Below are 72089 nucleotides of genomic sequence, written 5' to 3'. Positions count from 1 at the left end.
ACAACCACTTGGTTATAACAACCACTTGGCTATAACAACCACTTGGCTATAACAACCACTTGGCTATAAAGACCACTTGGCTATAACAACCACTTGGCTATAACAACCACTTGGCTATAACAACCACTTAGCTATAAAGACCACTTGGCTAAAACAACCACTTGGTTATAACAACCACTTGGCTATAACAACCACTTGGCTATAAAGACCACTTGGCTATAACAACCACTTGGCTATAACAACCACTTGGCTATAACAACCACTTGGCTATAAAGACCACTTGGCTATAACAACCACTTGGCTATAACAACCACTTGGCTATAAAGACCACTTGGCTATAACAACCACTTGGCTATAACAACCACTTGGCTTTAAAGACCATTTGACTATAACAACCACTTGGTTATAACAACCACTTGGCTATAAGACAACTTGGCTATAACAACCACTTGGCTATAACAACCACTTGGCTATAACAACCACTTGGCTATAAAACCACTTGCTATAAAACCACTTCTATAAAACCACTTGGCTATAACAACCACTTGGCTATAAAGACCACTTGCTATAACAACCACTTGGTATAACAACCACTTGGCTATAAAGACCACTTGGCTATAACAACCACTTGGCTATAAAGACCACTTGGCTATAACAACCACTTGGCTATAAAGACCACTTGACTATAACAACCACATGGCTATAACAACCACTTGGCTATAAAGACCACTTGACTATCACAACCACTTGGTAATAGAGACTGTTTCGTTATGTATAATTACCACCTGGTTATAAAGACCACATGGCTATAAGCACCACTTGGCAATTACGACTACTTGGCTATCATGACTACCACTTGGCTATCACAAACACTTGGCTATCATGACTACCTCTTGGCTATCACAAACACTTGGCTATCGTGACTACCACTTGGCTATCACAAACACTTGGCTATCATGACTACCACTTGGCTATCATGACTACCACTTGGCTATCATGACTACCACTTGGCTATCACAACCACTTGGTTATCATGCCTACCATTTGGCTACGGCAACCATTTGGCTATTGTGACTACCATTTAGCTATCGTGACTACCATTTGGCTTTCACAACCACTTGGCTATCATGACTACCACTTGGCTATCACAACCACTTGGATATCATGACTACGACTTGGCTATCATGACTACCACATGGCTATCACAACCACTTGGCTATCATGACTATCACTTGGCTATCATGACTACCACTTGGCTATCATGACTACCATTTGGCTTTCACAACCACTTGGCTATCATGACTACCACTTGGCTATCATGACTACCATTTGGCTATCATGACTACCACTTGGCTATCACAACCACTTGGCTATCATGACTATCAATTGGCTATCATGACTACCACTTGGCTATCATGACTACCATTTGGCTTTCACAACCACTTGGCTATCATGACTACCACTTGGCTATCATGACTACCACTTGGATATCATGACTACCACTTGGCTATCATGACTACCATTTGGCTATCATGACTACCACTAGGCTATCACAACCACTTAGCTATCATGAATACAACTTGGCTATCACAACCATTTGGCTATCATGACTATCACTAGGCTATCACAACCACTTAGCTATCATGAATACAACTTGGCTATCACAACCACTTAGCTATCATGAATACAACTTGGCTATCACAACCACTTGGCTATCATGACTATCACAACCACTTACCTATCATGAATACAGCTTGGCTATCACAACCACTTGGCTATCACAACCACTTAGCTATCATGACTACCACTTGGCTATCACAACCACTTGGCTATCATGACTATCACTAGGCTATCACAACCACTTAGCTATCATGAATACAACTTGGCTATCACAACCACTTGGCTATCATGACTACCACTTGGCTATCACCACCACTCAGCTTTAATAGCCACTTGACTAAATGACCACTTGCAATTGGCTATGAAGACCACTTGGCAAAGAAAAACACCTGGCTATATAACGACCACTTGACTATAACGACCACTTGGCTACAAAGACCATTTTCTTATTCCCTTGAGTGGTTTTGCTGATCTTTATAAACAGATTTAACTGTAGTTATTTTGATCAATTGTCACACGAAATTATAGCTCTTTGTTACATCTAACTACTTACCAATCAAAAATGATCCGAAGCTTGAGCTCACAGAGTTTCCTAATAAATTTTCCAAAAACAATGGAAAAAAATTGCTATTGAAGTGGCAGTGAAAAACCTGAAAACATAACATTTTGTGTAGAGATAATTGAATGTGACATTCCTCAAAACTTAAATAGTGAAATATAGGTGAATCCTTTCAATTTTTATTTACAAATAAATAAGTTTTATTCAGTGATTAATGTGAAAAAAAATGTCTAAAAAAATCAAAAATACAACAACAAAACATCCCCAACACACACACAAAACCCAAAAGTCAACAACAAAAACAAAAAAAAAGTTAAAGTGAAAGTATTTAATACAACAAAAACCACTTAAAGGTGCTCCACTGCTGATTATTTTTGTTGCTATCCAAAACAGGAGCAGACAATTTGGTATTTTTCTTCGCTTACAAAAGTTACTTATTTCACAACATTACCACCATTCAAAAAGTTTGAGCTTCTCATTTAACTTAAAGATAAAAATATCAAAAATAATTAATTACGTCCAGAAAAATATTTGTGGCACAATGTCCTATATGGAAATGAAGTACTGATCATGATTGCACATGCACCAAAAGCAACATGAATTATATTTTATATATTTTTTTGTGTTAAACATCAATTATTGTTTAAAGATTCTCCACCGTCGACAGAGCATAAGCGATACTCATCATTTGAATAATAATTGGTGTTTAATCGTGTTTATATTTGCCTAATTAACACAAAAAAATAATATGAAATAATTGATTTCGCCTTTGGTACATGCACAATCAGTACTTAATTTTATATAGGATATAGTACGACGGAATTTTCTCGGGATGCAATTAATTATTTTTCATATTTTTAACTTGATGTAAAATTAGAAACTCAAACTTTTCAATGGTGGTAATGGTGTAAGATAAGTAACTTTTGCAACTGAAGAAAAATACTAAATCGTCTACGCCTGTTTTTGATAGTGAAAAATTACCATTTTTCAGCGGTGGAGCATCTTTAAGTGATGGGTATTGTTTGTGCTCTGTCAGTGGTGGAGCATCTTTAACACATAGCTTATCATGAAGTATTGATGGTTAATTAAGTGACAAACAAACGAGTGATTTATACCTGTATAAGGTTCATTATGGTAAACCATATAAAGTTGTACTGATTCCCCAGCTGTGATACAAAGGTGGTGAGGCCAGGTTTTACCGATGGACTGCCGTGATCACAGAACTCTTCTGACCTACGAAATTAATTTCAAAATGGCAAACTAAATATCGCACAATTTCATCAGGCTCATATAACAATTACATTGTATATGTTTCTTAGGGAGAGGATCCAGTAGACCCCTGAGAGTATGTTTTTGACTCTCAGAAATCAGATTTGACACTTGGGTTTAATTTTGAAGCACATTTTACATATGTTTTGGCTCTTCAGATTTCTCAGAAATGTTCTTTTTCCTTCTAAAAGTCAAGGGTCAACTTGATGCTCTGCTGTACGTGATATAATAATTTCTTGACAAATAATTTTCCACTAAGATTTTCATGTACATTCAAACCTGTCTATAAAGGACACCAACGATCACATAGCAAAAATGTTCTTTATAGACAGGTGTCCTTTATAAATATATAAATTGCACCAAACAGGGTTAATGAGCCTGTCCTTTATAGACAGGTGTCCTTTATACAGAGGTGACAATTATAGCAAGTTTGACTGTATGTAAAATTCACAGCTCTCCAGAAAGAAGCTTCACAATGAAATAAATAAAAGGACTGAAAGGACTGAGACTTGAGCCTAAAAGAACTTTATAAATAGAATAAGACAGATAAAATTAAGTGTTTCTGACTTCAGGTTTATATGGCAATAGGTTCTATAATCACACATTGATATTCAGAAGGGAAAATATGATTCTTTCATAAATAAGGTTTATGATATTGTAAACCAATTCCGCTAGCCAATACGATACTCTCCTAGGGAGATTATTGTATTACTGAATATACCCTTGGCTAGCGAAGATGAAAAAATGGAAATTAATTGCAACCATTTTATGAATTGAAAGCTTGTGCATTTAAGATCTGAGAATTAACAATGCATCACATTATTTTAACTTTTTGAAAATCATTTTCCAGCAACATATTTGGAAACTTATTCACAAATCAATTCATGCATATATATATATAATTACAAAATAGTCATTTCACTATAAACACAGAGTATATTGACGGTCATAATGATAGAAATTTTCAAGTAGTAGCTGCTAAAATAATTTTATATTCAATGTATAAAGCTTTAACCAACCTGTTAGTCCAAGAGTCGTCATATGAAAAGGATTTCTTTAAACTTCTTGTTCTATCATGTTTCATCAAATTTGCTGCCACAATAAATCCGAAAAAAGCAAATATAGCCAAACATGAACAGAATATTCTAAAGTAATGCAGATTTTCTTTACTCCAAACCAGATAGGAAAAGAACACAGATGCTGAACCAAATGCGCTGAAAAGTGAACTCATTGTATTGAGACGCGTTCGATCCTTGGCGGACACGGCTAAATCCGCGAGCAATGACGAATGATGAAGATCCACTATTGTGAGGAAAGCATCATAGAGACAGAGGCAAACAACGAACTGAAGTCCGGGATATCCCCAAGGAAACCAAAATAAACCAAATGATATGGCTAGTAAAGGCCCATTATACATTAATGCATTCAGACGATTCGTTACGATTTCAAAGGCACTGTTAGGATATTCGGAACTCTTCTTTGAAGGAGATAGATATTGTTTATCACTCAGCCATCCAAAAAGCGGGTCGTTGAACGAGTTCCATATCAGAAATATAGTTTCTCCTATCCAGAAAGACATTTTGTCGATTTTGTAAACAGAAACAAACAAATCAACATGGTAGAGAAGAAATATATTATGGAGAATGGTCTGGCAGAATGCCATAGCTCCATAGTATAAATCCACTCTGCTGTCAATGTTAAACTTTAGAAACATCATAATGCTGGTTATAATGTATTTAATCTTATGTTTGTACAAGAATTTTCGTTCTTATTCTATATTGTGCCTGCTTACGTTGCAGCATTTTCACAGAACACAGCAGCTAGATGTAACCAATCAAATACACAATAAAATTCCATAGCCAATGTCATTCTTCTTCTAGATCTTCTGCTGTTTTATGTTGATCAATCATTTATACTTTTACTTCTGAAGACATCCTCTATAAGGTGTTTCAAGGAGAGAAGATTTCAGGAAGTTATATACCATCGTGGACAAAGGGCTGGCAACATCAACCTAAATAACCCCTGAGAGTATGTTTTTGACTCTCAGAAATCAGATTTGACACTTGGGTTTAATTTTGAAGCACATTTTACATATGTTTTGGCTCTTCAGATTTCTCAGAAATGTTCTTTTTCCTTCTAAAAGTCAAGGGTCAACTTGATGCTCTGCTGTACGTGATATAATAATTTCTTGACAAATAATTTTCCACTAAGATTTTCATGTACATTCAAACCTGTCTATAAAGGACACCAACGATCACATAGCAAAAATGTTCTTTATAGACAGGTGTCCTTTATAAATATATAAATTGCACCAAACAGGGTTAATGAGCCTGTCCTTTATAGACAGGTGTCCTTTATACAGAGGTGACAATTATAGCAAGTTTGACTGTATGTAAAATTCACAGCTCTCCAGAAAGAAGCTTCACAATGAAATAAATAAAAGGACTGAAAGGACTGAGACTTGAGCCTAAAAGAACTTTATAAATAGAATAAGACAGATAAAATTAAGTGTTTCTGACTTCAGGTTTATATGGCAATAGGTTCTATAATCACACATTGATATTCAGAAGGGAAAATATGATTCTTTCATAAATAAGGTTTATGATATTGTAAACCAATTCCGCTAGCCAATACGATACTCTCCTAGGGAGATTATTGTATTACTGAATATACCCTTGGCTAGCGAAGATGAAAAAATGGAAATTAATTGCAACCATTTTATGAATTGAAAGCTTGTGCATTTAAGATCTGAGAATTAACAATGCATCACATTATTTTAACTTTTTGAAAATCATTTTCCAGCAACATATTTGGAAACTTATTCACAAATCAATTCATGCATATATATATATAATTACAAAATAGTCATTTCACTATAAACACAGAGTATATTGACGGTCATAATGATAGAAATTTTCAAGTAGTAGCTGCTAAAATAATTTTATATTCAATGTATAAAGCTTTAACCAACCTGTTAGTCCAAGAGTCGTCATATGAAAAGGATTTCTTTAAACTTCTTGTTCTATCATGTTTCATCAAATTTGCTGCCACAATAAATCCGAAAAAAGCAAAAATAGCCAAACATGAACAGAATATTCTAAAGTAATGCAGATTTTCTTTACTCCAAACCAGATAGGAAAAGAACACAGATGCTGAACCAAATGCGCTGAAAAGTGAACTCATTGTATTGAGACGAGTTCGTTCCTTGGCGGACACGGCTAAATCCGCGAGCAATGACGAATGATGAAGATCCACTATTGTGAGGAAAGCATCATAGAGACAGAGGCAAACAACGAACTGAAGTCCGGGATATCCCCAAGGAAACCAAAATAAACCAAATGATATGGCTAGTAAAGGCCCATTATACATTAATGCATTCAGACGATTCGTTACGATTTCAAAGGCACTGTTAGGATATTCGGAACTCTTCTTTGAAGGAGATAGATATTGTTTATCACTCAGCCATCCAAAAAGCGGGTCGTTGAACGAGTTCCATATCAGAAATATAGTTTCTCCTATCCAGAAAGACATTTTGTCGATTTTGTAAACAGAAACAAACAAATCAACATGGTAGAGAAGAAATATATTATGGAGAATGGTCTGGCAGAATGCCATAGCTCCATAGTATAAATCCACTCTGCTGTCAATGTTAAACTTTAGAAACATCATAATGCTGGTTATAATGTATTTAATCTTATGTTTGTACAAGAATTTTCGTTCTTATTCTATATTGTGCCTGCTTACGTTGCAGCATTTTCACAGAACACAGCAGCTAGATGTAACCAATCAAATACACAATAAAATTCCATAGCCAATGTCATTCTTCTTCTAGATCTTCTGCTGTTTTATGTTGATCAATCATTTATACTTTTACTTCTGAAGACATCCTCTATAAGGTGTTTCAAGGAGAGAAGATTTCAGGAAGTTATATACCATCGTGGACAAAGGGCTGGCAACATCAACCTAAATCAAACAGAAAAAATAAACCTCAATGCAGGAAATAAAAGCTTTGAGTGTATAAATAAGGTTCACAATATACAAAACAATTTTAACATGAAAAATATTTCTACTATGGTATTGCCAGAAAGTATCGTTATCATTTCAGTGTATTGCCAATGCATATCATATCTGTTTGGCTGTCCTAGACCAATTCATTATGAATTTTCAGGGGTGAATAAGTCAAATGTCTGATAGCATATAGGATTCTGAGAAAGACTGATTGCTTTCCCACAATATAAATTAACTATATTGTAGGAGTTGAAGAAAAATATTTTTTAAATTGTCTTTTTACAAATACATTATAATTTTGTTTATATATGATGTAAAAATTCTGGATCCAGTCGATCACCAATGACCTATATCAGTACTATTAATATTACTATTATTCTTGTATTAGTATGTTTTAACCCAATATTGATTTCGGTTTTATAAGTGTTAACCCAATATTGGTTTCGGTTTTATAAGTTTAACATCCTATTAAGTTATTAACAGCCAAGGTCATGTAAGGACGTGCCAGCTTTGTTGATGGAGGAAAGCTGGAATACCCGGAGAAAAATCACTGACTAGCAGTCAGTACCTGGCAACTGCCCCACATGGAATTTGAACTCACGACCCAGAGGTGGAGGGCTTGTGGTAATATGTCGGGACATCCTAACCACATGGCCACCACGTCCTGCCCAATATTGGAATATGTGTATGAAAACCTAGCGAATATATATACATATATATTCTGAATAACTTGAAAACATTACACACCCCTATAACATTTGGTGCCTGTGATCAATTTATTTTATTTATTTATTTATTGAATAAAATTAATGCCCTATTAACAGCCAAGGTCATGTAAGGATGACATTCCATGCATGTATGTGGGTACACGTTGTGTTGTCTGTATGAAATGTTTAGTGCATGTTTTGGAAGACTGCGGTATATTCATTGTGTTGTGTCTTCTTGTATAGTGGAACTCTTGCACTTTTTATAGTACTGCTACATGTATATCATTAAAGTATGCCACTGAAAACACCAAGCAGCACACCCCACCCTGTCATATTATACTGACAATGGACAAATCAGTCGTCCCACTCCCAAAATGCTGAGTGCTAAGCAGGAGCAGAAACTACCACTTTATAGACATTGGTGTGTCTCAGCCAGGGGACAGCACCTAGCCCGAGATACTCTGGCTCTGACACCAGAGTAGACTTAGACATTATGACAAATACATGTCTGGTGTAGGGCCAGAATGCAGTGCTATATCAAAAGGTGGAACTCGCTGACACCGTTTAGTATCGGGCCAGGTCATTTCAAAATTCAGACTGACCTCCGAGAAGCCAAACTTACCTTGGTCTTTTCAACAAATGAATAATTTATCTGGAGTAGACTCAAATAGCAATTCCATCGAGATAAATGGTAATTTGCATACAATGAGAAAATGGCGACGAGGAGGAGGAAGATTTAAAATAAAAGGAAACTACTGTATTGACATAATATAACGTGCATGCAAGATAAAATGGTTTACTGTGAGTAGATAAATTATAAATTATTCATTTGTTGTAAAGACCAAGTTAAATGACGTCGCTTCTCGGTGGTAATATTTTGTAAGCAGTCTCCATTGAAGATCACCTAGCCCGATACTAAACAGTGTCGGTGAATTCCACCTTTTAATAGCACTGCGCTGTGGCCCTACCCCAGACATCAATCTGTCTGGTACCGGTGTCAGGGCCGGAGTATCTCAGCTAGACAGAACCCAGAGCCTACCTCACAGTAATCCAATATTTTAGATCTCGATATTGAAAAACTTCTGATGGGCAATACCGAGATCTAATGCCCGACCCCTATATGAGTCTTTGCAAGTTACGCCCTTGAATTAGAGCGGAAGCTTGACACTTAATTACGAAGTGAAAACTTACCAGAATGTCAAAAAACATGTTTAGCGTGAATCGGTAGTTATCCATGAACACATCCTGGTATAAGAATAGGTATGACATAATATAAATCCATGGAATAATCACACATTTTAGAGCTGACCCATAGCAATCAGGTTCAGCCCTGTTAATCTAGGTTGAATCCTATTCAAATTTTCGTCGATCACTTCCCGTTTATCAAGTTATAGCACAGTGTATCAATGGAAAGATATTATTAACGGTGGTTACCAAGGTTGTTTATATGCACGGAAACAAGTATTTTTTTATCAGTTCTGATTAATTCTGGAAATATTTAAGTAAATTAATGCATTTTAGTCAAAATACTACAAGGAATTTTGCAGATAATGATATTTTTACTTTCTGTCACCATTCTGTAATTTGTAACTACCAAGTAAAAATGGCGACCGGGTAGACTTACAAGACTTACAAGACTTACAAATAGTGGTGGGGGTAAAAAAATGTCTAAATTCAGTATAAAAGTGCAAGAGTGACGTTTTGTATTTTGGATTTAACATGATCTGGGATAATTCTTTCAGGATGTGAAAGGTTAGTGTAAACACAACTGGAAATTCTGAATCTATATCGAGCCTATAACTGCGCTGTGTGGATCCTGCCTCGATTGTTAGAGGTTTGCCACGACGTAATGATCAAAAGTGTCTTGTGCTATACATCTAACATTGTTGGAGTAACCCCACAGGGGCAAGATAAACAGAAGGCTAAAAGTGAAACGGTGTCAAGGGAGACATTAGGAAGAACGAAGCCAGTTAGGAAGAAGATAATAAGATCCTAAATTTAGTCGCCTTTTACGATCATGCAATAAGGGTACAAGGTATAATTCTAACGCCCTACACATTGTACCTGCAGGGCTAAACACTGTTTCGAGCATTTGTGGTGTTTTTAACAAAGGGATACCCAAACCTGCGTTGTGTGATAGTCTCGGAGCGAAGACTATGGAGCAGTATAAGGTATTTCATCGTCACCAAACATTACACTTCAAAATAAATGTAATTTGGCTGTTGATCTCAACATGATCGTGTTGACAGCTCTGAGTGAGTGAAGACATAGCCTAATCTAAGCAACGGTACGATAAAAAAATATCGTAAAACATCGTAAACATGCACTTACATCATTAATTACTTAGCATATGATCCATGAACTAACCAATTCTACCTTCCTTAACCTTTTCCCATATGTTATCTTTCTCACGTCAGACGGAAAACCAAACCGGAAATCCTGCCGGATGTGTTATACGATTTTCTAAATAACGGACCCGGAGCGGACAGTTGGTGATGGAAAATTCCGGATTACTTATTTGCTGAATTCTTTCAATACTTATTTGCTGAAGATGCTTTTAAAAGGTCCAGACCTTGGAACTTTTTCTAATCTGTCTTTGATTGGAGTTTTTCAACAGTCTCCTCTGTACAGACAATTTCCTCTTATTAAATTCAGGTAATGTACCGGATGTTCTAATTATGTTTTAAAAGACACCGCTAAAAAATCTCGCTAAAACTTCAGCTTAATCCTGATCGTTTATAGCCATTTTGTTGTCTCCGTTCAAGCCCTTCTAATATGACGTTCCAGTCTTGACGTCCCTTTGAGCATTCACATATTTCCAATCTGGAGATTTCCCATTCAAGTTCCTGTTTAAATTTCCCGATTTCCCATTTTACCTGATTCTGTATTTTGGCACATTCTTTAAAAAAACCTGCTTATTAAAACATTTACACTTTACTCTACTGTTATATCTTGATATAACCAAGAAGATGGAGCATGAAACATGCCACCGGACTGCAATGACTTCAGTTAGTTCAATTCAATCCCGCGTCATTTATAGTTTGCAGTGTTTCTATATTTGTTAACATTTTGCTCCCCTCCTCCCCCCTCCCCCTTTCTTCCTTGTCTTGCGCTTTATATTTGGAGCTAAAGATCGACAAGGACATCATTTAGGTCAAGTTTTGTCCGGATGGGAAGTATAAAATGACAAGTAGAATTTTTGTGTTCCGTTTAGAGAATACAAAAAGAACTCGCTTCTTTTTTCCTGTTTTCGTTTCGTATGCATACAAAATTTAAATTGAAGTGCGATTTTTTACATCAATTTTTAATTTAATTCAATTTAATTTTTGTTTTATATCTTTTTTTTATATTGAAGATATTGCATCGCTGACGAATGGTATTTTTTTCGCTATCAAAAACACGACAAACGAATCATTATTTTTCTTCGGTTACAAAAGTTACTTACTTTACACCATTACCACCATTGCAATTGAGCTGTTATATAAGTATATGTCAATTAATTTTTTGCGTCTCGAACTTCCATGACACTATTTCTTATATGAAATGAAGTACTGAATACGCATGCATGCACCAAAAGCAAAAAAAGATTATTTTATATGTACGTTTGTGTTAATTGAACACATGCACAGATACACACAATTAAACACCAATTATTGTTCAATGATGGGTAGCGTGTATGCTCTGTCGGCTGTGGAGCATCTTTAAGAAATATCCAATGCCTACGATGTTTGTTAAACAGAAACGTTCTTTACGTTCGTTATAACGGGTCTGTGACTCACCAGTACATTCTTACAGAATGCAATATGGAGCCATAGCTGTCTCGCATGGTTCAAATATACTATATGCATTTGTGTTAATTAGAATTATGGACATTTGGCGTAGCCAGGGGTCATTATTTTAAATTATGTTAGGGCGGTATAACACCATATGAACCGAAACAAAGGTCCTTAATTTTTTTATTAGATATGTATTTTCTTTGGCAAATGTGAAAACCATTATCTAAGCATCCTCGATAACCCCAGGGGTTACTATTACTGCCGTTACATCAACCCCTTGACTATTTCATAGTAAAGCTGAAAGCAGTTCAGAAGAAAAATCTGACCAATCATAGGCTTGCAAAGACTTCCTTTAGAGACTACAGAGAGACCGACGCCAACTTCAAAGCCGCACAGTCAACCACTGTGTACCGTTATTCGCCTCTTTCGATATACATGAAAGACTGTTTGCTTGTCTCCAGTTTTAATAGGAGATAGTCCAAGGGTGGATATAACGTCAGTAATATCAACCGTTGGAGTATCGAGGATGTTCTCTAACGTGCATGGTAATTATAAGAAAAGCGTTGGCCATGGGACGTCACCCTGAGGAGTTCAATGTTTGCGTAATGGAATATCGATCCGGTGATTCTAAAGGCCCGGTTATACTAGCTCTAATAGCGTACCAATATATATAATTACGTTCTGGGAGACTAATTACGTACCCAGCGTAGCTTTAAAGATGCTCCACCGCTGACAAATGGTATTTTTTCTTTATCAAAAACAGGTGCAGACGATTTAGTATTTTTCTTCAGTTACAAAAGATACTTACTTTACACTATTACCACCATTGAAAGGTTTGAGCTTTTTTGTTTTACTAAAGTTAAATATATGAAAAATAATTAATTGCATCCCGAAAAAATTCCGTGACACTATATCCTATATGGAATGAAGTACTGATTGCGCATGCACCAAAGGCGAAATAAATTATTTAATGTTATTTTTTGTGTTAATTAGGCATATATATACACGATTAAATACCAATTATTGTTCAAATGATGAATATCATTTATGCTCTGTCGGCGATGGAGCATCTTTAAGGATTTGTGCAGTCAAAAATGATAATTTCAGTTTATGCTGGAAATGGCTTTATTAGCACGTGTAGAAACCTCTCCGTGCCGCGCGCGACCGGAATAACCCGTAAGAAGTCGATATCGAGGTCCAAAATTCTGGCCGCCCGATTATGCATATTTTCTAGCTATAAACCGTGTGACGTCACAATAGTCCGTGGTTTATAGCTGTACTATAACTGGTGTGCTATCCCTTACATCGACGGTCACAGGAAAAGCCGATCAACGATTTTTTATGATTACTTTTGAGTGAAGTTAATCGTTTAATAACTTTGGCTCGAATGTAAATAACTAAAAGAGTGAAATTCGATGTTTCAAATACTCTAATTTATGCTCTAATAGCAGATATCTTCATGTAATTATGAAAGAAAATCCACACAGAAATGAAAGTTTCGGATTTTTTGTCGAGGAGTTCAGCAACGAATAAGCTTTAATTAGATAATATTTTCCTATAGTCTGTATCTTTGATACATTGTGAATTACAAAGTTTGTGACTGTAAAATGAAATTTTACGTACATGTAGCAATTTAAGAAATCCTTGATTAAAGTATTGACGTACGTACACACCGATGATTGATCATTACAAACATTGTGTTGTGTGTTGTTAACCGAAGAAATTGAGATACATTTATTACAATACCGTAAAACGTTTCAACATAAGGTAGAAAGAATTTATTTTTGATATTATAAAAGATCTAAATATTGAGATATTAAACAAAACAAACTATTTTTTCAGACCGTGCGGTCGCTTTCAATTTTTAATCGATATACGAGTAGATACTCCGATATAGATATATAATTAGCCATACCTTTAGTTTGATGGTTATGTAATACCTGGACCAGGATGTTGTTTACCTGTACACAACGCCATTCATCGAACTCACCTGTAGCCTAATTACCTGGCCGCGGGCAATTTGCTATTCGGTGGACTATATCGGGTATTTGCTATTGTCTTAATGTCAATCAGGTTAGGACATCTGTTAATTGGATTGTGATTTGAATTATGGAAACCCCGTACATCTATGCTCTAGGTTTTTTATTGTCACCTCCATTTTTAAAATGAAGATGTAAAAGCAAATGGAAATAAAATATCCCTGTGATTGGTCAGATATTTTCTTCTGAACTGCCTTCAGTTTTACTATGAGATAGTCCAGGGGTGTAGAGATCGTATGTGATCGGAACCCCTGGAGTATCGAGGATGCTGCGGTGGTGACGGCAGTAGCAAACTTTTCCCCTCACCTCTTCCTTGTTGCATGATGGTGTAAATATCTGCGATGTGACTGTCGCATGCAAATATCGGATGCATCGCAAGCACGCTGTTGTGAGTATATACGGGTTCTTATATGGAATATAAGGTACCGAAGTTACCTTGGCATATGGCAGCGCAAAACAACCTAGAACAATATACACTGTAGCGTGTCTCCATATGGCAAAGTGTACCTCACTAATATCACTAGAATGAATATACAATATACATACCCGGCCTACTATACCTTTTGGCCTGGTACGAAATGGTGCCTAGTTGTCCTATTGGAGCACTACCTCAGAAAATCACCCGGGCATAATGTCCTATACTTTTTTGTAGGTTTCTAATTATTTTATGTATATACATATATTTTATATGCTATTTTTGTCTTAATCAAACATAACTATTCTTTATATCTATCGTACGGCTCACGAGATGCTAAGTTCCCAAGTCGTAGACTGGTACAATTTTCCTTCGAAAAGACCTTCATATATGTATATATAAAAATAACGTCTCGCTGGGAATTTAATATTTCATATGGATCAGTTTTATTGCCTAGTAGGTAAACGATATACAACAAGTAAGATAAATTGCATACAAATGTTTTAATAATGATTTGTACAAGCATTTCTTTGCTCCATTAGCAGTAATAAGCACAAATTGTAGCTCTAAAGAGGCCACCATTTTCTGTTTGAAAACGACACTACAAAATGCATTTGGCTTTTTTAAATTGGTTCGTGAGCAAAATTCAATGGTAGCTGCAATAGGTCCTTTCAAATCTAAATAAATTCATTTCTGTTAATACACACCTAAGAATTATATTCTTTACCTGCTTGCTGATTCTGGTGAATATATAACCACAAATATTGCAGCAAACGGGAAAGGAAAAAAACCAACAATTCACTAATCACGTGATTAAGCTTTTCATCCTTTGACTAACCGGGCCCAGTTCCCTATATTTTTCAGTGTAAAGCACACCTTACTGCGGATATATGGTTGCAATAACTTGGTGGATTATAACTCCATCTATCGTTAAAGATGCTCCACCGCTGACAAATGGTATTTTTTCACTATCAAAAACAGCACCAGACGATTTAGCATTTTTCTTCAGTCACAAAATTTACTTACTTTACACCATTACCACCCCTGAAAAGTTTGAGCTCCTAATTTTACTTCAAGTTAAAAATATGAAAAATAATTAATTGGATCCGGAAAAAATTCCGTGATACTATATCCTATATGGAATGAAGTACTGATTGTGCATGCACCAAAGGCAAAATAAATTATTTTTATATTATTTTTTGTGTGAATTAGACATATATATACACAATTAAACACCAATTATTGTTCAACTGATGAGTATCATTTATGCTCTGCCGGCGGTGGAGCATCTTTAATCAGAGGAAAACATGACAGTAAGGTAGCATCGACTGTTTATTGTAGTGATATTGTGTGTCCTCTAAACCACTTCCTTAGTACAGTTAAACAGAACTATTTACATTTCAAAATATTTTATTGATAATGCAATAAATATAAGCAAAATTATAATATAGATCATAAATATAATAAAGTACAATGTACATGTATTAACAATTGGATTAGATAACAGGCAAAGCCTATACAAATCCTAAACAGAACTATAAGTTGGTCAAAAATATGTAGACACCATGGCTAACAGGTATTTCTGTTGACTCGTAAATAATTGTGTAGCTTGTAGATTTTAGCAGACTATTATATTCTATGAAAACCAAATACTACCAACGTTTGTTTGACCGGATTAGATTCCGATTCGTTTTGAGATGGTCATTTCAGTTGCTCGAATAAAATTTCTACGCAGAATAATCAGAAAAATGACTCTCTTAGCTTTTCTACCAGGATAATGTTTTCATTCTACATCGCCAGTTGAAATTTAAAAAAGGGCAGGGTCTTGTTTAGTCGAATTGTTAAATAGTCGATGCTGTAAGACTTTTCCTCATATATGTGAATATGAAGGATATGGATATTCTATCCGAAGTCTACAAAATGTTGTAAAACTCCCAGGCTTGTCGAGGGCGGGATAGATTATCTCTGTCCTTCATATCTAAATACTTTAGTATGAAAGAGTATTTTTTTCTCATACCTCGACGTTTTTATTTCATATTATTTTTATATTGTACAATTATGTTATTTTGAAATAAGTTCGTAGAAACTGCGTTATTTATATCAATTCTAGCCTAATTTTATGAAAATATTGTTAATAAGCCTAATTTTATGAAAATATTGTTAATGTACTGAGAAATAGTAATTTCGTTGACACGGTGATACAAGGTTTCATTGCATGGGTAACCATGTTATATCGCCCAAAATGACATGAGTTAATTCAATTCAACTTTGTTGCTTCCTTACATCCATACAAAAGGGATCGATAGCAAAACATACATGTCATAACACACAGTAGATAAAAATAACAACTTAACATTTATCAAGCCAGCTTTCCTCAGTTCAAATGATTTTTAACAAAGATGCCTAAATCCTGTAGAAGGTTTAGATCATTAGAAGACAAAAGTATCAAATTTTCAAAATCTGTTAAATGGTGGTTAATTACATCTTTATGACTATTAAAGTAAATTGTTTTCACAGTAGAGTTAACGGAACACTTAAAATGAAGTGGGTTTTATCCTCAATTTCATTAAAAATTTGCATAATCGCAGAGGACGGAGAATCTTTTTTACCCTACCCGCCTCGATTTCTAAACTGTGGTTGCTAATTCGCAGTGTTGTGAGCAATTTTCTTAATTCAAAAACCATAATAGAAAGATATGTTTCTTCCTTATAGTTTTGTTTAAATTTAATATACAAAAAAATTTACTGTTATTATCTGACTTTTTATCTTAGTTGTAAAAATGGCTTTGAATGTACCTTGTATCGATTTCTTGAATAATATTTTCAGATTACGTTTAAACGTCCTAATAGGATTGGCTTTTTCAAAGTTATAAGAAATCTTGTGTATTTATGAAACAATCTACAGTAAACTGTCCTAATTCAGCTCTGGAAGCTATATTCAATACATATTTCAAACACACAAATCCATTTTGCAAAATTTCAAATTAATTTGCTCGAATGATGTTTTATCAATTAAGGAAAATGGGTCAAACAATGCCTTGTTCGAGCAAGCTCTTTTACTAGCATTTGCTATCTTGCTATAATAATCAGCATACCAAATTTCAGAGTTATACGTTAAAACTGGTCTGACTAGGGAATTGAATATTTTTGCCAGAGCCATATGGGTATATCAGTTATTCCGTTAAGATATTGTTAAATTGAGAATAAAACCTTTTTACTGTTCGCACAAAGTTCTTTAACAGCAAGCAAAAAATTTCCGTTATCACATAATTTTGTAGCCAAATATTTATACTCATTGACTTGTTCAATTTCTTTGCCATAAAAAGAAATGGTTTAACTTTAATGCATTTGTTTTTAGTGGTACTTCTCGTTTGGAAAATCATCATTTTCGTTTTTGTTGTATTTATTGATAGCTGCCACTTTGCAGAGTAGCTTTCGAACTCGGTTATTGATTTTTGTAACCCTTCTGGACTCTTAGATAAAAACACTAAATCATCTGCAAAAGATAAGCTACCTTCTTCTACATCTCATAGTTTGAGTGGGTCGTACTTCAGAATGCTTGATAAGTCCTTTATATACATATCAAAAAGTGTAGGACTTAAATTGTCTCCTTGTCTTACCCCTCTGATAATATCAAAATAGTCCGTCGTAAACATTTTAAAAATTGAGGGTTGTGTTTTTTCATACATGTCGCATATTATATTGAAAATATTTTTACCGATACCTTGTTCGGCAAGTTTTTATAGTAAACCTGTTCTCCAAACGCTTTCAAAAGCTTTGTTAAAGTCAACAAAGCAAGCATATACTTTGTTTTTCGCCCGTGAGTATTTATTCAACAGTGTTTTAAGAACGAATAAAGCATCAGTAGTTCTACTATTTTTCCGAAAACCAAATTGATTTGGACATATCATATCTTGCATAAAGACAGTAGTTTTATTATTCAAAATTGAAATAAATATTTATGCCAGACAACGTTGAAGAGAGATGCCTCTGTAATAAATAGGGAGATTTGATCACCAGATTTGAAAACAGGAATAATGGATAATTTATTCCAGGAATTAGGATAGCAACCAAATCCAGCTTAGAATTGCGTTAAACTGCTAATGATGGAATCATAACAGCTATAGAATATTTTATAATATCTTTAAATATATAATCAGATCAGACCGATTTTCTTTTCTTAAGGAGCTTGATAACATCTTTATTTTCTCTTATTGTTATAGCTCTGTCCGTAATATCGTTCTGATGCAACCGCTCTTTCAACTGATTAAGTTTCAATTCCTTTGTAAATTCTGGACCCTTACAGTTGCCTATGTTCCCCAAGATTTTGAAATGTGCTACAAAATCTTGCCAATGAGGGGTATACCAGTATTGCAGTATTCCACTCGTAGGCATGACAGAATTTTTTTTTTTGTATTTATAAATCTAGTTTGATAATGGACTGTTCTGCCAGTACAATTATCTTCCTCGATAACCACTGGCCCATGTTATGAGACATATGTTTCAGAAGAATGGAGTGCCCTGATAAATCTGTAGGGATCAGTCATTTTTTTGTGTAACACGGGATCCATTATTTACGGATCACTCCCCCGAGCTCCGCTCCGCCCAGAGACTACTGTACTACGGCTATTGAGGACAAACTAATATGTAAAGCTAAGCATTTAAAATCAAACATCTGTTCCGCATATATCTCTAGAATTCCTATCCTAATTCGGGTTTTCCCGTCATTTCAATGAGAACTCTTAAAGTTGCTACACCGCTGACAGGGCATAAACGATACCCATCATTTGAACAATAATCGTGTATGTATGTTTCTAATAAACACGAAGTACATATAAAATAATGCATTTTGCATTTAATACATGCACTATCAGTACTTAATGGCATAGTGCCGTGGATGGTTTTGGGACGTTATTATTTTTTTTAGATATGACAAATTTTTCAATGGAGTGGTAATAGTAAAAAAAGAAAGTAACTTTTGTTACTGAAAAAAATTACTAATTCGTCAGCTACTGTTTTTGACAGAGAAATATTACCATTCGTCAGCATCTTTAATATCCAAATTTAACAGAAAAACAAAGTAAGGCTAATCAACAAGTCTACAATTTTTGGAAAAGTGTACAAATTATTTTAACAGTATAAATTATTTTAAATTGTGATTCAAATATTATGTGACTCATACTAATCATTTTTTACCACAATTTGTAACCATTTAAACTACATGCCATTGGTAAAGACTTTTAGTAGGTGTAATCAAAAAAAATCTGAAATAACACTTATTCAAAAGCTGAAGTGTAGAAATTTGACATTAAAGCAAAGAACAGCGTCCTTCGTAAATGGTTATAAATTGAAAATTGACCATCGTTACCTTGATAAAACAACTAGACATGCCCTCAGATGATGGTCCTTTTTCATATCAGATATAGACGATAAACGAAATTAACAACTCAAAATAAATACAACAAAATAATGTAGCATTTCTCTGTGATGAGAATTAAGAGAAAACTAATCAATAACGAATCTATTCATTAACAACTCAAACTAAATACAACAAAATAATGTACCATTAGTCTCTGATGTTATTAAAGTAATTAAAATGAATTAAAATAAATGTCCATATCAAAAAAGAATAAAAAGCGAAACATAGTTACAACATCGCAAAGTCTAAACTCTTTCTGTTTCACCTTAATCTGTCATGAAACTTTTAAATTTAACCAATCTTTTCGAAAGCGATGTACTACCGTAGTGTTAGGGAAGTATTCGTAATTCAGAATATTTAAAGAACAGTCAAACGTTATTTAGGGCCGGTGAAAGTAATTTTGGATACTTATTTGTTATTCCGAATAATTGCTTCAAACAATTTAAATGAAATTGCTAAATAGTTTGGCATTTCAGGCGTTTTTTTTTTCCTTTCTAAAAGTTCACAAAAGGAAAAAGTAGTATTTATTTTGGAGACTAGAGTACTTTTGATATGATAATTTAAACGAAGTCGTTCTGTAAGTTGTTCTTTATTCCCCATTGTTACAGAAATTGACAACAAACTTTTTAAGAACCTATTTTCTCAGAACGTTGTTATTGACTGCATGAAGCCTAATTCATAAAATAAAATGACAGAGATAAATAACACATGGACCATTTTGGTAAATTGATGTAATAATAATCAAAGAATTTACTGTGTGTCAAGCAAAAACTTAAACATATTTATTTCATCGTAATCAAATTTTAAATCTACGTAACAAATTCCCACAATGTTGTAATTATAGCTGTGTTTACGTTATAAAGAAAATATAATTATGTTAGTTCTATTTTAAAGCAAATTGACCAACGCCACGAAGAGCATGAAATATGATTTCAGATAAAATCTGTATGTTATCAGTAATTCTGCAGTATTTCACCAGAAAGACATGATGATGTTGGTTTGCTGCAATGTCCGTATTTCATGTATGCAGTCCGACCAGTAAAGTTAGCGTGTATAGGCAATCATTTAGTGTATGGTTCATGATCAAAGATAATCCCAGCGTCTCGATGTCTGAGCATAATGTCGGGGCATTTTTGTCTGAGATCAGGTTGCCCCGAGGCATTTTTGAACGAGACAATGGTTCACAGGAATGCATATTTCATAATTGCATATCAAATCATTTTTAAAGATGCTCCACTACCGACAAAGCAAAAGCGATACCCATCATTTGAATAACTGAATCAGGTGTATAATCGGTTTTATATGTGTCCTATTAACATAAAAAAGCACGTCAAACAATTTATTTTACTTTTGTTGCATGCTTAAAGTACTTAAAATCCATGAAGGGCATATTTCCATGGATTTTTTCAGGATGCAGTTAATTACAATGTATTTTTATCTTGAATCAAAGTAAGAAGCCCAAATATTTCAATGGTGGTAAAAGTGTAAAGTAAATAATTTTTTGTAGCCGAAGAAAATACTAATTCGTCTACTTCTGTTTTTGATATAGAACAAATAGCATTTGTCGGCGGTGGAGCATTTCGAACGTTTTATCGTTTTTCATGCAGTTTTTGTTATTTTGTACAGCTCTTATTGCTATTATTAGACTAAGGCTAATTTTCATACATTTATTTGTAGACATGATTTTTGCTGAAGACAGTAATTATAAATTAGTGTGTGTATATTCTGATGAAATAGTGATTATATACTAGTGAGTATATTCTGATGACAGTGATTATAAACTAGTGGGTATATTCTGATGACAGTGATTACAAATTAGTGGGTATATATTCGATGACAGGATTACAAACGAGTGGGTATATTCTGATGACAGTGATTATAAACTAGTGGTATATTCTGATGACAGTGATTATAAACTAGTGGGTATATTCTGATGACAGTGATTACAAATTAGTGGGTATATTCTGATGACAGTGATTATAAACTAGTGTGCATATTCTGATGACATAGTGATTATAAACTAGTGAGTATATTCTAATAAAAGTGATTATAAACTAGTGGGTATATTCTGATGACAGTGATTATAAACTAGTGGGTATATTCTGATGACATAGTGATTATAAACTAGTGAGTATATTCTAATAAAATTGTGATTATAAACTAGTGGGTATATTCTAATGACAGTGATTATAAACTAGAGGGTATATTCTGATGACAGTGATTATAAACTAGTGGGTATATTCTGATGACATAGTGATTATAAACTAGTGGGTATATTCTAATGACAGTGATTATAAACTAGTGGGTATATTCTAATGACAGTGATTATAAACTAGTGGGTATATTCTAATGACAGTGATTATAAACTAGAGGGTATATTCTGATGACAGTGATTATAAACTAGTGGGTATATTCTGATGACATAGTTATTATAAACTAGTGGGTATATTCTGATGACATAGTTATTATAAACTAGTGGGTATATTCTGATGACATAGTTATTATAAACTAGTGGGTATATTCTGATGACATAGTTATTATAAACTAGTGGGTATATTCTGATGACATAGTTATTATAAACTAGTGGGTATATTCTGATGACATAGTTATTATAAACTAGTGGGTATATTCTGATGACATAGTTATTATAAACTAGTGGGTATATTCTGATGACATAGTTATTATAAACTAGTGGGTATATTCTGATGACATAGTTATTATAAACTAGTGGGTATATTCTGATGACATAGTTATTATAAACTAGTGGGTATATTCTGATGACATAGTTATTATAAACTAGTGGGTATATTCTGATGACATAGTGATTATAAACTAGTGGGTATATTCTGATGGAAATAGTGTGGGTATATTCTGATGACATAGTTATAATAAACTAGTGGGTATATTCTGATGACAGTGATTGTGATGTTCGGTCACAAAAGACGTCATTATCTTATAACATGACGATCGCAATTGACGTCATTTCCGACATTCGAATTTCCGACATTCGGCAAACCTGCAAGACAAAGAAAAAACGCAATTTTTCGAATACTTTTTTAAATTTTCAGTAGAGATTTCGCACACGTATACTTGAGCAAAAACGTATTTTTTTATTCTGAATAGAAAACATACTTCCTAACTTGCGTGACAGAACAGTCGATCTAAAAATTTCATTTTGTGTCATTTCTGCAAGATAAAGGTTTTGTTCGATAAAAAAGTAGAACGACGTCGCAGTCTATATTTTCTGACATGTTATTAAAATAGAAGAAAAACGTATTTTTATATTAACAATTCATGTCTCTATCTCATGTATTAGTACCGTTTTGTACTGTGTGTATTTGTGTTTTTTCACTTTTTTATCTTTTCTCTTCGGATCTGTCGATCGGCAAGTCTACAAACAAAGTCCACCATTTTGAAGTATGACGTCACAATTCATTATAACGAAATGATATCATGATAGTTCGTTTTTGGGGAATCTCTTTGTCAAATTTTACCGCCATGTGGTGTTCAGTATGACCACAGTGACACTTTAACTGAAACCGCATACAGGTGCGTGTTACATCTGTCGCGCCAAAAAACGTCATTTTCTCAACAAAAACACATCAATAGAAAAATAAATATTACAAATATTTTGATAAAAGTCCTCCCGTAATTGAATAAATATATCCTTTCTGTTTTTCAGTTTAAAAAAATAGTATTGCGCTTATATTATTTTACTGTTCAACGCTTTTTCCAATGAAATTCCGGCGTGACGTAAAAGTGACCGAACATTGTGCGTTATGTCTGTATACTAGTGAGTATATTCTGATGACATAGTGATTATAAACTAGTGAGTATATTCTGATGAAATTGTGATTATAAACTAGTGGGTATATACTGATGACAGTGATATTAAACTAGTGGGTATATTCTGATGACAGCGATTATAAACTAGTTGGTATATTCTGATGACAGTGATTATAAACTAGTGGGTATATTCTGATGACAGTGATATTAAACTAGTGTGTATATTCTGATGACAGTGATTATAAACTAGTGAGTATATTCTGATGACATTGATTATAAACTAGTGAGTATATTCTGATGACAGTGATATTAAACTAGTTGATATATTCTGATGACATAGTGATTATAAACTAGTGGCTATATTCAGGTGACATAGTGATTATAAACTAGTGGGTATATTCTGATGACAGTGATTATAAACTAGTGGGTATATTCTGATGACAGTGATTACAATCTAGTGGGTATATTCTGGAGACATAGTGATTATAAACTAGTGGCATATCTTTATAACTGTGTTCACGACCACCTCTGTATAAAGACCAGCTGTTTAATACGGCCTCTGTCCCTACTGTTCCCATTAGTCAATTTATACACAATTAGACAGTATAAAGTCCAAATGGCTATAAATAGCATTTTTATTTTGTCAATTGGTTGGTTATATAGACAAGTTTAACTGAAAATAACATGTCCGTGTTTTCTAGATTTTAATAGATGGGAGTTAATTCGGATTCTGATTCTATGGTGCCTGTTACTAACAGCTATTCCGTCTTTGCATATTACAGAGTTAGCTCCCTTGTGGGTAGGTATCGATTGTTACGTCATTATTTTGTGAGCGCAATTCACGTCGTTTTCTCCGAAACGTATGACGTTACGCTCGCAAACACATGACGTCACAATCAATACCTACCCACAAGTGCAGATAACTCTGTAATATGCAAATTCGGAATATAGAGTGACGGTTCCCATAGATGACTATATTTAGACAGAAAAAAAACATTTCGAGCTTTGAGGGAGCACATTTAAATCTTAAAAAAAAATTAAAAAAAATAAATGTAGCCCTTTTCAATTACTTTGATGTGTTGTAATTAGGATTGACATATTCACGGTAAGCTGATAAGTTTTGCGATTGCATAAAACTGGAAAACTAGTTTAATATTTACAAATTAAATATTTAAAGCCATTTTGATTTAGGTGTGTATCTTTAACGTAGATGTACACCTGTTATTATGATCGATCTTTTTACTATATTGATATTTGAGTTGTGTTTAAGCTGTGAACACTCACGCAGTTTGCAAACAACATAACTTAAAAATCAAATCAATTTGCAAATCAATCGAAACATCAGTCTCAAATATGCCAACCATACTTTTACAAGTGAGAAAAACACACAAATTGAAGTACAATTTGTTTGCAGAAAAACAGAAATTGATCGCTGACAAACTGGAGCCTGTGTCACACGTGCTTGTATGTAGAATTCTTATGATACATCTGTCCGTGTTTGATGGACCAAGTTACGGTCCAGGCTCGTTAGTTAGATGTGTTTCTCTGCATCCGTCTTCATTAGTGAATGATGGGGAGTTCAGGCTGTCCGCACTTCGTTAAATAATCACTATTAACAAATCAAGAATTTGTGAACCGTGTATCTGTGACTTTTTATGTGTGTCCTAATGATGCATACATTTGTTACTGTATTTTGATGTGATACGTACGTCACATACCGCCCGACCGAGAGGGCCTCTCATCAGCCATGATGGATGTCCCAAACTATCTGTATATAAACAACCCAGTCGGTATATTCGCTACTCTGTCATCAACAGCTAAAGGTTGCAGTCCTTTCTTCTTTATCAGGTAAGATTTGGTTTGATGTATAACATGAAATATTCGAGAACACATTTTTTTGTGAGTTTAAGACTTAACAAGTATATTTCTTGTAAAGAAATATCCTTGTTAAGTCTTACACTTAAAGTGATGTATCCAAAATGGCAAATGCAAAACAAAAAAAAAAAAAAAAAAAAATCAATTTCTACTCATCGAAAATTTCATGTATTAATCTTTATCTTTATGCTTATATGTTACCATAGCTTCTTAAATGATTGGCTTAATGAGTGTCAGATAGGTATCCTCTAAGCAATCTTCTTCTATCATCTTATGTAAATTGCCATCCTTGATATTCCAGGAGTTACTAGAACTATATAACTATCGTTATATCTACGATAGTGATAGTAACTCCTGGAGCATTGAAGATGGGAAATGGCGAGAAAGCAAGTTTGGCTTTGACCGTCTATTCATATCACCTACAAGGAAGTACTCTAATAGCTATTAACGATTCGCTGGGATTCATCTCGTAATACTATTCTGTATATATTCATATAATAATCTCGGAGAAAACGACGTGAATTGCACCCTCAAAATAATGACGTAACTATCGATACCTACCCGCAAGGGAGCTAACTCTTGTAATATGCAAAAACGGAATATATCGAAATCTAACATTTTCCTTTTGCTTTAACAAAGTTATTACCTTACCGTTAATAAGAAGGCCGCGTAGAGCGAAACTTTACTAACCATAACACGTGTGTGAGCATATAGATTCAATACATTCCAGTACCCCTTGGACTTTGAAATCGTGTCCCGCGGGAAAAGTCTCGCGCCTCCATGTCGGCAACCATGTTTTAATTCTCGTTATCAGCACGACGAGATTTGAAATTGTTTGTACTAGCTAAACGAAATGTGTCATCGGGATACGCTTTAAAATTATTACTGTTAGTAGTTTTAATTTACACATATACAAGACTAACACAATAAATGTACTGGTCCAATATAGACCGTGTATGTTCTCAAGCGCACGGCACCGTCAGCAGTGACGTTACAAAACCTACGCCAAAGATGACGGCACAGGTCCGCGCGTATTTGTGATAACATGGCATATTGCCGAGTTTTCTATGCATCTGATAAAAACAAGATTGAAGTATATTGCACTATTCCATTTGGATTATTTCGAATTCTTTCTAACTATTGATATTATGTGCATGTCAATGAAATATATTTTATTGTTAATCTCGTAGAAAAATGTAGACAACATAAAGTTATGATGTTATAATATAATCTTTTACATGTAGCTGCGCTCTTCTGAGGCTTTGCCTTAAATTCATATTACTACACGTATCATCACCTTCTGAACAATTTGATTAAAATAAATAAAATGTTAATTTTCATAACGATTGTCGTATTATGTTTCCCGGCGTCATCCTAAATGCCGCGCGGTAGTTGACTATTCCGTCTTTGCATATTACAGAGTTAGCTCCCTTGCGGGTAGGTATCGATTGTTACGTCATTATTTTGTGAGCGCAATTCTACCTACCCGCAAGTGCAGATAACTCTGTAATATGCAAATTCGGAATAAATGCGCCAGCGGCAAAACAGCGAAATGACTCGCCACTGTTATCACATATCACGCAGGAAATCTTGCATATGTTTGGTATTGTAACCTGGTCTTAGGTCATCGGTATATATTTTCTGATGTTATTAATGCTTTTAAATAAGAAACCTTTATGTTTTGCTCCGGAAAGGTAATGGGCCTTTAAGTTAACAATTTTCAGTGATATCAAATGTTTATGTTTTTTTATTTCTTCTATTTTTAAAATGTATCATATAATAAGATAATATTTTTTGTTGAGGTTATGAGTGTATAATGATAATGGAACACGTGTAAATTATGTAACCCTGACGAAAACGGGTTAAATAAAATTTACACGGCTCCATTATCATTATACCCTCATAACCTCAACACAATAAAAACCCATTCCTTATATTGCCTTTACAGTTTTTCACGCAAATTAATCTTATCTATTCCCACGACAGTTGCATATTTTTTGTATTAAAATACCCATGTTTGTTTCTCTCCCGTCATCGTCAACGAATTCGATTGAACAGCCGATTGTAATCGAGTCATTCATATCTTCCCATCAAAAGTGGGTCATGACCCCACGTTGCTACGCCAGCGTAACAATAGAATCGCTGCACGTGTTGTAGTATCATTATACACTGATGATGATAATACTAGAAAGCATGGTTATTGAGTTCATGTCAGTGCAAACTGTAAATATTTTGAGATCATTGCTATTCCTTCTTTGTATATATTATACTTATCTTCCGTGCGGCTAGGTATCTTTTGTGACGTCATTATTTTGTTGGCGCAATTCAAATCGTTTTCTCCGAAAAGAATGACGTTACATTCACAAACACAATCGTCGTCACAATCAATACCTACACACCCACAAGGGGACATAACTCTGTAATTTGCAATTACAGAATAACGTTGTTTACCACTGTAAGCGTTGTTTTCAGTGATTCACCGCACGTGCTACAAAGATAACAAGATGAAGGTCGCAGCCCTCCTGCTGATATGTGTGTCGTCTGCTTTAGCGACGTACAATGTCGGAGGTGGTGTTAGCTATAGCGCTCCAATATATCAGGGGGCAATTGGAGGATCAACATCGTATCAAACAGTTGCTCCAACATTCATTAAAGGGAGGACCTTCTACGCCGGAGCATCACCAGCATACAGTTATGGAGGATATCTTGCTCCCAATTATGAACCATCCCACTTAAAAGGTGGTTTCATGGCAAATGTTGTAAGTAAGAATATACTCAGAAAATAGAGGACTCATGGAATTACATTTAACATGCAAAGTATATTTATGAATATCTGTATTTAGTGTTGAACTGAAAAAATAGCAAACACAATATTGTATAGTATAGAACGCTAACAACCATAAGATTTTAATGAAAATTGGTATACAGGGGTTTTGTGTTAGTACTATGAGAGCGTTTGGGGGACTTCGGTAATTCATTACAATCATAATTTGATTTTACTTTTCATTAATTGATTTTACCAACTACATGTATTTTTAAATGATTTTCTTTTCTCACCGATGTAGTATCTATATGATACATATATTTGATTTGATGTCGTCCATTAACATGCTATTTTTATTCCGTCTGTTGTGTTTATATTCAATTTTATATATTTATCTAGTTTAATTCCTTTTTAGCTGTTATAACAACCTTAGGTATGATGACCTATTGCGATAGTCTTTTGTCCATTTTCGTCCGTTAACTTTTCTGTATACAATCAATTATTATAGAAAGTAAATATTTATATATTTGATTACACGAACGCATCACTTATTAGATCGCGTTGATATTTTGAACACGTGTTTATTTGATCGCATTCATTTTTAAATTAAATTTTTATTTGATCGCGTTGATTTTACAACGCTATGTTTATTTCATTGCGCTCACTATATATTATGTATATCAAATGATTTTATTTGTTCCGTTAATTAAATGAAATACTATCTTTTATAAGTTTGCGTTAGATAATGCAATAAATAATTGTTATTTCATCCCGTTTAATGTACAAAAGCAATGGTTTGTATTTGATCGTGATCATTAAATAAATTTTTATTTTATCATTTAATTGAGTAGTAATAATTTGATCGTTCTACATCTCTATCAGCTCCAATTATATTCATTGTTAGTATATTGATATATTTGTTTCATAGAATAAATTCAAAGCTTTATCTTATTTATAGCACTTGTCATCCTCGATACTCCAGGGGTTCCGATCACTTACGATCTCTACACTCCTGGACTGTCTCATAGTAAAACTGATGGCAACATAATAGAACAGGTAATTTAGTCGTATAACAGTACACTGTTTGGCTTTGGAGTTTGGCGTCGCTCTCCCTGTAGTCTTCAAAGGACATTTTTGCTGGCATGTGATTGGTTCAGATTTTTTCCTCTGAGCTGTTTCCAGTTTTACTATGAGATAGTCCTGGTATATAGAGATAGTAAGTGATCGCAACCCATTGAGAATAGAGAATGAGCACTTCTTCTCTTCACGATTCTTAGATATTACAATTTTGATAATTTGTTTTTTTACTAAGTTGTGCTTCTGTGTGACTATCGAACCTATTTTCATTTCATGTTTTGTTTGCAGGCTACAGCTGGGAGAGCCTCATCTGGATTGAACTACGGTTTAACAAACCCCACGGTAGGTTTAACAAAGTGTTAAACTTTATCCATTGTTGATTGATCATGATAATTATTTTGTATTTGATCCCGGTTGATTTTGCAATAAATTGTATAAAATCCATTTTTATCGATTATGGACTTTTGGTAAGGTTCATATGGGACCCAAGGTCATTATTTTAAACTCTACAAGGGTGGCATAATACCTTATGGGCCGAATCAAAGGTCCTTAATTTTTATATTTGATATGTAGTTTACTTTTGAGTATTAGCCGATGTGCATGGTTAATTACAAGAAAAGCAATGGTCATAGGACGCCACCCTGAAGAACCCAACGTGGGGTCAATGAAGTTCACAAATGGAATATTGACAAAAATTAAAATTAAAATTAGAAACACCAACTCGATATGCTATATATGGAACATTATAATTCTATCAAGGAGATATAACACCATATGGACCTGAAGAAAGGTTCGTGATTGATAAATATCAGTTCGCTGTTCATCGTATTTATCTGTCGGATATATTATCTTTAAAGTTATATGTGCCGTATTTTTCATAGTCACGAATCAAGAAGAGCTTTTAATATGTTATTCAACTCCAAAAGTTACCAACATTTTGAGAATTACAATACTTTCAATGTATAGGTTTTAATTTTACAAGTACAAAAAGGACTGAAAATGATTTTTGGCAGTACTGCCAAAAATCATTATATTAACATCTTCAGTTTATTGAAATGAGGATATACGGTCAGACCATGAAGCCATCTTGTTGTCCACAATTTCATTGCACATTTTTACAGTATTATTAGTAATTGTAAAGTGATTTCTGAAGGTATATTTCCATCTAAACATGTATAATGCATAAAAAAAAAGAATTTCCCAGTGCATAACCAATGTGTTCTAACTAAAGTTTATAAGGCATTATATGTGTGTGTCTGTCCATTTGAATGATTTTCACAGCTTTATTCATTAAAACTTATGGTTTTAAATAGATAATTGAAGAAAAATAAACATGTCCAAATTTTCGGCCAGTTACGGCACATATAACTTTAAACATATTTCATTGTTATATATTATATACTATGGAATTGGGCACAACTTTTCTAACGTATATGAAGTTTATTATTTTATTCATGTTAACTTTCAGAGTATGTTGAAAATTTATTTCCTCACTCACATCAACCTACTATGATTGAAAAGATAAAGCAAATAGCATTAATCTAAAAACTAGATGCCAACATATTAAATGAAAAAAATACGTATAATTTAGTTCATTCAAGGAATGCAATTTCGATTCAAAGGTTTTTTATCACAGCGTAATCTATGGATGGGGTTTTAAATGATTTTGATTTAAATATATATTATTTTTCTATTATTGCATTCATTACTTATATTTAAAGTATTTTAGTATTTCAATATTATTATTAATCTAAATTTAATTAAATTGAAGTTAATTAATATTTTTATATGCCTGTTACATATAATGCGTAATAAGGTTTTATTGATTGCATAAATTATAAAAAAATGTTTGTTATACTTGATCAGTTGTGTCCAATTTTCGGATTTGTAAAATAATATTATTACCTGGGCCCAGTTTCATGAACATTCCTTAACTTTAAGGAATTCCTTAACTTAAAATTCTCCATAGGAAAGCATTACGGATCTTAAGAAGGCTTCTTAACTTAAGGAGTTTCCCTTAACTTTCATAATTCTTTCCTATGGGAAATTTTATGTTAAGGAATTGTTTTAAGTTACAGAATTTTCATGAAACTGAGCCCAGTTCACTGACTTTCTATACACATTTCTTTTTTATTCTAAAAATTCTGCTTTTGGATTTTTGTCCGCGCATTTGTAATATGGTTCCATAATGTGAGACGTCAGAATACGACATATCTCCGGCGTCGCATTGCTTTTTTTTTTTTTTTTATTGTTTTAATCTTCATTTTTCTAAGATATATCATGGTATTTATTTCAAAGCAATGAATCAATTTTTCCGATAGATTTATAGAACGACATTCATAATGAACAGAGATAAGATATGAAATATTTATAGATTTTTGTGTATTAAGATATTTATTAAATGTTTCGTAGTGAAATGTAAGTTTTCTTATTGAAACTATCGAAAAGATCAAATGCACAAAATAAAATTCATCGAGAAAAAAATTATAAGTGAAATTTCAACCATTTTGCTCTCGTGGAAGTTTTTACATACATACCAAAATGATTTTGCCATATAGAGAATAAATAGAGAATCTTACATGAATGGCTATGTAATATGGAATTTATCAAACGAGTTCAATCATTTTATATGCCACGAACCTTTATGCGAGTACCATATCAAACTTTTTAACGAGTTTGATAAAGTTCATTTTTAATTGTCACGAGGTGTGAGATTCTAATATGACTTTACATAATTTTACATATCACATAAATTTTATTACACTGCAACAATTCTTTACCGAGAACATCAACAAAACAAGCTACTTTTGCTGCTCCAACATGCCATAATGATAATAATATTAAACCTGTGATTCTAGGTAATATGTGTTTTCCTTCCCTTTTCAGTATTCGTCGGCTTTACCCATCTCCTATGGCACAACAGTAAGTAAAGCTTTGAAATCGTCGTATACATGTATCTCCTCAATAGAGATTAACTTATTAATTTGATATGCTACTTCTGCTGCTCCAACATGCCATAATGATAATAATATTAAACCTGTGATTCTAGGTAATGTGTGTTTTCCTTCCCTTTTCAGTTTTCGTCGCCAGCTGTACCCAGCTATACCTCAGTAAGTTAATCTTTGAAATCTTCGTAAATCTCCCGAATAGAGATTAACTTATTAATTTGATATGCTACTTCTGCTGCTCCAACATGCCATAATGATAATAGTTATAAACCTGCAATTCTAGGTAATGTGTGTTTTTCTACCCTTTTCAGTATGCATCGGCAGCTCTACCCAACTATGGCGTAACAGTAAGCATAGCTTTGAAATCTTCGTAAATCTCCCCAATAGAACTTATTAATGAATAAATTGCATACCAAAAAATTCCGTGGCACTATGTCCTATAAGGAATGAGGAACTGGATTGGCATGCACCAAAAGCAAATTAAATTATATTTTATTATTTTTCTTTTGGTGTTTATTATATATACTATATACACAATTAAACACCAATCATTGGCCAAACAATGACTATCGTGTATGCTCTGTCGGCGGTGGGGCATCTTTAACTCTACTGCTCCAACATACCATACTGCGTTAAGTTTATTCTGTAAAGTGATATCTGAACATGATGTTGCAGATCTTCTTAAAAGAGTACCACTATGGTGTCCCTCAATGTTACAAAATTACATTGCACAATTCTTTACCGAGGATATCCGTATTACATGTCACACCAAAGTAGGATTACTCAGTAATATAACTTTTGTTCTTCCACGTTTCTTCGGATAATTTGGCTCTTATGTCAACCTGCAAACACTATATGCTTTTATTCCTTTTTCAGTATGGAGCGACGGCTCTACTCACATATAGCACAGTAAATAATGCTTTGAAATAGTCGTAAATCTCCCAAAAAGAAATAAACTATTCTTTGATATGCTATTTCTGCTGCTCCAATATAACATTATGCTCCAATATAACATTATGCTTTGAGTTTATTTTGTACCATTATGATATCTGAACATCACTTTGATGATTTTCATAAAACATTGGTGTACATGAAATCTGAGCAAAATTAATCTTAATATTATAGTAGCATTTTCGTAAGGCTACATAATTACCTTGCAAACATTTATAATTTTCGACACTGTGTAAAGTTTGGTAATCATTTTTGGTTAGATTTATGTATGTGATGTAATGGGACTCATTGAGCGACTCGACAATAGTTTATGTCATTACCTACTCGACAGTATACTCTCTCTTTGGGGTGAATTTGATAGCTCAAAGTTTCCAAATGTCTGTCCAACATTAATCAGTATCAGATGAATGCATTTCCTCGTTCCTGGACTTGTAGACCAAATAAACTTATTTCAAATTTTGTTTTGCATTTGCAGGGAATCGCTAGCAGCATAGGTGTAAGTATTCTCGAGTACTTTAGCCCCATTTTCATCCTGATAAAACATACTTTATTAAATTAGGATATAGTAGTAGCCGAGGACATGAACACGAGACGTTAAGTTGGTACTGTCACATAACTCCAAAAATTGCGATCACTTGAACTCTACTTCGATCAAATCACACTTAATATAACTTGAATATATGGATGCTATAATAGTTCCATATTGAAAACATTGGTCTGTATTTGATCGCGTTCAATAATTTTTTTTCGTCATTAAATTTTTAAGTTATAAAGTTATCGTTCTATATTTCCGTAAGTTCCCATTATATTCATTATAAAGTTGATGGATATACAATTTGTTTAATAGACAAAAATTCTTAATTTGATCATACTTATTGCATTTTTTAGATTCACGATTCTTAGATAAAATGATAGTCAAAGTCATGAAGTTTTTGAAGTTCTATGTGACTATCATACACTTTTTATGTTTTCTTTTGATACCTTTTTTTTAGACTGGAATGAATTACGGATTCTCAAGTCCTACCACGGTATGTACAACAACTGTTCTCGAATGTAGCTTTGTCATGTTGGATAGCTGTCGTATATTAATCAGTAGGGAGTGCAGTTCATGCTCTGATACCACTGTAAATTTCGCGTACTAGCACTTTCGAGCTCGCGGGAAAGTTAAAAAAAAATCAACCATGGGATAATCATTAGATTACAGATATCTGGCTCTTTTTTTTTTATTTGTTTTTTGTTTTGTTTGTTTAATTATGAGAGTTATGCGGGTAGGCATCGATTGCTATGTCATGTGTTTACGAGTGTAACGTCATACTTTTCGGAGAAAACGACGCGAATTGCGCTCACAAAATATTACAAGAGACGGAGGACGCGAGACTTTAATGAAAGAATCGCATTGAAATTTGTTTTAGGCTCGATAAATTTTCTCCTTTTAAATCACGGCATTAACTTGTAAAGCAGTCAAGAAAACGTTTTGGCTTCAATAGAGTAAAATAGAGACGTCAAAATGTCTGACACATATACCTCATAGTGACACACTTATGAAACATATGACTGAGATCTCGCTGTTTTTATCATAGTTATATACAATATTTGTTTTAAGTATCGTCTAAGCAATATCAAGCAGCGGCACAGAGAATATTGAATAGTTTCACCATAGAAGTGAATTATCTGTTTGATATTTTTGCGTTAAGTATATTTTGTCAAATTCTGAAGTTTGAACATATTTCTGCTGATAAAAGATCTTCATAGAAGATGACAACTCTATTGTTTCACATTGAAACAATTGTCACGCCATAGTGACTATCATACACTTTTTATGTTTTCTTTTGATACCTTTTTTTAGACTGGAATGAATTACGGATTCTCAAGTCCTACCACGGTATGTACAACAACTGTTCTCGAATGTAGCTTTGTCATGTTGGATAGCTGTCGTATATTAATCAGTAGGGAGTGCAGTTCATGCTCTGATACCACTGTAAATTTCGCGTACTAGCACTTTCGAGCTCGCGGGAAAGTTAAAAAAAAATCAACCATGGGATAATCATTAGATTACAGATATCTGGTTTTTTTTTTTTATTTGTTTTTTGTTTTGTTTGTTTAATTATGAGAGTTATGCGGGTAGGCATCGATTGCTATGTCATGTGTTTACGAGTGTAACGTCATACTTTTCGGAGAAAACGACGCGAATTGCGCTCACAAAATATTACAAGAGACGGAGGACGCGAGACTTTAATGAAAGAATCGCATTGAAATTTGTTTTAGGCTCGATAAATTTTCTCCTTTTAAATCACGGCATTAACTTGTAAAGCAGTCAAGAAAACGTTTTGGCTTCAATAGAGTAAAATAGAGACGTCAAAATGTCTGACACATATACCTCATAGTGACACACTTATGAAACATATGACTGAGATCTCGCTGTTTTTATCATAGTTATATACAATATTTGTTTTAAGTATCGTCTAAGCAATATCAAGCAGCGGCACAGAGAATATTGAATAGTTTCACCATAGAAGTGAATTATCTGTTTGATATTTTTGCGTTAAGTATATTTTGTCAAATTCTGAAGTTTGAACATATTTCTGCTGATAAAAGATCTTCATAGAAGATGACAACTCTATTGTTTCACATTGAAACAATTGTCACGCCATAGTCTATGATAGCTTGTTTATAAAAGCCTTGATAACGGCAAATGTTGATACTTGTCGGAAACGTTCGATCACAAAAATCCCCTAAGACTAAAACATCTTATAATTTATTTTGTTTCTCAATCAAGTACTTAATTAATGGACGGATAGGGACGAATTATAGCTTTGGAAGAACGATTTATCAATTTGGTGCGTGAGTGTTTCGATTTATAAAACAATTGGGTTTTTTTGTAAACTAGTTAACATACGAACAACAATAAAAGTAAAGTATGGAAATAAAAGTTAAAATTTTGTATAGTGAAAAATATCAAGTCACGGACAACCGACTTGAAATAACAGTAATTGAAATAGTCCCATCGTTAAACGGGATATACAAGGATAAGTACAACATTTCAATCTATTTCAATTATTTTCATTAGAATATATTTCCATATTGATCAATTTTCAGAATATGTTCTATTCTTCAGTGAGTTATCATACTGACGTAAAACCAAGTCGATGCTTGATCTTTTGAACTCTGATTGTGGTATTTGTACACCAGAGCCTAACTGCCAATGTAAATACAAGAAAATATCATACATTGGGCTTAGTAGCAACATATAGGTAATGTGTAATGGTAATGTAAATATTTTGCATTGACAAACAATCAACCGATATATACAGATAATACCTTGATTGGTAAGGAAAAGATTTATAATAATACTTTCCCCGGTCTGCCCCGCGTTCAGTTGTTCTCGGGTCGCTGCACGGCCAATAAGTATAAAATCACGGGTCAAAATGATCAGACTAAAGGGAGAATTAATATTATTTTATAATAGCCAGAAATGTATGATATAATAATATACATGTATATTCAGATTTTATAATGGTACATGATACAGGAGATTTAATGTCAAAAGGAAATTTCGTAATTTACGCGGTCATTAGATCGCGAAAATAACCCCACGCGAATAGTTTACTGCAGGAAATCGCGAAATTAACCAACCGCGAAATATTCATCAGTAATTTGGACTGTTATATCAGCCTACAAGCACTTAATAGCTAGGTAATATACGCTGTTCTTCTTTTTTTCAGTTCTCGTCTGCCCCTGTTACTTCCGGGGTAAGTTACAGTTTGAAATCATTGTATATCTTCCCGATAGAAATTCACTTATTTTTTATATGTTATCTCTGCCGTCCAACATGAAATAATGCGTTAAGTATATTTTGTACAAATCTGATGTCTGAACATCATTTTGCTGACCTTTACAAAACACTTCGGTGCTTCTGAAATCTGATCAAAATTAATCTTCATGTTATAGTAGCACTCTCGTGTCTCTACAGAATTATATTAAAAAAATCGCCATATTCTAAAATGCGTAATTTTTTGTTATCTTGTACTACAGTTACATAACTTAATAAGCGACTTTATGGTCGCGAGTTTATTAATTACATAGTAAACTGTATGCTCTCTCTTTAGGATGAATTTGATCACTCAACTTTTTCAAATGCCTTCCAAATAGCTTCAATTGGTAACAGTAATTGTTAAAATGTTGGAAACAATCGATTGACCGGTTTTTATCAACAACGGCATCACTATAACATGTTCTATCAAAGGGAGACTAATCTGGTTTATAACTTTTGTTCGTCCTTGATACCTTGAATAATCAGGACTGTTATGTCAACCTTACGATTTATGGTTTTCTTCTTTTATTTCACTATTCGGCTGCACCCATCATGAGCGGAGTAAGTGAAGCAATGAAATATAGCGCAGAGGATATTTACAATCAAAACGTATCGATGCATTTACGGTTTGGTTGTCATATTTTAAATATGCAGTGATGTGTAACATACATTGGCCGTTCTAACATAGCCAATGGGTTAGCGCACCATGGTAGATATGCTAGAACACCCCATGTATGTTACACGCCCATGCATGTCAAAAATATGACAACCAATATATTATTAATAATACCAATTATATTTACATTTATATAGTCATTCCCGCTAAAAAAGAAAAGGGGTACAAAAGAAAGTATGAAAACAAAAGTTAATCGTTTGTATAGTATACAAACTATCATTTGATGGAACAGCCAATTATTTTGCGGGAAAGAGCTGATTGAGTTCTTACAACTTCCGGTATATTGCCACGGACTAAACAATAACAATAGATGAAATAGTCCCATCGACAAAAAGGGATATACAACGGCAACATTTCCATATTGATCAATTTTCAGAATATGTTCTACTCTTCAGCGAGTTATCATACTGACGTAAAACCAAGTCGATGCTTGATCTTTTGAACTCTGATTGTGGTATTTGTACACCAGAGCCTAACTGCCAATGTAAATACAAGAAAATATCATACATTGGGCTTAGTAGCAACATATAGGTAATGTGTAATGGTAATGTAAATATTTTGCATTGACAAACAATCAACCGATATATACAGATAATACCTTGATTGGTAAGGAAAAGATTTATAATAATACTTTCCCCGGTCTGCCCCGCGTTCAGTTGTTCTCGGGTCGCTGCACGGCCAATAAGTATAAAATCACGGGTCAAAATGATCAGACTAAAGGGAGAATTAATATTATTTTATAATAGCCAGAAATGTATGATATAATAATATACATGTATATTCAGATTTTATAATGGTACATGATACAGGAGATTTAATGTCAAAAGGAAATTTCGTAATTTACGCGGTCATTAGATCGCGAAAATAACCCCACGCGAATAGTTTACTGCAGGAAATCGCGAAATTAACCAACCGCGAAATATTCATCAGTAATTTGGACTGTTATATCAGCCTACAAGCACTTAATAGCTAGGTAATATACGCTGTTCTTCTTTTTTTCAGTTCTCGTCTGCCCCTGTTACTTCCGGGGTAAGTTACAGTTTGAAATCATTGTATATCTTCCCGATAGAAATTCACTTATTTTTTATATGTTATCTCTGCCGTCCAACATGAAATAATGCGTTAAGTATATTTTGTACAAATCTGATGTCTGAACATCATTTTGCTGACCTTTACAAAACACTTCGGTGCTTCTGAAATCTGATCAAAATTAATCTTCATGTTATAGTAGCACTCTCGTGTCTCTACAGAATTATATTAAAAAAATCGCCATATTCTAAAATGCGTAATTTTTTGTTATCTTGTACTACAGTTACATAACTTAATAAGCGACTTTATGGTCGCGAGTTTATTAATTACATAGTAAACTGTATGCTCTCTCTTTAGGATGAATTTGATCACTCAACTTTTTCAAATGCCTTCCAAATAGCTTCAATTGGTAACAGTAATTGTTAAAATGTTGGAAACAATCGATTGACCGGTTTTTATCAACAACGGCATCACTATAACATGTTCTATCAAAGGGAGACTAATCTGGTTTATAACTTTTGTTCGTCCTTGATACCTTGAATAATCAGGACTGTTATGTCAACCTTACGATTTATGGTTTTCTTCTTTTATTTCACTATTCGGCTGCACTCATCATGAGCGGAGTAAGTGAAGCAATGAAATATAGCGCAGAGGATATTTACAATCAAAACGTATCGATGCATTTACGGTTTGGTTGTCATATTTTAAATATGCAGTGATGTGTAACATACATTGGCCGTTCTAACATAGCCAATGGGTTAGCGCACCATGGTAGATATGCTAGAACACCCCATGTATGTTACACGCCCATGCATGTCAAAAATATGACAACCAATATATTATTAATAATACCAATTATATTTACATTTATATAGTCATTCCCGCTAAAAAAGAAAAGGGGTACAAAAGAAAGTATGAAAACAAAAGTTAATCGTTTGTATAGTATACAAACTATCATTTGATGGAACAGCCAATTATTTTGCGGGAAAGAGCTGATTGAGTTCTTACAACTTCCGGTATATTGCCACGGACTAAACAATAACAATAGATGAAATAGTCCCATCGACAAAAAGGGATATACAACGGCAACATTTCCATATTGATCAATTTTCAGAATATGTTCTACTCTTCAGCGAATTATCATACTGACGTAAAACCAAGTCGTTGCTTGACCTTTTGAACTCTGATTGTGGTATTAGTACGCCAGTGCCTAACTGCCAATGTTATACTGTTCAAATATTATACATATATACATTACATAGCAACATATACGTACTGTGCAAATAAATTATCCCCGCGTATTTCTGCCCAATATTCATCCTCATCAAAATATGTTATTTTGCACATTCATATGATGTATACCTTATAACCTATTACTAATAACAAAAACTCCAAATGACTCGAATTACAATTTATAAATTCTTGACTAAGTGATATTTTTCAGAACGTCCAATTTCATGCGAAGTCTAAAAGTAAAACGAAAGTGAATTTAGTATGAAAATTTTTAAGAAACAATATAACGGAAATGCGGGTAATACGAAACTTCGTATAAGATATAAGCAATACCTCTTTCCTGGACTTGTAAAACAAATCAACTAATTTCTTATTCTGTTTTGCATTTGAAGGGATACACTTCTGTTGGCATGCCTGTAAGTATCTTGAAGAATATCCCCGCGTATTTATGCCCAATTTCCATCCTCATTAAAATAACTTATTTTTCCCTTTTATATGCTGATAATTTTATGAGCTATCATTAATAACAAAAATATGATTTTTTTTACACTGATAAGGACGTAATCATAATACAGTTATCTCGCGGTCATTATATATAATTATTGACCTGTGTTTGATCGCAGTCAATAAAAGAAATTTTGTTTTATCATTTAATTGGGTTATTATAATACGATCGTTCAATTTTTCAATCAGTTCCCATTATATTAATTATATAGTTAACACGAAAGACGATAGGGTGACTGTATGGGTGGAATAGAGATAAAGCTCTTAAAGTGACAGTTTACTCGAAGTTGAATTAAGTATGTTTTTTTTAAAAATGATACAACGTAAGTAAGAGTACGACACCTCGTATAAGATGTGAGAAATACATCGTTCATGAACTTGTAAAACAAATCAACTTATTTCGAATTATGTTTTGCAGACATTCTCCGGTGCTGTATCCATGCCTGTAAGTATCTTGAAGAAAGTTCTCGCGTATTTGCTCCCATTTTTCATCCTCATAAAATATATTTGTTTTGCACGTTAATGTGATGTATGCATTTTGAGCTATTTCTAAGTAAGCAAGAAAGTAAGAGAGGAATTATAACAGGAAGGAAGGAAAGGCGAAAGAAAGGGAGACTATTGGTGAAATATAGATCAAATTCTTGACTGATATTTTTTAGAATATTGTATATTACAGAGCTATCTGCCCTTGCGTGCAGGTATTGATTGTGACGTCATGTCTTTGCGTGCCGAACATCATACTTTTCGGAGAAAACGACTTGAATTGCGCCCACAAAATAATGACGTCACAATGGATACCTACCCGTAAGGGAGCTAACTCTGTATTATGCAAAAACGGAATATCTATATTCCCGTTTAAATGGGTCCCAATACCTTGACCACCATTACAAATAACAAACATTTATCAACAAAGTTGTCGGTATTACTTAATATGATAATGATTTATTTTATTTATGAAATCTCTAAACTATTTTGGTTTGCATTTGAAGGGATACAACGCTGTCGGCGCCGTGTCTGTAAGTATCTTGGAGAAGGTTCCCTCATTGCGCACAATGTTCATCCTCATCAAACATATTATATTTTAGTACTTTGTATAGATTAATGAGATAACGGATATCCACTGTCACGCAATAACATTTGATAGTAAAAACAATCTCAGAATTGATGACGTTGTCTTCACAAACGAATGATCAATTTTCATTATTTGAATGCAGAATGCAGACTGTTTAAATGAGATTTTTCCTTTATCAAATATGATAATGGCTCAAAAGGTGACGTTATCGTAATGCTAATTTAGAGAAATAGACGTTTTGGGAAAGTATATAATAAATCATTGATAAGTGATATTTTTTCAGAAAGTCTAATTGCATGAACCCGAAGTCTAAAAGTAAATCTTTGTAATATAATTGTAATGTATGTAATTAAGTAACTAAGCAATTACAATTTAAGAAACATGCAACTGAAATGTAGGTAATAAGAAGATATGGGCAATACGTCGTTCATTGACTGTAAAATAAATTAGCTAATTTCGAATTTATTTTGCAGGGATACCCCTCAGTTAGCATGCCTGTAAGTATCTTGAAGAAGGTTCCCGCGTATTTGCTCCCAATTTTCATCCTCGTAAAACATTTTATTTTTGTACTTTGCTGTGATATATTGTAGGGGCTCTTTTTAATGTCGTGTTATTCCATCTGAGAACGATGTACAGTAACGTGCCAAAAGTTTTCGTAATTTTTATTTTTCCCTATATGTTCTATGTATTTTGACATTTTTTCTTTGATTTTTCCTGATCTCGTCTATTGGTGGATTTTACTCAATTTTGGCATACTTGTAGAGAATTATCTACACTTTCAGCTCATAATATTTATATAAGTTTCCGATATTTTGTTATCAAAATATGTATCTTTTTTGTGCACTACTTACACTTATGACGTCATTTCCTTCTTTGTTTTTACCAAAATGGCAACGAAAAAGTATTGCATGGTAATGAAATATGGTTTTCTCCAAAAGTACATAAAGGAAAATTATGTAAATATCATTAGCTGAAAGTATAGATAATTTTCTACAAGTATATCAAATTTGATTAAAATCCGCGCCTAGATGAGATAAGGAAAAATCCAAGAAAAAATGTAAAAATACATAGAATATATACGGAAAAATAAAAATTACCAAGACTTTTGGCACACGACTGTAAATATACAAACTTTTACCGTTCAGATACACTGAAATCTAAGACTTAATTCTGTATTGTCCATATATCATTTTAGAAGTTCTAGATTAAAATAAGATAAAGGATTACTATCACTTTGATATGAAAATGTTCTGATCTACGATTTCAAGAATTTACGTTTTTATATTTGCAGCCGTGATACTGATTTCAGTCATTAGACTCTGTTTATACAAGTGATATTTTGTATACCTATATATCACTTCTTATGTCTACTTAAATACACAACCTAATCAAATTCTTGACTAAGTGATGAATTTCAGAATTTTCAATTGCGTGAAACCAAAGTCTGCATCTCTAATTCTTTTCACGACTTAGTCGCTAGTATTATCTATTATATTTTCTGTATAATATATATATATATATGCCGTTTACATGGGTTTCCAAAACCTTGACCACTATACAAATCACAAAGATTTATCAACAAAGTTGTCGCTATGATTCCTGCTCTCAACTGTACTAGTTGTCTTCAGATGATAATGGTTTTTAATGTGTAGATGGAGTTATGTCCCTTTAATCATACCTGTTAAGAAAAGAGGTAATTGCTGAGTATCGACCAATTTAGCAAAGGGCAAAAACGTTATTACTAGACAGAAACGTAAATAAAAGAAATTCGACAAAAATAGACAGAACATATTTACTTCTATACTCTGCATGATATTTCTTTTTAATGCAGTTTAAAGGCACACTACCTTTCCGAAACAAAATATTAAGTTTCTTAAAAACATTGATAACATAAGCAAGTGTATATATCGATGGCCTAAGATGAAGTTACAACACCAAACAAATGCAAGATTTCCAGTGTAAACTATGTTAATAGTGAAGATTCATTTCGCTGTTTTGTCGTCTGGCGCAGTGAGAGTAAACTTACGTTCGGTAATTAGGACGGCGGAAGGAAACATCAGACGACCCGCGTTATGAAAATTATCATTTAATTTATTTAAATTTCATTGTTCAGAAGGTGATGACAGGTGTAGTATTAACGGTAAGCTTATAACTTTGCGACTATACAAAATTGTAAATTTCGTGTTACATTCAATTTTAAAAATTATAAGCCGTTTCGGAAAGGTATTGCGCCCTTATGAGATAGTTCCACTAATACTTACCTCTAATGAAATGATGACAATAGTAAAATGTATCTTGATTAATATATCGTTCATACACTTGTTAAACAAATCAACTAATTGCTAGCTTTGTTTTGCATTTGAAGGGATATCCAATTGGTGGTGCCATGCCTGTAAGTATTTTGAAAAATGTTGGGTATTTTTGCAATTTTCATCCTCATTAAACGATTTTAATTTTGTGCTTCCTGTGATGTAAAGTAGGAGCTTTTTTTACTGTCATGTTACCCCATCTGAGGACGATGCAAGTATAAAAAAACCTTTACCGTTCAGCGACAGGCTTACTGAAGTACTGTTTCAGATTAGTCAAAAAAGTTTCACAGATAAATTCAACTGGTGTTTTACTTGATCGGGTCTCTTATCAATTTACGACTGTGAACGTTCAGACTAAACGTTCAGAGTTTTAACTGTTAAGATGTTCTGATCTACGCGATGGTACTTTTGGTGTATTTCATATCTTTACATTGAAATTCAAGGATTTACGTTTTTATATCTGCAGCCGTGATACTGATTTAAGTCATTAGACTCTGTTTAAACAAGTTTTGTATACCTATATATCACTTCTTATGTCTACTTAAACATAAACCTTAATCAAATTCTTGACTAAATGAAGTATTTCAGAATGTTCAATTGCGTGAACCTGAAGTTTGCATCTCATTTTTTCACTACTAAGTCGCTATATGAGTATCTATTATACTTTCTGTATGATATATATATATTTCTTTCATACCTACACGTGTAATACTGGCTGGTCCAGGGCAATACACTCATGGCGCCTGAGGCTGTATTGCATGGCTACCCATGCAATAAAGCCTCGTGACGTCACGGCGTCAACAAAATATCTATTTCTTTGGTAAAATTTTAACATTTGTTTCACAAATATGACTGGTTTTACTATAAAAGATGCAAACAACGGAATTTATGTTGAAAATATCACGTAATTTTTCATGTATGGAAAATTGACTTCCAGTCGTGGATTTCTTCTAATTTATTTCAAAACGATATAACGATATTATAGTTGTAAAATTGCAATAAAACGTCGAGGTATGAAAGACAAAATACTCTTTCAAAAGTGGATATGAAGGATAGGGATATTCTACCCTCGGGATCACAAAATGTTGCAAAACCCTCGGGTTTTACTACATTTTGTGACCCTCGGGTAGAATATCCCTATCCTTCATATCCACATATGAAAGAGTCTTATAATATATACCGTATACATTGGTTTCCAACACCTTGATCACCATACAAATAAGAAGCATGTATCAACAAGGATCGCTATGATTCCTGCTTGCAACTGTATTAGTTGCCTTAAGATTATAATGTTTTTATTTTTGAAGTCTATATTCGTCATTATGAGTTACGAAGATGGAGTTATGTCCCTTTAATCATTTTTGTTGAGTAGCGATTTAAAGGTTGAATACTGTCCAATTTATCTAAGGGCATATCAAACACTATTACTAGACAGAAACGTAAATCAATGAAACTAAGCAAAAATCGTCGGAACAATTATACTTCTACATTTTATATATCTTTCTTTCTTTGAAAGTAGTTTAAAGTATAATAATTAATATGTCTTGTTTTCATATATAAAATATGGCTTTCTGATTGCCCGATTCATTTGTTTCATACCGCTATGAAAACAAAATCCGAGAATGGCGCGGAAACAAGACGTTATCGTGACGTCACAATACGTGTAAACGCATTTTATGTTATCAAGTAGTCTGGAATTATAAGCATTGATGTCACTATTTCATTATTTCATCAGGGTATGAAATAAAATTTGTTTGCAAACAAAATTTCGTTCATACCCCGATGAAATTAAAAAAAAATAGTGACATCAATGCTTAAGTAACACTATTACTTACATCTCAGCAATTTATGACAATAGTAAAAATTATCTGAAATTCTCATATCATTTAGAAATAATCATTTCCTTGTTAACATTCTGATTTTAGATAATGTCTGAGAGATCATTGTTGTTTCTTACTCTTTATATTACCCAATGATAAACAAGCATCACAACTTAATTGATACCCCCCCCCCCCAAAAATAAACAAACATTACAACTTTATTGATACCTCCCAAAAATATATAAACTTGACAAATTATTTGGTACCTCCCAATAATAAACAAACATCCTTGTGATATTGTTACCTTTCGTAATGAGTTTTATGTCGTTGTTAACAGATTATTAAGACATTACATTTTACTCTAAAACAAACATAAAAATAATGGCGGTGATTCCACAAATGAATAATGAGTTTTCCTGTATGCAACCTGCTGACTTAATAGGAATCTTCCTTTATCAAATGTACGATATTGGTCGACGTTCCTATAACGCTAACATAGAGATTTGATAAAAACTAATTCTTTGATAAATTAATATTAAAACTCTTTTGTCTTAACCTAGAAAACAAATAATTAACATTAATGTCACGTTTTCAAATTTTAGCGGGTTATATAATTTTTAAAGGTTTGTGAGAATTTTTGGTGAAAGTTTTTTTTAATACTCCGTAGATATAAAATTATGCTATTAATACTTAAAGGCCCACTACCTTTCCGGAGCAAAACATGAAGATTTCTTAAAAAGCTTTAATAACATCAGAAAATATTTACCGATGACCTAAGATGAGGTTACAGCACCAAACATATGCAAGATTTCCTCCGTAATATATGATAACAGTGGAGAGTCATTTTGCCGTCTAGCACAGTGATAGTCAACTACTGCGCGGTATTTAGGACGACGGCGAGAAACATAAGACGACTCGCGTTATGAAAATTATTTTTTTATTTATTTGAAACAAATTGTTCAGACGATGATGATAAGTTTAGTATTAACGGTAAGTTAATAACTTTTGCGACTCTACAAAATTATCGATTTCGTTTTACATGTCCATTTTAAAAATAAAAAGCCGTTTCGGAAAGGTAGAGGGCCTTTAAATCACACAATAGTACATTTTGTTTAATTATTTATGTTCACATTGTAGGCCGTGGGAGGCATGGCAACTGGATATAACTATGGACTACCATCTGTAAGTTTACAACCATTATCTATCAATATCAACTCATCAAAATTTCTTGGTTTTTTTTTTCTGGATTTACTTACTGTAAACCAACTTTCGTTTGCGTGCGATTTATTTTCGCAATCTCGCAATCCAAGTAAATTCGCGAAAGTTTCTATCCGCGAATGATCTATGTTGATAGGAATTATCATTCAATTGTTAAATCCGTGAATAACTATGTTCACGAACTTCTTTTTTTTTCTTTTTTTTTTCTTTTATTCCTTTTATTTTTTTTCATTTTTTTTCTTCTTTTCCTTTTTTTCTTTTCTTTTCTTCTCTTCTTTTTTTTCTTTCTTTTCTTTTTTTCTTTCACGAACTTCTTTTAAAACGGAAATCAAGAAAAATAGACGCTAAAAACAGTTTACAGTATCTAATTCGATGTACTTGATATTTGGAATTTAACCATTTACTCACTAAAAAAAAAAATTGAAATGACGGTTGTGTGGGGGGGGGGGTGCATAGGTATTTGAATTCTACTGAGTAAAACGAATTATAAGGATTCAATTATATAATGTGAATATATAATTTTAGGAAGCTGTAACACATAACTCGGTACATTGTCAGTGTGTTCTATTGTTGTGCTATTGCTCTTTTATATCTTTAAGTAATATAGCAACAGTCGACAGCTTTTGGTATATCTGATACATTTATATCCATATCAGGCCCATTAGTAGTTGAAGGTTTTAGACCCTGTTTAAACTAGTGATTTTTTGTATACCTATATATCACTTCTTATGTGTACTTGAACACAACGTATTTGATACAAAGAGTCTATATATCCGTCCTAATCACATATATATATTGTTTGTAAATTTTGGCAAAAGATACAAAACAAAAATGATGCAAATGTACATTTTCAATGTTATAATAAACATCTGGACACATTGGGAATAATGGTTCTAAGAAAATAAAATTTAATTTTAAATTAAGAGTTTAAGTGCATTTCAACAAATTCGCAAGTTCGGCCCCAAATACAGCAGTTAAACATTTTTTTCTCAAAACTGGTCTTCGGTTCATGTTTAGTGCTCCTAAAAATATATAATAGACATTTTTGAGGTGATTGAAATGCCTTCTATAGCCGCCATTTTCCTGACAAGATAAAAAAAGGACTCGATGTGTATGTCTTTGTAAAGTCGAATGCGTCCATACCAGCACTCCTACTACATGCTTTAAACACTAGTAAACATAATGGCATGGTTATTTGGCGACACAGATATGTTCTGAACCCTGTGGACTTACAAACTGAAATGTACAATTTTTTGCTTATTTTATCAAAATATACAAGCAACACAACAATCTACGCGTCAATAGTAATATATAAAGTTAGGACGGGTGCATAGAACCTTTTTTGACGTATTCTAATCCCCTTTTGTCTGACGTCAAGCGTCGTACGGATTTTGTACTACTTCTCCAAAACTACTGATGCAAATCTAATGAAAATTTACACACACTTTCTAATGCATAAGGCCAATCACAGTTGTTTATTATATGACCCTCACCTTCGGGAGGCTCTGGGAGGTTCCAAAAGGGGTAGATTTGACAAAAAATTCAAACATTTTTTTCTCAACTCGCAGATGTGTTAGAATCAAATACTTTTCATACATAGAAGGGTCTTAAGGCCCTTTGCAAAATTCTTCAGTAATGTGAATTTCATGGCCCTGGGGTGAGATCCAGTATAGTTTATAATGGTAATGGGAAAACATATTGTAAGTATTATTTGTTCAATTTCCATAGGAAAGATGCCAAACTTGATTAGAAGTATTACTATCATATCCAAATTGGTCCCCCGAGACAAAAGTGGTGTGGTCAACAGGCGTCCATTTGACAAAATATGTATCTTTTTTGTGCACTACTTACACTTATGACGTCATTTCCTTCTTTGTTTTTACCAAAATGGCAACGAAAAAGTATTGCATGGTAATGAAATACGGTTTTCTCCAAAAGTACATAAAGGAAAATTATGTAAATATTATTAGCTGAAAGTATAGATAATTTCTCTACAAGTATACCAAATTTGATTAAAATCCGCGCCTAGATGAGATAAGGAAAAATCCAAGAAAAAATATAAAAATACATAGAATATATAGGGAAAAATAAAAATTACCAAGACTTTTGGCACACGACTGTAAATATACAAACTTTTACCGTTCAGATACACTGAAATCTAAGACTTAATTCTGTATTGTCCATATATCATTTTAGAAGTTCTTGATCAAAATAAGATAAAGGATTACTATCACTTTGATATGAAAATGTTCTGATCTACGATTTCAAGAATTTACGTTTTTATATCTGCAGCCGTGATACTGATTTCAGTCATTAGACTCTGTTTATACAAGTAATATTTTGTATACCTATATATCACTTCTTATGTCTACTTAAACATAAACCTTAATCAAATTCTTGACTAAATGAAGTATTTCAGAATGTTCAATTGCGTGAACCTGAAGTTTGCATCTCATTTTTTCACTACTAAGTCGCTATATGAGTATCTATTATACTTTCTGTATAATATATATATATTTCTTTCATACCTACACGTGTAATACTGGCTGGTCCAGGGCAATACACTCATGTCGCCTGAGGCTGTATTGCATGGCTACCCATGCAATAAAGCATCGTGACGTCACGGCGTCAACAAAATATCTATTTCTTTGGTAAAATTTTAACATTTGTTTCACAAATATGACTGGTTTTACTATAAAACATGCAAACAACGGAATTTATGTTGAAAATATCACGTAATTTTTCATGTATGGAAAATCGATTTAAAGGTTGAATACTGTCCAATTTATCTAAGGGCATATCAAACACTATTACTAGACAGAAACGTAAATCAATGAAACTAAGCAAAAATCGACGGAACAATTATACTTCTATACTTGATATATCTTTCTTTCTTTGAAAGTAGTTTAAAGTATAATAATTAATATGTCTTGTTTTCAAATAAAATATGGCTTTCTGATTGCCCGATTCATTTGTTTCATACCGCTACGAAAACAAAATCCGAGAATGGCGCGGAAACACGACGTTATCGTGACGTCACAATACGTGTAAACGCATTTTATGTTACCAAGTAGTCAGGAATTATAAGCATTGATGTTACTATTTCATTATTTCATTAGGGTATGAAATAAAGTTTGTTTGCAAACAAAATTTCGTTCATACCCCGATGTAATTAAAAAAAAAAAATAGTGACATCAATGCGTAACACTGTTACTTATATCTCAGCAATTTATGACAATAGCAAAAATTATCTGAAATTCTCATATCATTTAGAAATAATCATTTCCTTGTTAACATTCTGATTTTAGATAATGTCTGAGAGATCATTGTTGTCTCTTACGCTTTATATTACCTAATGATAAACAAGCATCACAACTTAATTGATACCCCCCAGAAATAAACAAATTATTTGAAACTAATTGTTTAGAAGATGATTATAAGTGATATTTTTTACATAAAATAATACATTTATCGTCATAAATGATATAACACCAGCATGTTATAATCTATAGGAATATTCCTTAACCATGTTGAAGTACATTTTTCGTGTTTCTGTTTTAGTACAATGCAGCCATCGGAGGCGGATACCAGGGAGGAGCGGGAGTGAGTATTGATTTTTATCTTTATTTGAAGAAAACGAATATTTTTTAGCCAAGCTGATTGTATTTAACAAGTTTGACAGTGTGCCTCTTTGTCCCTGCTCAAATTATATTTAATCAGTCTTATTCAGAAATTGTAACGATATATAATCAATAATGCATCCTTGTTAAAACAATGGTATTACCATCTGGATTTAGGTCACCTGAGGCTTGGTGACCTATTATAGTACTTGTCACTTTTTGTCCGTCGTCGTGGGGGTTTTGGACTACTCCTCCAAAACTACTGCAGCAAATTAAATAAAATTTCGCACACACCTTCTAAGGCACAATGCTAATCACAGTGGTGAATTATTTGGCCCCCAAACCCGGAAGGTTGTGGGAGGTCCTCAAATGGGTAAATTTGACTAAAATAAAAAGATTATTCTTCTTAAATCGCTGATGTGGTAGAACCAAATACTTTTCATGCATAGAAGGGGTCTTAAGGCCCTTTGCAAAATTCTTCAGTAATGTGAATTTCATGGCCCTGGGGTGAGATCCAGTATAGTTTATAATGGTAATGGGAAAACATATTGTAAGTATTATTTGTTAAATTTCCATAGGAAAGATGCCAAACTTGGTTAGAATTATTACTATCATATCCAAATTGGTCCCCCGAGACAAAAGTGGTGTGGTCAACAGGCGTCCATTTGACTAAAATTCCAAAAATCGTCTGAATTCACAGATGTAATGGAATCAAAAAGTCTTCATAAATCGACAGGTCTTCAGATCTTCTACAAAAATTGTGAATTGCGTGGCCCTGAGATCTCAGATTTCCCCCTAAGAGGAGGGTCAAATTTACTAAAGTCTATAGAGGGAAAAACATATTTATGAACATTATATGTTCAATTTCCATAGGAATGCTCAACAATGCTCAGAATTATAAGCCTAAAATAGCATTTTAACATTATATCTAAATATCCCAAGGGCCAGAAGGGCGGAGCCGAAATGCTTTCTTATCGAAACGGTTCAAAATGACTAAATCTTTTACAATTCACAAGTGCAATGCAATCAAATCTTTTTTATGAATTAAAGGGTCAAACTGGTAAAAATTACTTTCTTTATGAAGTTTTTTTTTATTTTTATTAACTAAATATTCAAATCTTTCGTGACTTTGGTCCGATTTGACACTATGAAATTATATGCGTAAATTTTATAATTTGTCTTGACTGAGGAGTCTGATGGGGGCCAATATATAGTGGTTATATATCTGTATCAGAACTCAGGTGACCGTTTAGGGCCTCTTTTCATGTTAAACTCCTTAGCATAGAAATATCCATGTCAATCCTTCAAAAAAGTTTTTAGCAAGAATCATGACCATTGGAGACATAAAACTGTCATGAAACATTCATAACATAGCTGGCTCGTTCAGTCATTGCTAACAGCCATGTCATACATATTGTAAGACACGAGATGAATAACACTTTTTTGACGTCACAGGTAATTTTGCAAAATATGACGTTGCATGATTGTCTCGGTAGATAGAGACGTGACGTCACATCTGAGCCAGAAAGTTTCCTCTCTTATGCTACGTAATATGAAATTTATTGAACTAATTAAATAACATTGACGCATTTATCGTTTGTTTTGATTTCATTTCAGGTGGTTGCTGGACCATTAGTACGTAAATCACTTTTATATAAGAATTTCTACTTCCACTTAATCGTTATTTATTTGCTTTCACACAATCGGAACTCCTCGGTTGTAAAACATAACCTCGGATGCGTTAGGTGTAAGAATATGTAAGAAAATCATTCTCTTTTCATTCATTTTCTTCGCCGGAAAACGTAATTACGCCCTAACTGCGCTTAAGAAATTGAATTGATATTGAAATGTTGAACTTCTATAGTTGGATTTCAAGACATTGATTGTAATCATTTCTCCTTCGAGACGGACAACAAAGAGCATCGATGAATTGACACTTTTCGAGGGCTTGTGCCCTTGGTGGCAACCAGTTGTTATAAAAATATTCCCGTGGTTTCAAAATGGATGCCCCTGTGTCACATCCGAGGTCAATGTACGACAGTTACATCCGAGGAGTTCCGAATGTGCTTTCACATGCAACTATAAACAACTATCGGTAACCTACTTGTGATTCCGGAATTTTTTTTATCATTTTTTAAAAACTTTTTTTTCTACACCTCATGGTTATGAAAACCTATACAGTGTATTTTATTTACAATTCACCATTCCGGCAAATATTATATCGCTTCAAAATGTCCGGGCCAAAAGTTGTGACATGAAGCATAACTGGGAAATGGGTACAGTAACTTTTATGGTGACAAAAAGAAGTTAATAGTATGAAATTTACTTATACCCATCAATGACTCCGCACTGACAGCAAAATTCTGTTTACATATTTCTCATGCAAATTATTTGTTTTCTATCATACGTCTTAATTACTTTGCCATTTGCAGCGTAGTAACTACAATTACTATTTAATATATTTAGATATACGATTTAAAGTATGCAAGGTTATTTCTATGGCGCTATCGTCTTTGCCGAACGTTTAAAAAATATTTTAAAGATTATCTTTAAATACGTTTTTAACTTAAATTTTGTTTCAGGAAGTGGTTGGAACTGTAAGTATTTAAAGATTTATTTTAATATGTATTGTCGGTAATAATAATTCATAGCGTGAAAACAGCACATTGCCCAGCCGTCGTCCTATGTAATCGCTACTATTCACAATTTACACATCAGATTTTAACCAAATATGGTTCTTATTAAGGAGAAGGGAAATAATTTTCCGTAGAAATGGTTGCTTTTGCTCTTTACGGGTCACATTGTTGGAGTCATAAATAAGAAGTACATATTTATAAAAATACTTGACTCGGTCAGTAGTTAATCCACAGCATAACTGGGTAAAGTAGAATCAATTTTGCATAAACCTGGGTTTAGAGCTATAAATCTTTTAACACATGACAGAAATATTACAATAAAAAAACAACTAAATGATAACAGACATCGATTGCTAATCTATCAGCAAGCACTTACTGCTTGGATGTGATACAGTTTCGGTTTTAGACAAAGGCAGCTGGCTAATTCTCTTGGTTTATAGTAAGTAGGCTATACATATATAGCCTATATACCTGTTAATGTATATTGTGTTGATGAATATAGTTTATACACTAAACCTACATACATGTTAATGCATATTTAGTAAGCAATATATTAGATATACTAAACCTGCATACATGTTAATGTATATACTAAACCTACATGTATACAATGTTAATGTATATTTAATAAGCAATATATTAGATATACTAAACCTGCATACATGTTAATGTATATTTAATAAGCAATATATTAGATGTACTAACCCTGCATACATGTTAATGTATATTTAATAAGCAATATATTAGATATACTAAACCGCATACATGTTAATGTATATTTATAAGCAATATAAGATATACTAAACCGCATACATGTTATGATATTTAATAGCAATTATTATACTAACTAACTGCATACATGTTAATGTATATTTAATAAGCAATATATTAGATATACTAAACCAGCATACATGTTAATGTATATTTAATAAGCAATATATTAGATATACTACTAAACCTGCATACATGTTAATGTATATTTAGTAAGCAATATATTAGATATACTAAACCCTGCATACATGTTAATGTATATTTAATAAGCAATATATTAGATATACTAAACCTGCATACATGTTAATGTATATTTAATAAGCAATATATTAGATGTACTAACCCTGCATACATGTTTATGTATATTTAGTAAGCAATATATTAGATATACTAAACCAGCATACATGTTAATGTATTTTATAAGCAATATATTAGATAATGTATATAGTAAATAGCAATATATTAGATAACTAAACCTGCATACATGTTAATGTATATTTAGTAAGCAATATATTAGATATACTAAACCAGCATACATGTTAATGTATATTTAGTAAGCAATATATTAGATGTACTAACCCTGCATACATGTTTATGTATATTTAGTAAGCAATATATTAGATATACTAAACCAGCATACATGTTAATGTATATTTAATAAGCAATATATTAGATATACTAAACCAGCATACATGTTAATGTATATTTAATAAGCAATATATTAGATATACTAAACCAGCATACATGTTAATGTATATTTAATAAGCAATATATTAGATATACTAAACCTGCATACATGTTAATATATATATATATAGTAAGTAATATATTTTATATACTAAACCTACATACATGTTAATATATATATATATAGTAAGTAATATATTTTATATACTAAACCTACATACATGTACGTGTTAATGTATACAGTTTAATAATCATCAAATGATACAAACTCGCTAAGGTATTGTTTGAGAGTATACGATATGAGAGACTTTTATTATAAATAACATTGACCAATGAAATTGCTACGTTTTAAGTATAAGCTGTTACATATATATTACAATCAACTTATTTATACCTTGAAGGGAAAGAAAAATATTTACGCTATAAACATGATATCACTGTTAGCGTGTTGTGATTTTCATGTATCCGCTGTTAGCGTGTTGTGATTTTCACGTATTCGCTGTTAGCGTGTTGTGATTTTCATGTATTCGCTGTTAGCGTGTTGTGATTTTCATGTATCCGCTGTTAGCGTGTTGTGATATTCATCTATTCGCTGTTAGCGTGTTGTGATATTCATGTATTCGCTGTTAGCGTGTTGTGATTTTCATGTATTCGCTGTTAGCGTGTTGTGATTTTCATGTATTCGCTGTTAGCGTGTTGTGATTTTCATGTATTCGCTGTTAGCGTGTTGTGATATTCACGTATCCGCTGTTAGCGTGTTGTGATATTCATCTATCCGCTGTTAGCGTGTTGTGATATTCATCTATCCGCTGTTAGCGTGTTGTGATATTAACGTATCCGCTGTTAGCGTGTTGTGATATTCATCTATTCGCTGTTAGCGTGTTGTGATATTCATCTATCCGCTGTTAGCGTGTTGTGATATTCATCTATCCGCTGTTAGCGTGTTGTGATATTCATCTATCCGCTGTTAGCGTGTTGTGATATTCACGTATCCGCTGTTAGCGTGTTGTGATATTCACGTATCCGCTGTTAGCGTGTTGTGATATTCATCTATTCGCTGTTAGCGTGTTGTGATATTCATGTATTCGCTGTTAGCGTGTTGTGATATTCATGTATTCGCTGTTAGCGTGTTGTGATATTCACGTATCCGCTGTTAGCGTGTTGTGATATTCACGTATCCGCTGTTAGCGTGTTGTGATATTCATCTATTCGCTGTTAGCGTGTTGTGATATTCATGTATTCACTGTTAGCGTGTTGTGATATTCACGTATCCGCTGTTAGCGTGTTGTGATATTCATCTATTCGCTGTTAGCGTGTTGCGATATTCATGTATTCGCTGTTAGCGTGTTGTGATTTTCATGTATCCGCTGTTAGCGTGTTGTGATTTACATGTATTCGCTGTTAGCGTGTTGTGATATTCATCTATTCGCTGTTAGCGTGTTGTGATTTTCATCTATTCGCTGTTAGCGTGTTGTGATTTTCATGTATCCGCTGTTAGCGTGTTGTGATTTTCATGTATCCGCTGTTAGCGTGTTGTGATTTTCATGTATCCGCTGTTAGCGTGTTGTGATTTTCATGTATCCGCTGTTAGCGTGTTATGATTTTCACGTATTCGCTGTTAGCGTGTTGTGATTTTCATGTATCCGCTGTTAGCGTGTTGTGATTTTCACGTATTCGCTGTTAGCGTGTTGTTATATTGAACAACCGGTTACATTGTTATATATAAGCATACTGTTTTTCTTTAGACTGGTGGTGCAGGAAGTTTCGCTGGAGGAATTGGTGTAAGACGTTTATTTATTTCTTATATATAAAAAATAAAATTTAAAAGCATCCTGCAACTACAAATTCGTTATCCTCCTTTTCTCATCTGTCCGAATTATAAGCTTACGCGTTTTACACATAATATGGAGAACATAAGAAATATTTATAGTTCCATATTTGTAAATAATTCTGTATGATTGACCAGAATCAATGAACATAAAATTGTCGATGCTTTAAACATTCATGGCGTGCAAAATTTTAAAAACAGTATTGGTGTATCATATGTCACAGTTTTACACGTGAGACAGAGTATTATACGTGTGACGATGTGTTACACGTACTATGGTATTTAACACGTACGATTTTGTGTTACACGTACGACGGAGTATTACACGTGAGACGTAGTGTTACACGTACGATGTTGTTTTACACACACGACGTAGTGTTACACGTGAGACTGAGTATTACAGTGCGACGATGTCTTACACGTCCGATGATGTGTTACACGTACGACGGAGTATTACACATGCGACGGTTTATTACACGCGATACTGAGTATTACACGTGAAATGGAGTATGAAACGAGAAGCGGTGTATTACGTCAGAGCATTACACGTGAGATTAAGTGTTACCAATGTACGATTCAAAAGTTAATCACACGAGTGAAAAAAACACAGCACGAATGTCTGATACGGAGTAGATTACCTCATGTCGTTTGCAGTAACATGTCGGATATTATGTACATGAGTAGTATTAGAGATAAGACATTTGAGTCGGAGTGTTGCAATCAAGTATGATTATGATACACTTATGTAGCTATACACTTAATACTTTCTGTTTCAGTCTCCTGCCTATGGATATAATGCAGGATTCCAGGTACGAATGTTTTAATGTATAGTTAAAATTAACGTTTCAATAACAGGATAAAGATATTTGGTTTATCTCATGAAATGGACACAGAAGTAACTGTATATGTCTCTACATGTTGTCGATTGAAAATCAATATCTATGAACGGCCATTGATTATCGTTAAATCTATATGATATATATGTATGACGAGTCTCGCTATAAATCTGTATGATATGTATGTATGACGACTATCGTTACAAATCTGTATGATATATGTATGACGAATCTCGCTATAAATCTGTATGACATGTATGTATGACGACTATCGCTGTAAAACTTTTCAATTACTTTATTTTTTAGGCTGGTGGTGCTACTGGATTCAATGTAAGATATTTAATGATACCTACAATACGTTAACCTCTCGTGACCTATAACCGTTCTCTTCTGTAATGTCTAGTGGTTAGTAACAGACACATTTGAGATTTCGTACAAAAATTAATATTTATTAATCGATACCGTCAATGGTAGATCACCAAAACAATATGACTTATGTAATATAATCTTGTTGTTACGAAATAAGGCCCCGATTTCTCAAAAACAAATTGCAGTCAACATCCGTCTTAGTCAAAATGTTTCACTTCAGTTGCATAAGGAGAAAAACTCAAAAAAAGTTTTGACTTTAAGTCTGTACTTTTGTTTCGAGAAATCGGAGACTTTTATGTATTGTAATTATTCAATGGTATAGCTTACTTCGTAAATTTCAATTACTCTTGCAAAAGCTGATTACTTAAATAGCTTAGAGATAGTTTATAAATATCAATTGCAAATTAATTAGACGTATGTTGAGATAGTACAAGGGTGTAGAGATCGTAAGTGATCGGAACCCCTGGAGTATAGAGGATGCTCGTCCTCCCGTCTTTTCGAATTTCTTTTTCTAACATCGAGGATCGATCGAACCTGTTGAATTATTATAACGAAGAACATGAAATTACATAATTCACATAATTCCATTTTCATAAATAGTTTCGTATAATCGACCAAAATCGATGGACGTGTTTTTATCTTACAAAACATACAATTTTCGAGGCTTTACACATTTATGACGTGGCTAAAGTTTAAACTTTAGGTCCCACCTGTTCTTGAGCGTGGGACTTGTTCATTACACGTTGATATTTTACACGTGAAACGTAGTATAACACTCGAGATGGAATACTACGCGTGAAATTGAGTATTACACGTGAAACGAAGAATTACACGACAGACAGAGTATTACACGTGAAATAAAGTATTACCCATGCACTATTCATACGCTATCATACAAGTGAAGAATGACGTGCGGTTTGGGTATAACATATACCAGCCCGAATATCTGATACGGAATAAATTACCTCATGCCGTTTGCAATGAAATGTCGGAATATTTGCATATTACAGAGTAACCTCCCATGCAAGCAGGCATCAATTGTGACGTCATTATTTTGTGAGCAAACAAAATCACGTTGTTTTTTCTGAAAAGTATGGCGTTTCACTCGCAAACACATGATGTCATAATTAATACTTACACGCAAGGACAGATAATTCTGCAATATGCAAATGCAAAACACGTCAGCCGGAATATTAGATATCAGACGGTTGAGTCGGAGTATTATAATCAAGTATGTGTATGTAACACTAAATATTTTATGTTTCAGATGGGCTTTGGATATGATCCCATGATGCAGGTACGAGTGTTTTAATGTATAGTTCTAATTAACAATAACATGATAAAAAGATTTGGTTTATCTCATGAAACGAGCACAGAAGTGACTGTATGTCTCTAAGTTGGCGATTGAAGATAATAATTTCAATAATTTGTGGTAATCACGCATGATATTTATATAGGTATGTTGACTGACAGCTTTCGCTGTAATTCATGGTAATCATGATTGAACTACAACTAGCAACAAAAATTAATATTTATTAATCGATACCGTCAATGGTAGATCACCAAAACAATATGACTTATGTAATATAATCTTGTTGTTACGAAATAAGGCCCCGATTTCTCAAAAACAAATTGCAGTCAACATCCGTCTTAGTCAAAATGTTTCACTTCAGTTGCATAAGGAGAAAAACTCAAAAAAGTTTTGACTTATTCTGTACTTTTGTTTCGAGAAATCGGAGACTTTTATGGATTGTAATTATTGAATGGTATAGCTTACTTCGTAAATTTCAATTACTCTTACAAAAGGCTGATTACTTAAACATCTTAGAGATAGTTTATGAATATCATTTGCAAATAAATTAGATGTATGTTTTTTTGGAAAACTTTGACGCTAGTCAAGTCGCTAGCTGTCTCGTTATCCTATAGAGATCCGTTCTTATTGATACATATATATATATATATATATATATGATAATTAGATAGTTAATTCATGCTTTCAAAAGATTAAAATCATACATCTACCATTACATAAGAACCTTGAAGCGATTGGTAAAATGATATGATGTATTTATGCAAACCTCACCTAATACAACTATTCTTCACTGAAAATAATACACTTAGTAAAGGAACAACGCAAATAAATTATACAGCCAGATTTTTGTGGTACTTTTTATGTTTTTGGTTGATATGAACAACCAATACAACTGTATTATCATTATAAGCCTGCTGTTTGTCTGTAGGCTGGTACTGGTGGATTATTGAATGGAGCAGCTAACGTGAGACATTTGTTTATTTCTAATGTAGCAACAACAAAAAAATCGTTCAAAATGAAATTGCCAAGCATCCTCCATCACCTGTTTCGTTCATCTCGTCCTACATCCTCGATACCCAAGGGGTTCCGATCACTTACAATCTCTACACCCCTGGACTATCTCATAGTAAAACTGGAGGCAACTCAGGGAGGGGGGGGGGGGGGGGGGGTCTGAACCAATAAAAGGCCTGCAAGGATTTCCTTTGAAGATTACGGAGAGAGCGACGCCCAACATGAAAGCCACACAGCCAACCACAGTGAACTGTTATACGGCTCTTTTGATGTACATCAAACGACTAAATTAACTGTTCTGTTCTGTTCAGATTTCCCCCTGAGTTGCCTCCAATTTTACTATGAGATAGTACAAGGGTGTAGAGATCGTAAGTGATCGGAACCCCTGGAGTATAGAGGATGCTCGTCCTCCCGTCTTTTCGAATTTCTTTTTCTAACATCGAGGATCGATCGAACCTGTTGAATTCTTATAACGAAGAACATGAAATTACATAATTTACATCATTCCATTTTCATATATAGTTTCGTATAATCGACCAAAATCGATGGACGTGTTTTTATCTTACAAAACATACAATTTTCGAGGCTTTACACATTTATGACGTGGCTAAAGTTTAAACTTTAGGTCCCACCTGTTCTTGAGCGTGGGACTTGTTCATTACACGTAGATATTTTACACGTGAAACGTAGTATAACACTCGAGGTGGAATACTACGCGTGAAATTGAGTATTACACGTGAAACGAAGAATTACACGACAGACAGAGCATTGCACGTGAAATAAAGTATTACCCATGCACTATTCATACGCTATCATACAAGTGAAGAATGAAGCGCGGTTTGGGTATAACATATACCAGCCCGAATATCTGATACGGAATAAATTACCTCATGCCGTTTGCAATGAAATGTCGGAATATTTGCATATTACAGAGTTACCTCCCATGCAAGCAGGCATCAATTGTGACGTCATTATTTTGTGAGCAAACAAAATCACGTTGTTTTTTCTGAAAAGTATGGCGTTTCACTCGCAAACACATGATGTCATAATTAATACTTACACGCAAGGACAGATAATTCTGCAATATGCAAATGCAAAACACGTCAGCCGGAATATTAGATATCAGACGGTTGAGTCGGAGTATTATAATCAAGTATGTGTATGTAACACTAAATATTTTATGTTTCAGATGGGCTTTGGATATGATCCCACGCAGGTACGAGTGTTTTAATGTATAGTTCTAATTAACAATAACATGATAAAAAGATTTGGTTTATCTCATGAAACGAGCACAGAAGTGACTGTATGTCTCTAAGTTGGCGATTGAAGATAATAATTTCAATAATTTGTGGTAATCACGCATGATATTTATATAGGTATGTTGACTGACAGCTTTCGCTGTAATTCATGGTAATCATGATTGAACTACAACTAGCAACAAAAATTAATATTTATTAATCGATACCGTCAATGGTAGATCACCAAAACAATATGACTTATGTAATATAATCTTGTTGTTACGAAATAAGGCCCCGATTTCTCAAAAACAAATTGCAGTCAACATCCGTCTTAGTCAAAATGTTTCACTTCAGTTGCATAAGGAGAAAAACTCAAAAAAGTTTTGACTTATTCTGTACTTTTGTTTCGAGAAATCGGAGACTTTTATGAATTGTAATTATTGAATGGTATAGCTTACTTCGTAAATTTCAATTACTCTTACAAAAGGCTGATTACTTAAACATCTTAGAGATAGTTTATGAATATCATTTGCAAATAAATTAGATGTATGTTTTTTTGGAAAACTTTGACGCTAGTCAAGTCGCTAGCTGTCTCGTTATCCTATAGAGATCCGTTCTTATTGATACATATATATATATATATATATATGATAATTAGATAGTTAATTCATGCTTTCAAAAGATTAAAATCATACATCTACCATTACATAAGAACCTTGAAGCGATTGGTAAAATGATATGATGTATTTATGCAAACCTCACCTAATACAACTATTCTTCACTGAAAATAATACACTTAGTAAAGGAACAACGCAAATAAATTATACAGCCAGATTTTTGTGGTACTTTTTATGTTTTTGGTTGATATGAACAACCAATACAACTGTATTATCATTATAAGCCTGCTGTTTGTCTGTAGGCTGGTACTGGTGGATTATTGAATGGAGCAGCTAACGTGAGACATTTGTTTATTTCTAATGTAGCAACAACAAAAAAATCGTTCAAAATGAAATTGCCAAGCATCCTCCATCACCTGTTTCGTTCATCTCGTCCTACATCCTCGATACCCAAGGGGTTCCGATCACTTACAATCTCTACACCCCTGGACTATCTCATAGTAAAACTGGAGGCAACTCAGGGAGGGGGGGGGGGCGGGGGGTCTGAACCAATAAAAGGCCTGCAAGGATTTCCTTTGAAGATTACGGAGAGAGCGACGCCCAACATGAAAGCCACACAGCCAACCACAGTGAACTGTTATACGGCTCTTTTGATGTACATCAAACGACTAAATTAACTGTTCTGTTCTGTTCAGATTTCCCCCTGAGTTGCCTCCAATTTTACTATGAGATAGTACAAGGGTGTAGAGATCGTAAGTGATCGGAACCCCTGGAGTATAGAGGATGCTCGTCCTCCCGTCTTTTCGAATTTCTTTTTCTAACATCGAGGATCGATCGAACCTGTTGAATTCTTATAACGAAGAACATGAAATTACATAATTCACATCATTCCATTTTCATATATAGTTTCGTATAATCGACCAAAATCGATGGACGTGTTTTTATCTTACAAAACATACAATTTTCGAGGCTTTACACATTTATGACGTGGCTAAAGTTTAAACTTTAGGTCCCACCTGTTCTTGAGCGTGGGACTTGTTCATTACACGTTGATATTTTACACGTGAAACGTAGTATAACACTCGAGGTGGAATACTACGCGTGAAATTGAGTATTACACGTGAAACGAAGAATTACACGACAGACAGAGCATTGCACGTGAAATAAAGTATTACCCATGCACTATTCATACGCTATCATACAAGTGAAGAATGAAGCGCGGTTTGGGTATAACATATACCAGCCCGAATATCTGATACGGAATAAATTACCTCATGCCGTTTGCAATGAAATGTCGGAATATTTGCATATTACAGAGTTACCTCCCATGCAAGCAGGCATCAATTGTGACGTCATTATTTTGTGAGCAAACAAAATCACGTTGTTTTTTCTGAAAAGTATGGCGTTTCACTCGCAAACACATGATGTCATAATTAATACTTACACGCAAGGACAGATAATTCTGCAATATGCAAATGCAAAACACGTCAGCCGGAATATTAGATATCAGACGGTTGAGTCGGAGTATTATAATCAAGTATGTGTATGTAACACTAAATATTTTATGTTTCAGATGGGCTTTGGATATGATCCCATGCAGGTACGAGTGTTTTAATGTATAGTTCTAATTAACAATAACATGATAAAAAGATTTGGTTTATCTCATGAAACGAGCACAGAAGTGACTGTATGTCTCTAAGTTGGCGATTGAAGATAATAATTTCAATAATTTGTGGTAATCACGCATGATATTTATATAGGTATGTTGACTGACAGCTTTCGCTGTAATTCATGGTAATCATGATTGAACTACAACTAGCAACCTTAGTTATCATTTATGTGTTTTTATGTACATGTATATATGTTTGTCAAAAAGAGAGAAAGGAATTTTTAAGTTTTTGAAGTCAGGACCAAATATTGATTTTACGTTTGATGTGTTAATTATTTACTTATACATTATATATTATTATTATATGGATATTATTAATAAAAAAAATCAAGAACATAACTGACATCACAAAAAGAGTTACAAAATAAAAGATTTGTCCATGTAATATTATTTCCAAACATGTACATGTTATACATAAATGATACCCTTATGGAATATTCACAGGTATATCCAGGTTAACTTCTCTGTAATTGAGTATAATCCTTGTCACAACATTCTGCTAATTATGGAGATACATCCCTATATATGTATGTTGACTGACGGCTCTCGCTGTAATTCGTGGTAATCAAGTATGATATTTATATATGTATGTTGACTGACGGCTCTCGCTGTGATTCGTGGTAATCTTGTATGATATGTATACAAAATTTGCATTAAAAATAGGACCAGAATTCGAGTCGCGAATTCACCCTACAATTTTACTTTGACAGAATAATATACTTTGAAAAAGAACGTGTTCTTAATACCCCAAAATGAAGTTACAACATCAAAAAAATGCAAGATTTCGTGTGTAAATCAATGTTGAGAATGAAGTTTCTTTTCACTGTTTCGCGCACGGTAATTAGTACGACGACAGGAAACAAGCCAACTCCCTAGTACCATAAGACGACCCGCGTTATTCATATTTACATTTACTTTATCTTTTTAAAATTGTACAGTGTGATAAGTGTAATGTCAACGGTAAGCTGATATCTTTTGGAACTCTACAAAATTTTAAAACACGCTGTTACAGTTACATTTTTAAAAATAAAAGCCGTTTCGCGATCGATAGCTTTAAAAACAGCTGTAATATATTGCGCTATATCCCTTCGTCAGTAGAACCCACTTAATTTGCAGTCTTTTTACCTTGGTTACATGAATATCTTGATAATTTATGAATAAGATTTCCCATTAATTCTTCAATTTAACCTGATTTCACTGCAGATAAAAATCAACTACACACACAGTTGTATTCCATTATCTCGTAATTTATTCATTGAATAATTCTATGAAGTATTTCAATGTTGAAAGCACAGATATTTCGTTGAATGACGGTAAATAGGGCATTTAAACTTATTTTGATATTAGATTGATATATCTAGTATATCAAATGTAACGTATTGCCTTATTATTGTCCTCCTTGCTCTTATATCAAAGCTCAACATTGCATATTTTCTCACAAAATGCGTAGGCAAAAGTGAAAATAAGCAAAGGATATGTATTTTTAATCAGTTGGCACTTGTAGGTCATTTGAATGAAAAATGCAAGCTTTAAAGAGCATGTTATTATAAGTATCTTTAAATCAAAGACTTGGGCTCTATACGTCTTTTTAAATTTAAGCTTTATTTCTTTTTGGACATATCTAAAGACGCTTATTATCTCTTGTCACTCATCTTTTGCTTATGTTTGATTTCATGTGTAATTTTGAAAGCTCATTTACTGATTTTTCTATTCCGATAGGGCGCAGCAATGCAAGGATTCCAACAACAAACATTTGTTAGTAATAATACAAAATTTATAATATGATGATTTATATACAATGCTATGTATCTACGAACCAGGAAGAGAATAATCAATCCTAAAAAAATATTCATTATACCGAAAGATTTTATTGGTCTTTCCATTTTTTACATCCATTAAAACCGATTGCTGCCAAGCTATTCTTTTTATACATTTGTAGTTAAGAATGACAGGATGTTGTAATTAATAAAGCTCATCACTGATTTTTATTTTTCCGATAGGGCGCATCATTGTTCGGAGGAACTCAATCATTTGTAAGTAATAATCAAAATAGACAATATTATATCTTATGTAAAATGTTACGTGTCTACGTACCCTATCAGAGAATAATCTTAAAAAAATCAGTTCAATAAAAAAAACCTCCTGTGGTCTTTCCATTTCATTTATATCTTGCTTGGAAAAACAATATTTTTGAGATGTATTCGTCTTTTTTAACAAATTATCAAACTACACTTCTGTTTCTGAACAATAAAACAGACACACACCTAACCCATCCAAAACTTAACAAAATAAATACAAAACAGCATAAGTATTTAGTAATAATTAGTAAGTATGCTCATTTGAGATTAGGTGTGGAAAAATAGAAAAGCATTGTACTCTTTTCTGCGAATCTGTTTAAGGATATCAGTAAAATGAATACAACAAAAAAAAAGTTATTAATTCTTAACTAATTATGAAATAAAAGAAAACAAATCGAAGTTAGTCTTCCGAATTTCTTATAATTGCTAACGAACATTTCTTTGTTTTCAGAGCTTTTAGTTGTATATCAGAAAAAAAATCTTGAAAATTTAACAAAAGTTAATGTTATTCTTCGTTCTGATTGGTTAATAATGATCCGTAAACTATCGAAAAAGTAACTTTAATAGCATATAAAAAAAACATCACCACCAGTCCTGCTTAGTTCACAGCATTCTGTTTATCTCATAATCCTATTGTATGCTGCTAAGATTGCATACACACTCGCTACTTTCACATTAGATTTGATAGATATATCGGAACGTACTCACCAACCATTCCAATGGTTTTGTTTAAAGATGCTCCATCGTCGACAGAGTATACAGTAACTGGTACTCAATCGTGTTTACAAATGTCTAATTAACACAAAAATGCATTTCGTCGGCGATGGAGCATCTTTAACATCTGTTCACAGAGAAATCTTAAACTTAAAATTAATAGTATTCATATCATTGGGTCCTGTTATTTTCGGGGGGTGGGGATATTGAATAACACATATGTTTCGATACAAGGAAATACCTTTTTTTTTTGCTATGTAGTATTTATAGATTAATTGGTTTTAATTGTGCGTCCGATACTTACTTCTTAACAATACTTTGTATTGTCTTTTTCTAGCAATATGGAGGTCTCCCAATAGCCGTAAGTACTGCATTTAAATATCTTCCATCGATACAATTAGTTGAATTCCTTTTAGATTGTGCCCTCCAATCGCCAGACAGCAAATTCTAACTAGTTTCTTTAAATCACATTTTGTCTTTGATAAATTTTCCGTTTATAATCCCACCATTTATAAACCTAGATATTCAGACAACAATATGACCGATAGCTTATCGTCTTGTATTACGTTATTCGAATTGTATTAGTTTCAATTCAATTTCAATTGGTGATGGGTATTTTCCCATTAATATACGAAACAAATGCTATGAAACAGTGAATGTGAATGACGTAGATTTCCCGAGAGTTTTATTATAACAGTGTACTGTTCACTTTAGAGGTAATAAAGATAATCAGAATTGTGCATCATAGTGCTGAGTATGTGTACGATGCGGCGTGTCCTTGTTTACATTTGCTTCCAACCCGAAATATCAAAAATAGGCAGCGCCGCCCGACGGCTATCGGCGTCCAACAAAGGGACGTAATGACGTAGCTTCCTATTTGGGAAAACGTTTTGAGCAGTTTTTTAACTACCGTAGAAAGTGATATAAGCTTTTGTTAAAAAAAATAGTATTCTTGTATTGTTCCTGAGTAGGATTGACCAATTGTAATTTATTTCCAATTATTTTTCTTATTTTACAGGGTGCTTATTAGATGACAGATGGAAAGACAGAAACAATTCGTGTAAACGAACTTCACGACGCCCGAAGATGAAAATTAAATTTTTTTTAAAGCAGATGAATTTCTTATTGTTTTATGTGCAGAATTATATTATTAGTAAATAAGTCAGTCACGACAATTTTATATTTATTGATGAATCATTGATATCACCTCTGACAATCAATTCCGTATTATTTGCATATATTAGTTATCTGTCCGTGCGGATAGGTATGGATTGTGACGTCATGCTTTGAGCGCACTGTGATACTTTTCAGAGAAAACGACGTGAGTTTCGCTCACAAAATAATGACGTCACAATTGATACCTACCAGCAAGGGAGGTAACTGTAATATGCTAAGACGGAAAAATTACAACGATCCACAATGACGTCATCATTTACACCACGAACGTCATTTGAAAGCGTGTATATGAAAATCATTTAACATTTTTCTATATTTCCCTGGGATTTATATTTTCATTCGCTTGTCATAATACCCAAACACACATTATGAAAATTGCCTGTAAATCTCTGGCTTAAGGAATAGATGCTTATTTTGTTGAGGTTATGAGGGTATAATGATAATGGAGCACGTGTAAATTATGTAACCCCGGCGAAGCCGGGTTACATAAAATTTACACGGGCTCCATTATCATTATACCCTCATAACCTCAACAAAATAAACATCTATTCCTTATATTTACAGTTTTTCAAGTAAATTAATTAAATCTCTGGCATCTATGTAAACCATATATTTCATAATAGCTTAATACTTAAATAAAAAAACGATAGACATGGTTATAGTTACAATAGTAACGGTCTAAGCATAGTAGCAAAGTTGGAAGTCATTTTATGGTGTAGTTTCACGGTATTAAAATACAATTAAAGTTATTAAAAATTACTCACCGCCAAAATTACGAACATTTTGAGAATAACAATACTTACAATGCATAAGTTTTAATTTTACATACTTACAATACCGCAAAAAATCATTACAATTACATCTACTATACAGTTAAAGAAGCCAACGTATTGTCTAAATTTTATTTCACATTTTTTCCAGTATTATTAGTAATTGTAAAGTCATTTCCACAGGTACGTTTCTATCTAAACATACATAAGAAGAATTTTACACAGCAACACTTCGGTGTGGTAACTAACGTATATAAAGGCAACATTTATATGTATCTGTCCATTTGAAGGATTTAACGACTTAATTCCTCAAACCATTTGCTTTTCAATAGTTTACTGAAGAAAAACAAATATGTCAAATTTTCCCCAAGTTATGGTACACATAACTGGAATTTAGGGAGACCGTGATATAGCTTTAGTGTTTCATAATGGATACAAAAGATTGCGCTACTGTCATAAACATGTCAAGTCTGTCACGTGATTTATCGCCATGGAAAGTCATGTGATCAGATTTTTGTTTATATTCAATATTACACCTATAAGCATACTCTAGCGCTCTAAAAGAAGAAAGTTTTTTTTGTAGTGTAAATTTTACCGTAAAATACTTTTCAGAATGATTCAATCTTTAAACAATATTTACCGTTTTTTGATATTTCTTAGAGAATTAAATTAGCTATGGAAATAGCTTTAATAATTTGTAGAAAATATCTTAATATAACAGCGAATATCAAACACCATATCTTCATACAACCCTAATTTAGCACAATCAGGTGTATGCTTCGGCTATAAATTAATATCTAACATTAATGCAAGTTTCAAATATTAATATACGTCTTGCTATGTGGCTGAAATCATGGTTTATGTTTTAAAGAACATTTATTACACATCCGAAGAATAAAACACCTACTTATCACAGCGTGTGTCTACAAAATTGGATGAAGAGACTTTTCGGAATCAAGAAAACAAAAAGCGGAATCCCACTCAGAAAACAAATATACCCGATCTGTTAGATCCCGATTAAGGAGTTTGCAGTCAGAGTCAACAATTTCTTTTTTCCGAGGACATATTTCATTTGTTTGAATTTCCCTCGATCGTATAAGTTAAAAAGCTTTATGTTAACACAAATTGTGTTAAGTGACTTACAGTTTAAGCAATGGACATTGAATTAACTGTTTTGATTTATGATAAGTTTGTCTGTTTGAAATGAATTTGAAAGAAATATACTCTTCTCAATCACAATGAAAAGATGATGAATTTGTTTGTAATGCTATACCTGATGCAACAAAGGAAAAATACATGTTGTTTGATGATCGAAGAGGATTGTACGACCGTTACCTGATGGGACAGTATGATTTATTGTCTATACAAAACAGAGCGATGGTATTAGCAGTCCAGTCACGGTCATTTGTCGTGTCCAATTAAACAGCCTAAGGTGAAACAAATCACGTGTCGTCCACGTTAAGTGTCAACCATGTCTCGATTGCAGTGTACATAAACTACTGTGGAAGGTTGACGACAGTTTTGGAGATATCTAAATCATTTCCACGAGTTTTATATATGGGTGAATTGCCTTAAAGTAACTACTATTACCAGGTATGGAGAAAGATAATCATTTTCACGAGTTTAATATGTGTGTGCATTACCTTAAATTAACTATTATTATTAACAGGTTTAGAGATAGATAATTACTTTCTCTAGTGTGAAATGTGGGCAACTTACCTAAAATAAATTGAGAATACATGGTTAGTATCTTACAATACAAGGTTTATTTTGTTGCGAGACTCAGGACACAGTTTCACAACGACAGTTTTGGAGATAGATAAACATTTCCACGAGTTTAAAATCTGGGCAACTTATCTGAAATAAACTACTATTAACAGTTTTGGAGATAGATAACCATTTAATAAGTTAACATCTGGTCAGCTTACCTAAAATAAACTAGTATCAACAGTTTTACAACAGTTTTGGAGATAGATACGCATTTATAAATAACAACAATCAAAGGAATTAAAAAGTGCATTCTGTCCTTCTACCCCCCTGCTTTCCTTAGCCCTGTCTCTATTTTTCTTTCTTCCCCAATTTCCCCCACCATTTGCTTCTCTTCCCTGCACATCTTTTGCTATATTCCTTCTCTCATCTGCCTTTTTTCTCTTTTATAAAAAAATAGGTAATGCTATTAGTTAAATATACCTTTGCATGTGAATAAGTGGATGAAAGTTTGCGACACAATATCTTTTTTTTGTATATGTTTGATGCAATTTAATATGATATATAACATTTGTTTTCTGATATATTATGACACCAGATAAACTTTTTAACATAATTGACATTTTACAAAATTAGGTCACTGTGATTTATTTTTAGACATTTAAGTTATATTTTCCAAAATGTTTTATTATTAACACATAAATGTATTATAATTCATAAAAAACAATTAATCATATGGTATACAAACAAACATGTATGCAAACAAAAATAATGCTTATCGGTCACGGCCACCAGAAGGCCCAAATTGACACCCCTCCTTTGATACGGGAAATTATTCCTGGTACTATTGAGGCCGCGGTGGCCGATTGGTTAAGATGTCCCGAAATATTACCACAAGCCCTCCACCTCTAGGAAGCGGGTTCGAATCCCATGTTGGGCAGTTGGCAGGTACTGACCGTTGATCGGTGGTTTTTCTCCGGGTACTCCGGCTTTCCTCCACCAACAAACCTGGCACGTCCTTACATGACCCTGGCTGTTAATAGGACGTAATAAATAAACAAACCAAACCAAACCAAATCCTGGTACTTATATGGAGGACCAGCCAAAGTCCTGTGATGAGACCGGCTAGAGTAACGAGGAGAGCCCTGAATCCTACTGAAGAACGAAATGATAAACGATCTTACACTAAGCACTGTAAATGTATGATACAAAATAAAGTTTCGGTCAAGTTTGACCATACTATAAATCCATAGCCAGATGAGTCCTGAATTCTTTTAGAGAACCAGGCGAGAGATGGGCCCGAATAAATATTATAGATGCATGATTGTACTATTTGAGGCAGAAGGTCCAATATGAAAAAAATACTCAGAAGCAGAAAGTCCCAAACATTAATTTCCAAGAGTCTAATATCATATCCGCAAGGCATACGTAAACAGTATTTTCACGACGACAGTTTTGGAAACAGAGATATCATTTTCACGAGTATATTACCTGTGAAGTCTACCTAAAATAAACTACTATGAACAGTTTAACGACCGTATTGAAGACAGGTAATCATTTCTACGACTAAATTATCTGTATAGTTTATCTAAAATAATCTGCTGTTAACAGTTTCACGAAGTTTCACGGCGCTATTTGAGAAAGATAATCATTTCCATGAGTTTAATATATGGACAGCTTACCACATTATTACCTAATACCAAGTGTTTTCACATAATCCACCTGATATCCAGTGTTTTCACATAATCCATCTGATATCCAGTGATTTCACATAATCCGACTGATATCCAGTGATTTCACATAATCCGACTGATATCCGGTGATTTCACATATTCCGCCTGATATCCAATGATTTCACATAATCCACATGTGATATCACATAATCCGCCTGACATCCAGTGATTTCACATAATCCGACTGATATCCAGTGATTTTACATAATCCGCCTGATACCCAGTGATTTCACATAATCCATCCGATATCCAGTGATTTCACATAATCCGCCTGATACCCAGTGATTTCACATAATCCATCCGATATTTAGTGATTTCACATAATCAAGCTGATTTATAGTGATTTCACATAAACCGCCTGATATCCAGTGATTTCACAAAATCCGCCTGATATCCAGTGATTTCACATAATCCGCCTGATATCCATTGATTT

The 72089-nt window shown here is 33.4% G+C and overlaps 2 protein-coding genes, 1 long non-coding RNA gene and 1 pseudogene across 9 annotated transcripts in view; 2 read left to right on the top strand and 2 right to left on the bottom strand.

Annotated features, from left to right (window-relative positions):
• LOC138335411 (transmembrane protein 180-like) overlaps positions 1–5461 on the bottom strand; it is a 15971-nt gene extending 10510 nt beyond the window's left edge. Inside the window, exons 1-3 of the mRNA XM_069284487.1 lie at positions 4468–5461; positions 3295–3412; positions 2174–2270 (exon numbers count right to left, since the gene is read on the bottom strand). Coding sequence (XP_069140588.1) covers positions 2174–2270; positions 3295–3412; positions 4468–5165 — 913 coding nt within the window. The 5' untranslated portion in view covers positions 5166–5461. The remainder of the gene's footprint in view (positions 1–2173; positions 2271–3294; positions 3413–4467) is intronic.
• Positions 5462–5517: 56 nt separating this feature from the next.
• On the bottom strand, positions 5518–10608 carry LOC138335412 (transmembrane protein 180 pseudogene; annotated as a pseudogene).
• Positions 10609–24969: 14361 nt separating this feature from the next.
• Positions 24970–63626, top strand: LOC138335410 (prisilkin-39-like). 7 transcript variants are annotated; one of them, XM_069284480.1, is made up of 28 exons: positions 24972–25445; positions 27945–28231; positions 29602–29655; positions 32200–32235; positions 32391–32423; positions 32573–32608; positions 33688–33708; positions 34205–34240; positions 35059–35094; positions 36935–36961; positions 38702–38728; positions 40354–40377; positions 40884–40910; positions 41455–41481; positions 42011–42034; positions 43903–43929; positions 46804–46848; positions 50446–50487; positions 52122–52139; positions 53087–53101; positions 56344–56379; positions 57203–57235; positions 57569–57592; positions 58899–58928; positions 59872–59907; positions 61144–61170; positions 62112–62147; positions 63383–63626. In XM_069284480.1, the coding sequence occupies exons 2-28, from the start codon at positions 27977–27979 to the stop codon at positions 63422–63424; spliced, it is 1074 nt and encodes a 357-aa protein (XP_069140581.1). In that variant the 5' UTR covers positions 24972–25445; positions 27945–27976; the 3' UTR covers positions 63425–63626. The 7 variants fall into 7 exon arrangements, with proteins under 7 accessions (XP_069140584.1, XP_069140583.1, XP_069140587.1 ...); XM_069284482.1 differs by lacking the exon at positions 59872–59907 and having other exon boundaries at positions 24971–25445; XM_069284481.1 differs by lacking the exon at positions 62112–62147.
• Positions 63627–65477: 1851 nt separating this feature from the next.
• On the top strand, positions 65478–67384 carry LOC138335409 (uncharacterized). The gene is made up of 3 exons (XR_011210278.1): positions 65478–65511; positions 66608–66631; positions 67289–67384. It is a non-coding gene; the product is annotated as an uncharacterized lncRNA (long non-coding RNA).
• The last annotated feature ends 4705 nt before the right edge of the window (positions 67385–72089 follow it).

This window comes from Argopecten irradians, chromosome 11 (genome assembly GCF_041381155.1).
Source record: "Argopecten irradians isolate NY chromosome 11, Ai_NY, whole genome shotgun sequence".
Classification (NCBI taxonomy): Eukaryota; Metazoa; Mollusca; class Bivalvia; order Pectinida; family Pectinidae; genus Argopecten; species Argopecten irradians.
Note: the sequence above shows the minus strand (reverse complement) of the source record. Positions and strands in the feature narration are given on the sequence as shown.

Bases quoted from the DNA above. Each gene is read 5' to 3' on its own strand.
- LOC138335410 (XM_069284480.1), top strand. From the start codon at position 27,977: ATGAAGGTCGCAGCCCTCCTGCTGATATGTGTGTCGTCTGCTTTAGCG. The intron at 58,929-59,871 runs GTACGAGTGTTT...GTTTGTCTGTAG, and splicing joins GATATGATCCCATGATGCAG to GCTGGTACTGGTGGATTATT. The intron at 61,171-62,111 runs GTACGAGTGTTT...GTTTGTCTGTAG, and splicing joins TTGGATATGATCCCACGCAG to GCTGGTACTGGTGGATTATT.